This window comes from Quercus suber, unplaced genomic scaffold, assembly GCF_002906115.3.
Source record: "Quercus suber isolate HL8 unplaced genomic scaffold, Cork oak 2.0 scaffold_186, whole genome shotgun sequence".
NCBI classification, from domain to species: Eukaryota; Viridiplantae; Streptophyta; class Magnoliopsida; order Fagales; family Fagaceae; genus Quercus; species Quercus suber.
The window spans coordinates 947,273-999,232 of NW_027069644.1; the positions used below are offsets into that span (position 1 = coordinate 947,273).

Here is a 51,960-nt window from a genome sequence, read left to right on the forward strand (position 1 = left end):
GAGTCCAAAAGTCTTCATTTTAATTACTTCTATCACAAAACCATGTCCCCCGCTGCCTCTTCAACTATAAATACACGTAAAAGATTGCAATATCCCTCCAATTAACTTGCACTTTTTAAGGCGCATAACAAGGAACTAGCCTAGCCACACCAACAACTAAAACTCAGGTCGAACAAAACAACATTACTAATCATGATGAAGCATCATCCTCGTCGCATCATTGTCTTTGCTCTCAACTCCATCTTCATTGTCATCTTCATCATCCTCCTTTTATGTTCCATGGATGTTCAGGGCTTCAGGCCTCTCAAGTATCAGCCTCCTCCTTCTAAATCAATGAACAAGTCGTTCGCAGCTGAAGCATATTCTGGCCCCAGTTATGGAGGAATTGGCCACAAATGATTCAGGGAAAATCCAAGAGGTTCTGTATTTTTTTTTTTTTTTTTTGGTTCAAATTTCTTTAAGCCTTAATGGCAATTTTCATCAATTGTTGTTGTTTTCCCTTTTCCTTTTATTTATTTTTCAACATTTATTATTATTATTATTAATACAGTTTTTATTTTGATTTTTTTTTCTGAGAAAGATGACATAGTTGTTGTGGGGCAGAACTGCATTCTTGGTATTACAAATAGTACAAGTAATGCATCAAGTGTACGTTTCTCTTATGCTTGCTCAAAGTGTGGGCATTATATATGTATAGGAGTAATTTGTTCTGAAAATGAGACTTGAAAGCATGGGTTGTGAGGAACTGAGATATATTGATGGTGTTGTAGAATATTTCAGCTTTTTTAGCATAGAAAGGAACAATCGAAATATCCAATAGAATTGTATTTAGTTTTGTTGTCATTAGGACTACAACATTTTTTTTTTTTTTTGGGGTCTTTAATTTTGAGTGAGGTTTTCAGGTATTGCTCTCAATTTACAAGGCAGATGCCAAATGGAACATGGAGCTAGTTTATCTATTTACTACAAAGCATCACTGCCACTTCAAATTCATGTAATCTGTGGTGGGAGAGTTGCAAATAATAGTTTCCAAATCTAGTAGATGCTTTACCATTCACTATCTACTGCTGGGATAAAATATATATAGTAGCAAATTTACTCGATAAAGATTATTGTCCTTAATATATATATGTTTCGAATATTATTTTCATTCTTTTGGGTAAGTGATAAACTATAATTTATTCAAAAAGTTTAACCTGCCATATTCAACTCTTTTTTTTTTCCTCTTTTTTTTTTTTTTTTTTTGAGAATCATCATTTAACTAATGTCATTTTAACATTGTTTCTTAGCCTATGACTATGAGTCCAAACTCCTCAATAAATGAATCCTAACATCTGTTAAAAATCGTTCCAAATAGCCCAAAACATGGTCCCATGGGTAGTCTAGACGTTCCGTACAGAAAAGGAAAAAAAAAGTTAATCAAGCTGAGAGAAGCCATTGCAAAGGCCCAACAAAAGGCCCACTGCCCCCCCCCCCCCCCCCCCCCCCCCAAAAAAAAAAAAAAAGAGAACAAAATATCATTATTTGGCCCATGCAGGTCTCGAACCTGCGACCTTCGCGTTATTAGCACGACGCTCTAACCAGCTGAGCTAATAGGCCAGTTGACTGTTAAGTTATTTTCTTTTTATCTTATTTTAATCTTCTCCTCGGTAACTGTTTATTTATTCTATCCACAATAAACTTTTACGCCCTCCAAATCGAAACCTCTTTCTTCAAATTCCGAACAAAAAAAATGTCATGGAAGAGGAAGAGGTTAGAGAGTGATTTTTTTTATTAATAATTTTTTGTGCTCCATAAATAAAGTTTGTTAATTTGCCCAATAGACAGGGGCTCTTGAAGAAACCAACCATGTGTAACATTTTTTAAGTTTCATGCCTAGTTTGCGATATTATTAGGAATGAAGTTTTTTTGCAAACGCAATCCACTGTAGTTTTGTAAAAAGAACAGCAAAAAGGTGGGGGGTGCCATGGAAATCTTTTCCTATTAGTTGACTACTAAATGCTAAGTGCAATCACATCGTGCCATTTTTCTTGGTGAGCTTGGTGCTGTTTCTGGGCTTCAATGTAAGATTTGAAGTTTGTCCCAAAAAACTTACCAAGTAGGCAAAGCGTAAGATTAGAGGTTTATAAGAGGTTATTTTCAAGTGAAGAGGAAAAATATTAGTTGACGGATCCTAGTATGTGGGCTGAGTAAATCCTTATCCATGGGCTGATGGAGGATTAGTCCATTATGTGGAAGACCTGTCAAGGACGGATCCATCATGAACTGACACAACTTAGACGAATCTATTTGCCACGTGTCAGACAGAATCCCTAGATAGGAATACTTGCGGTACACACCATAGAATCTTAAGGTAAATAGAATCTTAGCGCAAAGAGGATTCTAGAAGCAGCATGCATTGATGAAAATTTTTTCTATAAGGGAAAGACTTGTCCATCATGGTTTGGGACTTTTCCAAAGGATTTCTACAGAGAAAGGTCTTCGACTCCAAGTAAAAGAGGTCAATCCACAACTACTATAAAAGCCTTAATACCCTCACAAATCGAGGTACACATAATTGATCATCTCTAGCACTCTAGAGTTGTAAACGATTTTAACTTGACCTTCGGAAGGTAGTTGGCCGGAACCACACCGGTGCTCCCTGTTAAGGTCTTTCTTATTTCTTGTGTTGTGCAAATTCCATTCATTGTGTGCGAGTATCATGTGGCTGGTGATTTTTTGGCATTATCATCAAGGATGTGTTTATTGGGTATAATCAGAATGGCTAGTGAAACTGCTATTATATGTTATATGAAATTGTAGCTTGTAAAATTGAGCAAGAATCGGCGAATCACCCACTTTGCTGTCAGTTTCAACTTTCAACACAAGTTTTTCATAATCATTTGCGTTGATTATTGGAGAGAAGACGTTGAGAAAGTCACACGGTTATATTAAAAGCAACTGCCATAGGAGAATTTTTTTTATCAATTTGTTTACCAAGTATGCGAAATCAACAGCATGATTGATGTAGACAAGGTGTTCAAGGGAATGGGAGGAATTCAGACTCCTGAACTGAAATGCAATGATTGATGGTCATTCCAGTAATGTCGGAATTGATGATGTGCTTTCATGATCTTTATTAGCTTGAGGAAATCTAAAGCTCAAGTTGGGCCTAGCAAAGCTCGTTGAGCCCTTAAGTCTTCTAAGCTCGATGTCAGTGCCAGCCCACAAGCCCTCAAGATTAGATCTAGTAGGTTGCGTCACTTGAGGACAACCCTGCCCGGGCATCAATCTGATTTCCAGAGTTGCTTTTATAATACGGTTTTAGTAACGTATTAAGGGCATATATTAGTAAACTATTTTTAAAAAAAATTATGGTAAAAAAAAATATAACTAACTGATTTGATAATTTTTTTTTAATTTTCTAAAAAAAATTATAATAGATGAGACATACATTAATTGGACCTTTTACAATATATGGCCTCCAAGTCTCCAACACTTTTCTTGACCAATTGGCTGCCCCATCATCTCTCAATGAATCACATGACCCAAAGTGATCAAATACGACCAGTTATTCTCTATGGTATAGAATGTTGGGCGATTAATAGGCAACATATCCATAAAATGAGTATAACAAGAATTTGAATGATAAGATGAATTAGTGGGAATATTAGTGGGATATATATATATATATATATATATATATATATGAGTTTTGAAATGAGATAACCAATTTAAAGATAAGGGTAATCCCTCTAATGAAAAAGACGATGGAGAGTTGCCAAAGATGGTTTAGTCATGTTTAGAAGAGAATAAATAATGAACTGATAAAAAATAATCAATTTGTCAATGTTGATGGTATAAAAAAAAGTAAAGAAATGTAAAAAATAACATTAGTATAAGTAATAAAAAATGACATGACAATCCCTAACAAAAAACATGAATTTAGATAAAATAGAATAGAGGAAAATAATTCATATGTCCGACTTAATTTAATATGTCAAAGATTCATAATTAACTCCAAATTTTAGAACTAAAACTTTGTTATTATTATTTTATTAACGTCAACTGACAAATGATTTCACATGAACTCACCTTTATCGTAACTTTTATTTGCACAACTATTGAGAATATTCCTTGTATTAAGAATAGAAGCATAATGGAATTTTGTAAAGAGCTTACCCCCCAGCCCCACCTATCCTCAGTTATGTTGCCTATAACTTGGCAACAAAGTGTTTTTTTTCATCTACTTCTTTTCCAGCTTCAGTCCCTCAAGAATTTTCAAATTCCCAAACCCACTCTACTTGCCCAAATCATTCTCGGGTCAGCTTGAGGTAACCCAATTCTTTTACTTCTCGTTATAATTATAGTTTAATAAATAAATTAAAAATAAATCTCAATCATTTGTACAAACCACTGAACATAAAACACTATAAAATAAGTTTTAACACTATAAAATAAGTTTTTTAACACTAGAAACCACCGCTAAGCATAAATACAACAATCCAAAATTTTTCAAAGCGTATAATATAAGTTTCTAACCTTTCCATAAAAAACAAAAACAAAAAAAAAAGGCGTAAAACATAAAAATATGACATCATAAACCAAGTTTTAAGACCACATACATAATAAAACAAACAAGAACTGTTAAAAATTTCAATAATACAAACCACCAAACATCGAACGCTACAAACGTACTTGTCTTTTTCAAACACTACAACTTCAATAATGCAAACAATCAAACATAATACAATTAAATAATATTTTTATTAAACCCGAGTCTAGGGCTAAAACACCCATCCCTATCCTGAATCCGCTAAATTGTTATCTACGAGCCAAAACTCAAAAGGCTCTAATTTTAGGCTTTTGTTTTTCCTTTTTGGAAAGGAATGGGCAGCCTTTTTTTTATTTTTTATTTTATTTTTTCTGATGCCTGATACATAATGAATAATGAACTTTCTTCTATATAGAAAATACTTTTATATATATATATATATAGAGAGAGAGAGAGAGAGAGAGAGAGATGAGTTCAGTTATAACTTTAAAGAATGTTAATCAAACCGTTTGATTACATATTTTTATATTTTTAACAAGCATGTCAAAAATCACTTTAATCATACACTATTTACTATTTGATCAATAAACTCATCAATCTATAATTTTAAACTACAAAAACTTGCACTTTAAATATTTGGTCGATATCTTAGTTATTGATTTTTTATTGTTTTAAAATTTTGCAAGTAAGGAGAATATGTGAAAATAATGTAATCCAACGGTACATTAAAATTTGCATCCAATAAAGATATATATTGAGTAGTGTAACATTACTTAGAATTTTAAACAATATTCACTACTTAGTAACCTATACTGAATTCATATTTTGAAAATCACACTATTAAATTTTATGCTTTATATATTTTTAACTTGCATGCTAATTTTTATGTTAATCAGATGTTATTTTCCATTCAATCCATAAACTCATATTTTATGCATTATTTTAAAGCAAAAAAAATTTAAATTTAAACAATTGATTAATAACATGACTATTAATCTTTGATCATCTTGAAATTTTGTAAGCACGAAAAATATACAAAAATAATGTAATCTAACAGTGAATTTGTCAAATTTACATTTGTGGAGGGAAAAGCCCAATCTAACGTAGTGGGCCTAGGGCCCCATTTGAGGACTACTGTGTGTCTGAAAAGAAGGAACCGGTAGAGATAAAGTCCATCTGGAAGAAGGATACCCGAAAACGAAGGAGGGGTACAATCCGAAGAGGTCACTAGCGGTCCGAAGAGGTCCTACTCCTCGGATACGAATAGTATTGATTAATCAAACGTGTAGAAGGTCCGAATGATCTTCTTAGCAACCCTAATGATCAAGATAAGCTCTGAGTATATCTGGAGACAATAAGAATGAAGAAATATTTAAAGGAAAAGCTGCTACCACCGTATTAAATACACTGCAACAACTTTTTTGACCGCATTTATGTGGAGAAGACCCCTGAACAAGGTAATCTTAGCTACCGCCACTCACAAAAACTGAGAAAGATACATGACATGACATACACTCAAGTAGGGACCTAAATAAAGAACAAATGGATGATGGGGATGATGGGGGAGGATGCTATATAAAGAAGAAGGGCTCCTGAGAAGAAAGAAAAAAGGAAAAACAAAAAAAGAGGAGAAAAGAGAAAGAGGTTTTACTGTAGCCCAAAGAATTGCAACCAATACTCAATTTATAAAAAATCTCTTCGGACTTCAGCTTATTTGATCTTTACGTGTACTTTCATGCTGGTTTATACCTGTGATTAACCGTTGTAAGTTTCATAGTCGACCTAACTCTATCGTCCACACTTTACAAATTTATTGTTTTGGGCTTGAGCCACAAATCCTAACCCTACAACATTCAATTAAAAAATATTAAATGATGTAATATTGTTTAAAGAGTTTAACTCAACTCATAAAAAAAAAATACCTCCAATTTTGTTGAAACAAAATGGCATTGGCATGGCAATTGTACTTGTGATAGGCCAAGTAGTATATATCTATATATATGTTAGGCCGGGGGCCTAGTCCAAGGACATCTAATAGTCTAAGGACAGATAAACACTGTAATGGAAGTCTGCGTTAGTGAATGAAGATATGGGGTCTAGTCATAAGAGTCCAAGAAGGTGGTCTGAGGAGAAATGCCTCCTCGGCTGAGCAAAGCAGAGGCTTGAAGGTGTGGTCTACCATCCAAGGCAACATTCTAGGAGATTCTATTGATAAGAATACACATATGGTTTTAAAAACCGATACGATGAAAGAACCAGTAGAGGAGCTAATTACTGGTTTTCTGGTCAGACTGGGGTCCGACTAATGGTGGAATCGGTGACGTCATAAATAATTTAATTATTATTTATTTAAATTATATAATTAATTAATAATTTTTCAATTATATATAAATATATATATATATATATTAACAAGTGTGCGTATGTCTGGCCTCTATGGTTTTCTGGTCAGACTGGGGTCCGACTAATGGTGGAATCGGTGACGTCATAAATAATTTAATTATTATTTATTTAAATTATATAATTAATTAATAATTTTTCAATTATATATAAATATATATATATATATATTAACAAGTGTGCGTATGTCTGGCCTCTATAGGGAGAGAAAAATTTCTAGAGTCTTTTTCTGATCCCCTGAAAAGTCAAAACATTTACAAAACAAAGTAACAAATACCCAGTTCAAAACAATAACAACAACAACCAAATTGGCCAATACCCTTTTGCTCTCTCTCTATGAAATTCCAAGGCTTTGATTTTGAATAAAATTCACTCTGAGGGTTGGTGGGTTTGTTTTGTTTTTTTGATTTGAGAGAAACAGAGTAGGGAAAAAAATAGTTCTTTTCATCTATGATGAGTTCCCAGAAGAAATTCCAAGAAACCTAAATGTAATTTCTTCTCAAAAGACTTGATTTCTACGTTTTTTGTGTGTGTGTGTATGTGTGTGTGTGTGTGGAGAGTTTTGGTTCCATCCATGAGTACCCACTTGCTAATTTGTTGAGTTTTCACATGGGTTTTGCTTGAGAGGTGAGAGTGTGAGAGTGAGGCGTGAGCTTGAGAGGTGAGACTGTGAGAGGCGTGCATGAGAAGGGAAAAAGAAACAAAAAACCCAGCACTTCAGAGTTTAGATCAAACCCGTGAAGATGAGAAGGAAAAAAAAAATGTTGGAGAGGCGTGGGCATGGCGTGCGTGATATTCAAAGAGGCAAAGAGAGTAAGCTTGACTGCTTGAGTTGAGTGAGAGTGACGCGGAGAGGGCGAGGTAGAGAGGCGAGATAGGCAAGAGCTTGAGATGTCAGATGAGGTGTGAGAGGTATGAGAACTGAGATGAAAGTGTGAGAGTGTTAAGACTAAGGATTTTAGTCTTTAGGGTTAGTTTTTAGGTCAAAACGACATAGTTTTAGGCTGGGAAATGACAAAAAATGACCAACCGGTCAGTAACCGGTTTAACCATGCCGGTTTTCGATTCTTCGGTTGAACCGACCAGTTTGTACTATTTACCGGTTTTAAACTATTTTTTGTTTTTTACAATAACCGGATCAGATTGAAGATCGGTTCTCGGTTGAACCGATTGGACCGGCCGGTCCGATTTTTAAAACCATGGATACACATTATGAAGGCACAGGACAAATGGGAACTATGAAATATCTAAGAGAAAACTGCTACCACCGCATTGAATACTCTGCAGTTAACTCTTTGGCCGCATTAATGTGGAAGTGATACCTGAACAGTAATTTTCAGCCTTACAGCTACTTCCAAAGATTTCAGGAATGTGCTAATGGGACAAGGATCAACATCAGCGATCTAATCTACACATGAAGGGTGAAGATGAAAGAAAGAAGATAGTATAAAATAGAAAGAAAACCCTGAGAGAAGGGGATCGGAGAATTAAGAGAAAATACTGTAGGAACTAGAACTAGACTTATAACCAAATTTAAAAGAGATATATATAAGAACTGATCTCCTTGGATTATGCTGAGGGCGATTTTCATTGGATAAAAGCAGTATATTTTTACTTTCTTGTGATTTGGGCCTACTATAATTGTTGTCTAATTTATTAGAGTCTAGTTTTATAATCTCTTATCTAAAAATTTACTGTATTGAGCTTTTTGCGTCTAAATTCTTCAACTCCTTAAACTTAGGAACCAAATTGTGCCTATACAGCAATAATGGAATGAAAAGAACGCACTACATAAATTGTAAGGTAATATTCTGAAAATTCAATCATGTGGCACAGTAGACAGTGGTGTGGATTGGTCACTTGTTGGTTTCTCTTTATTTGTGTAAAGTAATTGTTGTCACTATAGAGGGGCATAAAAATTTGGGGAAAAAGTTAGGTACTCAATAATACTACAAAGGAATTAAAAGAGTTAGCTGAGCAACCGAATAAAGATCCGGTTGCAGACACAGTAGTAAGTCAGGTACTTGCCAAAAGTGTCATTTTCCTAAGCGATTCTCAAAATATATTACTTGGAATCTTTGTAGCAAAACAATATTTTTAGATAGCTGTAAGTGGATGAATAAACGTGGACTAATTCCAACTAATCCACTTTTCCTTCTCTACTTTTTCACCTTGAATTTTTTTTTTTCTTGAAAGAATGAAATGAATTATTTCTTTCTGGCCCTGTGAGAAGACTTTTGTTATATTGGTCCCTCCTCCAACCAATGGAGCAAACTTGTAAGCACCTCCTTGGTTATAACCTCCCTTTGATTAATGATATTTTATTGAGTCCTTCCACAAGTTAAGCTTAGCTAATATTTTTTTTTTTAAAAAGAACTATTTAAAAAACAATCATTGTGTCTCCGATCATCAAAACTTGCTAGTAATTTTGATCACAACAACACTCCAATGAAATTGGATATGTAACTCGTTTAAGTGCATTCTGAGTTGACTAATAGGGTACTTTGTGAAGTATTTAAGTGCCAACTTAATAATTATTATTAATTTCATCAAAAAGTTTAATATGTCAATATTAACATCTCGGCATAATTAACTTATGATATTTATTTCATAACATTTTTTTTATACCATGAGGCTAAAATTCCTAATTAATTAATTTTGATGTGGGTTAATGATATGGGTCAAATGATATGTCTTTTTAAAATAAAAAAAAAAAATTAAGTAAGAGAATAAGATTTGAGTATTGTAAAACAAAAACAAAACAAGAATGAAATCTAAATTATATTTAAAAAGTGCAAATTCTTAGTTTTATATATAACATTCCTGAACAATTTTTTAAGAAAGTTTTTATTTTATTTTATTTTATATATATATATATATACTCAACTCATAAAAAAAAATACCTCCAATTTTGTTGAAACAAAATGGCATTGGCATGGCAATTGTACTTGTGATAGGCCAAGTAGTATATATCTATATATATGTTAGGCCGGGGGCCTAGTCCAAGGACATCTAATAGTCTAAGGACAGATAAACACTGTAATGGAAGTCCGCATTAGTGAATGAAGAAATGGGGTCTAGTCATAAGAGTCCAAGAAGGTGGTCTGAGGAGAAATGCCTCCTCGGCTAAGCAAAGCAGAGGCTTGAAGGTGTGGTCTACCATCCAAGGCAACATTCTAGGAGATTCTATTGATAAGAATACACATATGGTTTTAAAAACCGATACGATGAAAGAACCAGTCGAGGAGCTAATTACTGGTTTTCTGGTTAGACCGGGGTCTGACTAATGGTGGAATCGGTGACGTTATAAATAATTTAATTATTATTTATTTAAATTATATAATTAATTAATAATTTTTCAATTATATATAAAAAAAAAATATATATATATATATATATTAACAAGTGTGCGTGTGTCTGGCCTCTATAGGGAGAGAAAAATTTCTAGAGTCTTTTTCTGATCCCTTGAAAAGTCAAAACATTTACAAAACAAAGTAACAAATATCCGGTTCAAAACAATAACAACAACAACCAAATTGGCCAATACCCTTTTGCTCTCTCTCTATGAAATTCCAAGGCTTTGATTTTGAATAAAATTCACTTTGAGGGTTGTTGGGTTTGTTTTGTTTTTTTGATTTGAGAGAAACAGAGTAGGGAAAAAAATAGTTCTTTTCATCTATGATGAGTTCCAATACGGCGTCATCTAGCGCAGGAGTCGCTGGATCGGCTGATTCTGCAGCTCCCAGAAGAAATTCCAAGAAACCCAAATGTAATTTCTTCTCAAAAGACTTGATTTCTACAGTTTTGTGTGTGTGTGTGTGTGTGTGTGTGTGTGTGGAGTTTTGGTTCCATCCATGAGTACCCACTTGCTAATTTGTTGAGTTTTCACATGGGTTTTGCTTGAGAGGTGAGAGTGTGAGAGTGAGGCGTGAGCTTGAGAGGTGAGACTCGTGAGAGGCGTGAGCTTGAGAGGTGAGACCGTGAGAGGCGTGCATGAGAAGGAAAAAAGAAACAAAAAACCCAGCACTTCAGAGTTTAGATCAAACCCGTGAAGATGAGAAGGAAAAAAAAAATGTTGGAGAGGCGTGGGCATGGCGTGCGTGATATTCAAAGAGGCAAAGAGAGTAAGCTTGACTGCTTGAGTTGAGTGAGAGTGACGCGGAGAGGGCGAGGTAGAGAGGCGAGATAGGCAAGAGCTTGAGATGTCAGATGAGGTGTGAGAGGTATGAGAACTGAGATGAAAGTGTGAGAGTGTTAAGACTAAGGATTTTAGTCTTTAGGGTTAGTTTTTAGGTCAAAACGACGTAGTTTTAGGCTGGGAAATGACAAAAAATGACCAACCGGTCAGTAACCGGTTTAACCATGCCGGTTTTCGGTTCTTCGATTGAACCGACCAGTTTGTACTATTTACCGATTTTAAACTATTTTTTGTTTTTTACAATAACCGGATCAGATTGAAGACCTATTCTATGTTGAACCGATTGGACCGACTGGTCCGATTTTTAAAACCATGGATACACATTATGAAGGCACAGGACAAATGGGAACTATGAAATATCTAAGAGAAAACTGCTACCACCGCATTGAATACTCTACAGTTAACTCTTTGACTGCATTAATGTGAAAGTGATACCTGAACAGTAATTTTCAGCCTTACAGCTACTTCCAAAAATTTCAGGAAGGTGCTAATGGGACAAGGATCAATATCAGCGATCTAACCTACACATGAAGGGTGAAGATGAAAGAAAGAAGATAGTATAAAATAGAAAGAAAACCCTAAGAGAAGGGGATCGGAGAATTAAGAGAAAATACTGTAGGAACAAGAACTAGACTTATAACCAAATTTAAAAGAGATATATATAAGAACTGATCTCCTCGGATTATGCTGAGGGCGATTTTCGTTGGATAAAAACAGTATATTTTTACTTTCTTGTGATTTGGGCTTACTATAATTGTTGTTTAATTCATTAGAGTCTAGTTTTGTAATCTCTTCTCTAAAAATTTAGAGTATTGAGCTTTTTGCATCTAAATTCTTCAACTCCTTAGACTTAGGAACCAAATTGTGCCTATACAGCAATAATGGAATGAAAAGAACGCACTACATAAATTGTAAGGTAATATTCTGAAAATTCAATCATGAGCACTGTAGACAGTGGTGTGGATTGGTCACTCGTTGGTTTCTCTTTATTTGTGTAAAGTAATTGTTGTCACTATAGAGGGGCATAAAAATTTGGGGAAAAAGTTAGGTACTCAATAATATTACAAAGGAATTAAAAGAGTTTGCTGAGCAAAAGAGTTTGCTGAGCAACCGAATAAAGATCCGGTTGCAGACACAGTAGTAAGTCAGGTACTTGCCAAAAGTGTCATTTTCCTAAGCGATTCTCAAAATATATTGCTTGGAATCTTTGTAGCAAAACAATATTTTTAGATAGCTGTAAGTGGATGAATAAACGTGGACTAATTCCAACCAATCCACTTTTCCTTCTCTACTTTTTCACCTTGAATTTTTTTTTTTCTTGAAAGAATGAAATGAATTATTTCTTTCTGGCCTTGTGAGAAGACTTTTGTTATATTGGTCCCTCCTCCAACCAATGGAGCAAACTTGTAAGCACTTCCTTGGTTATAACCTCCCTTTGATTAATGATATTTTATTGAGTCCTTCCACAAGTTAAGCTTAGCTAATATATTTTTTTAAAAGAACTATTTAAAAAACAATCATTGTGTCTCCGATCATCAAAACTTGCTAGTAATTTTGATCACAACAACACTCCAATGAAATTGGATATGTAACTCGTTTAAGTGCATTCTGAGTTGACTAATAGGGTACTTTGTGAAGTATTTAAGTGCCAACTTAATAATTATTATTAATTTCATCAAAAAGTTTAATATGTCAATATTAACATCTCGGCATAATTAACTCATGATATTTATTTCATAACATTTTTTTTATACCATGAGGCTAAAATTCCTAATTAATTAATTTTGATGTGGGTTAATGATATGGGTCAAATGATATGTCTTTTTTTTAAAAAAAAAAAATTAAGTAAGAGAATAAGATTTGAGTATTGTAAAACAAAAACAAAACAAGAATGAAATCTAAATTATATTTAAAAGTGCAAATTCTTAGTTTATATATATCATTCCTGAACAATTTTTAAGAAAGTTTTTATTATTTTTATTTTATATATATATATATATATATAAAGCTAGACAGGTAAGCATATGTATATTATATATATTGTTGTAATATATGTGGAGATCCTACTTAAAAACTAGAAGAATGAAGAATGATTAAAAGAAAATAAAATTGATTTTACGAGTTTCTCGAGCAAGTTTGAGCTTGCTTGATCGAGGGACAAGCAAGAGACACTGAGATATGCAAACTTTTATGTCTATGACTTGATTGAGCAAAGGAAGAGCAAAATATAAACGAACTCCCTTTTATTTCAATTTTTGAAGAGTTTGCACAAGCTATACACTTTGGCTTGACCAAGAATGGCGGTTCACTTGAGTGAGGTGCATGTCGCTTTAGTGAGCATTGTAATAAGTGAGTTTTTCTTTTTGGGTAGAATTTTAAAGAAAAATGAGAGCAACAAAATTTTTTGAGCCCTTAACCGCTAGTAACAACGTAGCAACACTTGGAATATTTGTCCCAACTTAAGTGACCTTTTAAGGGTGCATTTTGTCCAAAATATGTTCATAATTATAGGGTTGTTGCTTTTAGAACCTAGGTTTAGTTGTACTGTAGAGAATATTTGACTAAGTTCATTTAAGAAAGGGTAAATATTGTTTAAAAACAAACAATTTATTAATGCAAACCACTTTATTCTCATGTTCTTTCATTGGTTTTTCTCATATTCCCCCAATAGTGTGTAAAGATAGTTATCAATTACTTACTTTCAAAATACCAAGCAAAGATAAAGAAATTATAAGAATTTTAGTACATAATATATATTTTTAGTTAAAATTAAACTTAAAACTTTTAAGAAACTATTGAAGATACTTTTATAAAGGTCGTTTACTAAAATAGAATTAGGTCCATTAATTTAGCTAAAATTTGGCTTATCCATAGGAAGTGCTCTTTGCACAAGATCAAAAAAACAAGAACCTCTCAAGTCTCAAGTCTAAGCGTGATAATGTCAAATCAAATTTCAAACATCAAGATTTTAGAGACTTTGATTGATTGACTAATCCGCAGATGCCAAGTCTAACCCACGTTTATGTCTATCCATACACCAGCAGGAATGGGTTTCCACTCCATACTTCCATGGTCCTCAATACACACAACCGACCTTTCTACTTGCACGCGTACCCAAACAAACCCCTAGAATCCACGAAACAAGAGGTAAAAAACAAAGTAAACCGGCACGAAACACAAAAAGCCAGAGTAGTTGTTTGACCCAATGGTTAAAAACTTAAAATAAAACAAGACACTTTATAGAGAGAGAGAGCGAGAGAGAGAGAGAGAATTTTTTATACTAAAAAGAAAAGAAATAAGAGTTAACTAATTATTATATTATATTTTTAATCCTTAAACTTTAGAATTTTTAGACTGATCAATCTAGAACTTCAATTATTAAATTAAGCCCTTAACAATTTATTTTTTCAATTTAGTCCCTAATTTTGTTAAAATAAGTTAATTTGGTCATTTGGTCCAAATTTCTTAATACATGAAGATGTTCAAACTTTTAATATATATATATATATAGGTTGAGATCAAATTACATCTGGTGTAATTTTTAATTGGATACAAATTTTGTCAAATCTACCGTTAAATTATATTATCTTCACATATTCTCAATACTTGCAAATTTTCAAGATAATCAAAGATTAATAGTCATATCATTAATCAATTTTTTAAATTCAAGTTTTTATAGCTTAAAATAATGCATAAAAGATGAGTTTATGGATCAAATGATAAAAAAATCCAATTGACATAAAAATTGACATGATTGTTAAAAAAATATAGAACATGTAATTGAACGGTAGGATTTTCAAAATATGAATTCTATAATAAGTTTTGGGTAGTATAATATTATTTAGAGTTACACCAAGTATAACTTAAACCCAACTATATATATATTCATTGAATAAAAAAATCCATTAAATGAGACAACTCGATAATGTTTTCATTTCTAAACTTTTACTTTAAAAAAAAATGTTTAAATGGTGTTGTTTTATAACAAATTCGAACTAAATGACTAAATTGACTAGTTTTTACAAAGTGAGTGACCAAATTGATAAAAATTACCCACTAAAGACTAATTTGGCAACTAAAATATAAGTCACAAGCCTAAATGGAATTCTACCCTTACTTTTATTTTGCTCTATTAAGTTTGAGAATATATCAAATTTGATTTTCATTTCAATGATAAATATAAACAATTGAGAGAAAAAGAACAAAAAAAATGATAATAATTAATATTATTTTGTTGGTACTTAAAGAATTTGAATAGTCGTGTTAAGGGTCATCAATGGGCCGGGTCGGGCTGGCCCGGCCCATTTTTACTTGGCCCAAGGGCACAATGGGCTGGGCATAATGGGCTATTAACTAGTTAACGGGCCGGGTCGGGCTGGGCCAAAAGAGAAAACCTCAGCCCATGACCCTGCCCATGGGCAATGCCTATTTTGTCTTTAATGGGCTAGGTTACTAAGTTGGGCCTAATGGGCTACCCATGAGATTGTGTTAGCATATTATTTTATTATTTTTAGAAATAAATAATCAATTTTTAATAAGGGAATAATCAATCTATTTTTTTAAAAGGAAAGAATCAAAGAATTTAATACTTAATTACAATTTTTTTTATCGTCAAATCTATTTAATTTTTTTTAAATAAGGCTTCAAATAATTTTTTATTTTTATCTTTAATAAAAAAAATCAAATGGTTAATTCAAATTTACTAGACTACTAGGAAAATATATATTTAGTAAACTAATTTTAGCACAATTACTTTAAGTATCTTAGTAGTTAGGAGAGTTTTCTTAGGAAATTCTATTACAATATCTCTAGATCAATCCTTCATACACTTCTTATATATTTTTGTTAAAAATTCTAAGTTATTGGACTGGGCAACGGGTTGGGCCAACGGGCTAGGCTACTGGGCTAGCCCACCGGGTGCCCAGGGGCATAAAAACTAGCCCACGGCCTAACCCACTGGGCTAGTGGGCTACCCATGGGCCATAATAACAACGGGCTGGGCCGCCCATTAGCCCGATGGGCTGCCGGGTTTTTGGGTCGGCCCGTGGGCCATGGGCTATTTGATGACCCTTAAGTCGTGTGGATAGGTAAAAATATTATTTTGATGAGAGAATAAAATTAATAAAGATCTAATGTAAACCCCCCTTTATTCACTCTTATATAACACCTAGCCACATCATCACTTCTCACAAATTAAAATGCTCTAACCCACATACTACCACCCCTCTTAAAATTTATATTTACCCTAAAAAAAAACACAAGAAACAAAAAAGAAAAGAAATGTCATGTGAGAGAAAGAGAGAGAGCATTCCTATAAGAGAGAATATCAAATATTCAAAACTAGTAAGGAACATATTAGTGACGTTGGAGAACTCAGCTATAAAATCAAAGTGAGGATTTGAGCAACGATCTACTTTGACAACCATTGAAAGGTGTGTATGAAGACCCACACGTCAAATGGTGGTCTTCCTTAACAGTCCGTGTAACCACCACTCAAATATTCCCTTTAAATTATGGTAAGGTCATTAACACCCCCCTCTCTCTCTCTCTCTAAACTTTTAAGGTAAAAATAAATTTTAAGAGGGTTGATTGTACATGGATGAGGGTAAGTTGATTTGTGAGTGATGATATATCTAGGGTTTTTTTTTTTGAAAGGGAAGTATATATTCATTAAAACCAACAGAGAAGAGTTGTACAGAGAATCTGCATTGCAGGACAAGGATAGCTAGCTACACAAGTCAGATTGCAGAAAAGACTGAACAAAGGGAGGTGCAACTCCCTTCCAGATTTGGCGTTTTCTAGTTCTTCTAGCGTGTTGTGCAAGCTCATGGGCCACTGCATTGTGATTTCTACTTAAATGCTTGAAATGGCAGGATTCAAAAGACTCACAAACTTGAAGAACTTCCTGTATAAGGTGACCAAAAGAGCTCCCAGTAGCTTTATCATTAATTGCTTGAATGACTGCCAAAGCATCTGATTCAACGATAACCCGAGGCAGCTAGAGTTCTTGCGCTAAAAGGACACCTTGCTCCAAAGCAAAAACCTCCTTAAGCTCTGCAGAAAAATGGGACTGAAGCGGCAAGCACAGTGCAGCCACAACAAGACCATTGGAGTCTCTAATAACAACACCCACACTAGAGGAACCATCATGCTCTGAAGAAGCACCATCAACATTTACTTTAAAAATTCCTGGAGGGGGCAGGACCCAATTAGAAGCAGCAGGTCTTACTGAGTCAAAATCCTAACTGGCTGAGCATGCAAAGTCTTCCACAGCATTTCTTGCCATATGCCAAACCTGGAGTGGAGAAAGACCATTATCCTTATGCACAATTCTGTTTCTATTTGACCATAAGGCCCAAGCCGTAGCAAAGAAGATCTCCAAATCATGAAGAGTTGAGTGGGAGAGGATAAATAATGCCGAGTCAAGGAAAGAATTTTTAAAGCCTTGAGTGCGTAGAGGGTTTTCAAGCCAAAGCTCCCAAACCAAGGATGAGAAATCACATTGAAGAAGAGCATGATCAATAGATTCGGCCCCATTACCACAAACATGGCAAGCCATACTTTGAGAAATTCCTCTGCGAGAAATAACATCCATAGTAGGAAGACCATTGATGCAAGCCCTTCAAGCAAACACCTTGATTTTTGCTGGCAAGTTGAGATGCCAAAGCCGTTTCCACAAAGGCTTACATGGATCCCCACTAGAACTTTCTCCACGATCATTTTCCTCAATCAAATTGTAGGTTATATGGTAGGCACTTTTGACAGTGAAATCTCCATGCCTATTCCCAATCCAGATTATTTTGTCTTCTGGAAGGGTGCGGCTTAGTGGAATCTTCAAAATTATTTTTGCTTCAAATGGGAGGAAGGTTGCCTTAATCAAATCCACATTCCACCATTTTGTCATTGGGTTAATGAGAGATGAGACCATTGGGAATTGGGGCAAAACACTAGGAGGGGAAATGACTTTGTAGGTGGACGGGGTTGGTAGCCATTTGTCATCCCAAATGTGGATTAGTTTCCTGTTGCCCACTCTCCACAAAGTCTTTATTAACTTCAATTATTCTTAGACCATACCATTTATTACATCTTTTTTCTACAACTTACTAAAAGAGACTTTTTCTCCATTACTTACGATTAAAAGCGTGACAAAAAAGTTGGTCCCTACTTCTCTATCAAATTTGTTCTCTTTTGAAAAATGAGTCAAATATGGTATATCAAAATAAAAAAATCTGAAACTCAAGGGACTAAAAATAAAAACACCCGAAAATTCCTAGCGTAAAAACTAAAAAGTGTAATTCAGAATAAAATATTTTAACAAACACCCGGACAAAATTGTCAATTCGAGAAAGAAGAGGAAGAGCATTCATTTCTCAATCTTGTCGTGTTCGTAAAACACCAAACACACAAACAGGTTTTCTCTGAGCCTAAAAAGCCAGTAACCCAAACTCCTTTTCATAAACTCTTTCGCTATCTTCTCTTCTCATCAGATATCCCTTTACCACCAAATTTCATCTATTACTCTTAGTTTTTTGTTACCTTTCTCAAATTTTCCCAACAAAGATGAAGAAACGTGGGCTAGCGGAGAATCATGATGATGAAGAACAACAACAGGACAAGAAGATGAAGAGGATTAGAGTCGAAGAAGATGAAAATGAAGAGGAAAATGAAAGTGGGTTTGTGAATTTGGACGAGAATTTGCTGTACGAGGTGTTGAAACACGTGGATGCGAGGACTTTGGGATCAGCTGCGTGCGTGAGCAAGCTCTGGCACAGGACTGTTCAAGATGAGCGGCTATGGGAGCTGATCTGCACAAAGCACTGGGCTAACATCGGCTGCCCAAACCAGCAGCTCCGATCTGTGGTCTTAGCTCTCGGTGGCTTTCGTAGGCTTCACTCGCTTTACCTTTGGCCTCTTTTGAAGCCACAATCATCATCGTCTAGCTCAGCTGCTGCTTCTTCTTCTTCTTCTTTATCTTCATCTTCTACGGCTTCTTCTTCTTCTTCTTCTTCTTCTTCTTCTTCTTCGGCTTGGTCCCCGTTTGCTCCGATGGTGAGCTCGAAGCCGCCGGCGCGTTGGGGAAAAGACGAGATGCAGCTCTCACTGTCTCTTCTCTCTATTCGGTATTACGAGAAGATGAATTTCAATAGCCGGGGAAGATGATTTTTATTTTTTTGTTTTTGTTTTTTCAATTATCATTATCCCATAAATGTTTCTAATTTCCCCTTTTTGTTTTTTCAGCACTTGAATTTTTTTTTTTTTTTTTTGGTTTGTGGGTTTTTTTTTTCCAGATCTGTATCCTTAATTACTATGTTTACTTTTGTTTTTGTTTTTTTTTTTTTTCGTTGTTGACTTCTGAGTTCTGAGCTTGTTGTGTATACATCTTGAAATGAAAAAAAAATTGTTAAATCTATGCATTATATTGTTCATGAATGGTCTAAAATATCAAGAAGTGTCAATTAAGCTTGCGAAATAGGTTACCCGATTGCTTAACTGGGTTTCCGAGAAATCCGTGTTTGGATGCGTAGAAAACAAGGGAAAAACAGTGCTTTGAATAGAAGTTGTAAAAAGTGGATAGAAGTGGGTGAATGTGGATGAGAGGGGTTTGATTAGAAATGAAAGAAAGAAGGGTGTGGTTGGATATGCGTTTTTCGAATAAACACAAGGAGACAAGGCCAAATGGTCCAGTTGTATTTATTGTATTAAACGTCTGTAGCTGCCCACGCTTTCTGGCTTTAAGATCTGAAAAAAAATAAAGCAAAAGATACTTGGGAGGGCCAGACTTGTCTTATTGTTAGTCCCTACTCTTTGAGAGTTGGGATAGGTGTTGTTGGACTCTGCAGGCAATGGCTTTTCCTTTTTGGATCAAAATAAGAAAAAATATATATAATAACTTGCCTGGATCTCAGGAATTTTGTTCTTTCTTTGCCACTTGCCAGTCAGGGTTTTTTAGACTTATTATTACTATTTTTTAATTTCTATATAATATTTTTTAATTTTTATATAGTATTTCTGTTGGGTTGATTTTGATTCATGACTTCTGCTATATCACAGAATGTGGCAGAGATGATGAAATCCCTGTTTATGTGCTCAAAGTTGGGGTTGTAGCCCATCTGTTAGTTCAGCTACAGAGTCTTTTTTTGGGGCCATGAACATAAATTAAGAAAATATAACTTTGGTTACAGTTTCTCCAAGTGTTTTATGTTAGGATTTAAAATTAAATTTAACATTTTTTTTTTTTGGCTTGGTGAGTGCGGGGATTGAACCCCGAGCAACAGGTCAATCCCCTCGAGCAACAGGTCACTATAGAACCCGAGTACCAACTCGCCTAGGTGGGCGGTGGTAATTAAATTTAACCATGTGTAATTTATTGGCCAATGTAATTACATATTTGAAGTTAATAGGATCAATCTAAGGTACAATCAATAACTAAAGCAACTCTACTCTTTTTGTCCTTTTAACCAATCTCAAAAATATTCCAATCAAAGTTACCAATAAGTCATGATCTCAAATCAATGAGAAAATAAGTCAAGTACACACTACCTTAAGGTTTATGTGAAAAATCCCTTTTAACTTAAATGAAAAATATCCACGGTACTAGTTCTAAATATAATCTATTATAATAAAATTCGTTATATTATATTTTTAAGTTTATATCCAAAACTTGAGTTCATAATAAATACAACAATATTAATTGTCTAGGAATTAATAGAAACTCACATGAAGACTTCACTTTGTATGCTATCTCACACACGCATGCAAAACCTTTTCTTTCTCACTTTACTACATTTATCCAATTCAATCTTCATAATTTTTCCACGTTTACATGCTTCACACCCCAAAAAAAAAAAAAAAAAAAAAAAAAGACAAACAAAGAAACAAACTCAAGACATGTCTCTCTCCTTTTACGGTCTCCCAAGCAACATATCCTCCCTTTTTTTTTTTTTTTTTTTTTTTTTTTTTTGATTATAAGCTCAATTCTAAGATTCTTCTCCTCACTATATAGGAGGGGCAAGCTTTATGTTAAGGTCATCAAAGGATTCAAATTTTTTACAGTATTACCTTTATTTAAGGCTCCAAATCCTATTTCTTAGAGAACAAAAATAATTAAAATTTCCTTCCATACCAAGGAAGCCTAAAAGGTAGCCAAGATAATTTTCTTTCTTCATTAAAAAAAAATCCCTAAAATAAATAACCGAGTCACAATAAAAAAGACAAATTTATCTATTAAAAAATGATTTTGAGGCAATATCCCTACAAGTTATCCTATATCAATCATTTCATTGATGGGAGTTGGAGTTAAGCGTGTTAGTTCAAAGTTCTTTATAAAAGCACACAACTTCATTATCTTTTTCACAACTTATTAAGATGTTTTGCCACTAACACTATTTTTACATGATTCACCACAAACACTACTTTCATATTAAGTCATAATAGCAAAAGATTGTGAATATTAACGTGTCATGTTGTGAAAAACATTGTAAGTTATATGGGTCTGTGAGCTTATTATTAGTTAATGGAACTTATTTTAAAAAACTTTATTCTCTTGTTTTTACAAAGGCTGCCCACAAATTTTACAAAGGCTGCCCACAAACCAGCTGCTAGATTCTTGAACTTCAGAAACAAGAAAAGTGCTACTAGGCAATGAAAGACCATCAGAAAATTCTTTTTTATTTTTCAAAATGATAATTTGAAATAATTACACACATTCATTTTCCATACTAAACCGGCAAAGTATATGATTCAAGATAATAATCTTGTCCTAGGTGTATCTACTTTTGTCTATGACCACACACTCCCACAAGCATTAGTAGTCACAATATGAAGCCCACAACCTAGAAAATTAAGGGCCACCGATTGAGAATCAACTAGTTGACCAAATCAGGCTATTTCCATTCTATGCCGTCTCTGTTGGGCCTGAATTTCATCTATGCCTACGTAGCAAAAATTACCAAACAAAACAATGTGGATTCGTTTTTTATTTTGAGAAAGAAACAATGTGGATTCGTGAGTACAAAAAAACAAACAACAATGTGGTCATATATCTTATTCAGCAAAAGAAAATTGTGGTCATATATCTTTTTCTCATGTTCTTTTTTCCACATTAAACTTTTTCCTTCCCTTTGGTCTTTTTTTGGGGGGCTAATTTTCCCTTTTGGTCATTTCTTAGCAGGTCACTCTATAGGATTTCTAGTAAATACAAATTGGAATTACATGTAAGGCCAAAAGGTATAATGTGAATCCGGGAGATTTATCTTGTTTCATTCCATTCAAACCTAAGACCGTTTACAAACTTGAAATCAAGGACTAGTTCATTCAATATACAACAGCTTTGAAAAGAGAAATCTTGAGATTTACGAAAGGGATGCTCATATTTGAAATTATTTCTCCCTATTAGAAAAATGGAGCTGAAAGTTTTATTTTATTTATTTATTTTTTTGGTAGAAAATTAGGATAACACTAGGTAATTAACAAAAATTAGAGCCGTATATATTTTTTGACTTTGACCAATATTTTAGCAGTAGTAACCATATATTTTCGATATGCTTTCAAATATTTTGGTTGATGTTTTAAGACATTAATTGTTCTCAACATGTCTAATCAAAATCCAAAACTTATGAAATCTTAAACCACACCATGATCCACAGACCCTTGATTATCTTCTGAATTCCATATCTGCATCTCTTCAAATTAATTTCTAACTGAAATTAACTCCATGTTTAACATCATCCACTGAAATTATATTACATTAATCCTTTCACATGTCTGGACTCTACAGACCATTCAAAAGCTAATTCTCACGAGGTGGACTCACTCCTTTGCCTCTTGGATGGTATACAAGTACTATACATAGTTTTTTTGACCCTGGCCTGGTCACAGACCTGACTATAATATTCATTACATTCTGAAAAAATTATAGTAACTTGTTTTATGTCAAAATAAATATTATTACAGTAAGAATTGCAGATGTCAGTGCTGATTTAGTTCTTTCTCTTTCTTTTAAATTGAATCATAGTTTAATCATTACCATGCCTTGGTCCTCACCTTCTCCATTCTTTAATTATAAGACCTATAATTTTAATCAAATGATCGATAACTGTAATCCTTGTGCTGAACCGTTCACCAACAATTACCTAAAGAAAAATTTCATATTGTTAAGTAGTACATCAAATTTGGACCAAATTCCTATTTTCCTTTGCTTTCTACCCAAGAGTTGGACCCAAGAAATTGCGTCCTCATTTCCTGCAGAAGAAGAGGAACAGCCTTACCTCACAAGTACTTCAACCTACCCACATGTGTTTGAATGGAGGCAGTGTTTGTAGTCAAAGTGTCGAAGTGTCAAATGTGAGTCCTAAACTAAAACCCACCTTTGAATATTGCATGCACTACTATAAATAGGCCTGCACTGGCTAGCTTATTGCACAGATCATATATATCCCATAATCTGTCTTCAGCACTTTTAATTTTGAGCCTAATCCAAAGCATATACTATCAACCATTTTAAATGGCCAGAATCCTCATGTCTCTAAGCTGCTTCTTCCTTGTTCTTCTCATACTAAGTCCTGCACCTTTTCTGTCACAAGCTCGTCCTCTCAATGGTGACCAGCCTCGCATCTCTACGAGCAAAGGGGTTGAGATTTCCTTTGATGGTATGAATATAAAAGGTGTTAAAACTGAAGGTCCAAGCCCACGGGTAAAGGGTCATAGTTCCACCAATGGTCGACATCTAGGAGTGGTAAAGGACTCAGGACCTAGCCCTGGTGAGGGACACTAATTGGTTACTACCAGCACCACTGGTGATTCTTTCAAATCTTTCTAACAAGTTCGTTCATTTCTCTAAAAAAGTGTGTTATAGAAGAATATATACCAAGATTTAATTAGCATTCGTATATTATACGGGTTACATGATGTACAAAAACAATTATACTTTTGTTTGTAATTCTATAGTTTTTTTTGCTATCTAAATTTGTAATGAATAATCTTTCATTCCATTATTTTATGCTTCGATGTATGATTTTGTTTATCCTTTAAAGAATCAGCCTTTGATTATTACCGAATGTGAATGCAAATTGAGCATGCATGTACAGTTATGTCAGAATATCATTGTCATGGCAATATGATATCAAATTCAGCATAAGATTTTCAAAAGTTTAGAATAGCTCTTGAAAGGTCTAATGATTTCTAATTTGAATGTGGATGCCAAGCCAAGAATTTGGGGACACCAATAATGCTGGATATCTCCCATTTGGCTTAAGAATTTGCCACTTGCATAATCACAATGGGCACGAAGGCTATTTCCTATGCAATATGCATTGCATTAGCCATCATTTTTGGTCCAATGGGAAAAAAAATGTCCAAAGATACAGAGAATGAGAGATTGCCAACAAAGTAAGGCGGTAGTGGGACTATAAATTTCAAAACGATGGGGACACGTATAAAACCCTGGCTGCTTTCTTCGTGTTTTTTATTTTTATTTTTATTTTTTCCTTTCAATGCAGTCAAAGTGAAGACTAGAACAAACTATAAAGAAATGCTGCTGTGAGGTTGCGATTATAGTCAAGACAATCTAAATTGAATACATAAAATAATATATAAGGTGAACACGGACATATACACAATGACCAAAAAGACAATCCCAGCAAAACGAGGAAAAACAAAATCTGTTTTCACATTGCCCTTCACTGTTAATGCATACTTCTCTCATAACGTGACTTCCTCATTACATTTTCTAAGCACAATGCCGGTTTTAAATGACCTATTATTATTGTTTTGGTCCGAGGATGGAGCTTGAACTTTGAAGATTTGGATAGAGGTTCTCTGCTAGGATCTTAAAGATCTTAAAGAAATTAATATGGCTGCCTCATATCAACCCGAAGATATATATGGAAGGAGCCATGGCCCATGGGCACCCAAATTAGTAATGGATCATCATCAGAACCATTAAACTAAAACAGTAAAGCATATAGAATAATACATTAAAAAAAATTTCATTAAAAAAAAAAAAAAATTCTACCCCTAAAATCACATCTGTATTATGTGCCAATCAATTGATAATTTAGGAGTATTTTTATCATATGAACTATTTGATTATTAAATAAACTATATGATTAAAAGTACATATAGAAGAAAAAGTATACATAATGACTCTCATTAGAGGAATTTCCATCCCTTCGAACTAGCATTGGAGAATATTTGGTCATAAATTTAGTGAAGTGGTAGTCCAACAGTCACTAGTGACTTAGTGAGCATGCATAAAAAAAAAAAAATCTTATAAATTTAAAAGTGTACAAATTATCATGTTATGTAAAATTTTAAATGACGTGGTAATATTTACATGATTAGATTTATAAAAAAAACTCTTAATTGAAATTATTTTTTATATATTATATAATAAGAGTATAAAGTATATTATTTTTTTACTTATCCACAAAAAGAAGAAAAAGTGTTGTTTGTGAACTTGAATAAACGACAAGTAGCTGGTTAAGACTTCGATAAACGGCCAGCGGCGTGCTTAACATTGTCGTTTCAATTTGGGCGCTAGAATCAAAGTTTTTTATTTATTTTTTTCTTACTCAGAGAAATAACTGAAGTAGAGTGAGTACAGTACACTGAGGCTTATTTAAAGAGCGAAACTGAATTAAAAAAAAAAAAAAAAAAGGCAAGAAACAAAGAACGCAGCCCAAAGATTCTTGATTCTTTTACTCTCACGCACAAAACCCCCAAATTTTCATCACAGCGATCAAAATGGCGGGCACTGAAGCTTTGATCACTGACTCGTCGGCGACCGAGTCCGATATGGACGTTGACGACGATCCCGATTCCGCTCCTAGCATCGATTCCGCTCCTTTCTCCGAAGGAGAGAAAGTCCTCGCTTTTCATAGCTCTCTCATTTACGAAGCAAAGGTAAAGATACAATAAAAAAAAATATATATTTTTCTTTCTTTTCGGATTTTTTTGTTGACTTTGCGTTGTTAATGCTGTTTTTGATTTTGCAAGGTGAAAAAATTGAGTACCGGAACAGGGAGTGGAAGTTTCTCGTGCATTACCTTGTAAGTTCTTGATTTCTTTGCTATTATTTCATATTTTTAAATATAATTTATCAATGATTATAATTCTGTTATTGGCTCATTGTGTGTGTCTATATATATATTGATAGGAACTTATTGTATGTTGATTGCGTTTGTATGTATGTACCTAGGCGGTGTTTTGTTAGACGGAAATTGATTTCCGGAAAATAATTTCAGCATATACGGGGTTGGGGGCGAAGGAAAATATTGGTCAAAGTTTTTCGGTTGACCATAAAGCAGTGGTGATCATTAAAAAACTTAAATTAAACAAAATTTAATAAAATAAAATTTGAATATATTGATATCACAAAAAAGCGCAAATACATAAATTTTTAAAATTTTATTTTACGAGTTTTCATATTTTGAAATTGATTAATAATAGTTTTGTTATCAATTCTATCAACTGTATCATTTTCAATGTATACAACCAAATAATTATTAAACTACCGATATCCCATCCAATCAGAACATCTTGCCTAATAAGTAACAATATAAACAAAATACATCATCCTTTTTTATGATCTATTACAACCAATTTTTGTATTCTTTAAACTAATTAGTATTAAATCAACACAATGCTCCATTAATTTCTTTTTTAGGGAAATCATGGCAAGAAGTTGACAAAAACCTCTTTGTAAATATGCTCTTCTTTTTTCATGATCATTAGGATGAAAAGATGAGACATTTTCTCATAGCCTATGATTTGAAAGAAAATTCTTAAAGTCAATACATATTTGCTTAGAATATTAATCTAGCAATACAAGTAATTTCCTTATAAGAAATTTGTTCATGGTGCAAAATAATAAAGGGTAAACTATAAGTTCATTCAATATATTTAATTTAGGCATTTAATGTTATATTAATCATATTCAATAAAGTATTCAAGCATTACTTAATTTAGTGCATATGCGTATGTACAAAATATATCACATAAATCCAACAAATTCAGCTAAAGGCTAAAAAAAACACTAATAGACTAGCCATTTGAAAAGGTGGTCTTTTGAGAACACAATCTAAAATATCACATTAAACATTTGATTTGGGCTAAACTGTATTTGTTTGGGCAATTTTTGAGAAGTATTACGTTCACAACATTTTTAGATACTTTTAAACAAATCCTAAATAGCAGTTTTTACTAGTTCTAATTGATGACTCTCACAGATTTCTTTTATGTCCACCAATAACAGCCAGTTATAACTTAATTACTACTTAAGATTTATTTGTGAAATGTCGTGAAAATGTTGTAAAAATTGCATTTTTTGAAATTCTTTGGTTCAATATTCAACTGACCAAAATTTTGGAGAGATCAAATTTTATTTTTAATGGACTCAAATTTTATTTAGGTTGTTCAAGATTTTTTCAGGGTGGTCAAGATTTTTTCTAGGGTGGTCAACAACCCATATTAATAAAATTCAAAAATTTTAAGGTATTATTAAAAAAAAAAAAAAAAAATCAATTCAGTGTGTCATGTAACCACCCTAGTGACATGTAGAGCCACCAGTGCATAAAGTAAAGACACTTATGAGAAAATTGATTTATGCTTTTATTTTTTGTAAATCATTTTTCGCTTCACCTAAAACTTATAAGTGGAACCTCTGCCCCCACTACGTTCCTGGTCTTCGGTGGCCAAACACTCCACCACCACCGGTTCCGATCATAACTTTTTTATCTAAAATTTTTTTTATTTATTTTTATTATATATGTGCTTCGAAGATGAGAAAATGTGAGACAATAATAGAAAATATTTTTTCATAAGCATTTTCAGGAACGAACCAAAGACTTAGAAAATAATTTATTTTTCGAAAAATATTTTTCGTCCAACCAAACACAGCCTTAGTATCTATGTAGTTGTAATGTGGCTTTTATTTCATACTCTGACTTTGTTTTGAAAATGGATATTGATGGAAATTAGATTGGACTACATGGAATATCAAAGGAAATGCTAAGTAAAAATTAAATCTATGAAAAATACTTAACCACGTAACAGCAGGAAATAACACGTTTTATGAATCAATGCAAATTAGTAACAACTACAATATTGAAATGTGTCTTGCATGTGGTCTTGCTTTAAGATAAGAATCGTCATTTATACTTGTGTTCTTGACAATTATACTTGTGTTCTTGACAATTATACTCGTTATTGACTTATTGTTGCCGCATGGAGCTACATCCTCAACTGTCTATGACTCTTATCAATAAATCTCCAGGCTTTATCTTGTTATTTAAATCTTTCTAACAGTAGCAATCTTCATGAATCATGCTCTAGTTCTGTTTTCGAATCCTGATGTTTCCACTGCATCTCCATGTTTTAAATGTGCCATGCTAGGTTTCAGGCCCTTTATCGTGTCATTTCCCTGCAATGTCACTTGTCCTTCTATGGTGAACTTGTTTTAGAATTATTAATTAATTATATTCCTAACAGCATGCTTGCTTTCTCTTGTGCAGGGCTGGAGCAAAAAGTGAGTACAATGCTCCTTAAAGTACCTGACGTCTAATTTATTAAGTAGAAAAAAAATGTACCTGACATCCTAAAATTTCTGAATTCTGATTTAATGTTCTAATGTGCTGGCAGTTGGTAGTTGAAACTGGAGGTGTAGGTATTGTTTTTATTTTTTTATAAATATAGATTTTATGTTTTACTTCATTGATAATGGTTCAGCACTTCTTTCTCATTCCGATCTTTTAGATATCCTTTCTTTTGAACTCCAAATCTCAATACCATAGCTCTTGTCCAACACCAACCCCCCCCCCCCCCCCCCCCCCCCCCCCTTTTTCCCTTTTTAAAATATTTTTTAAAAATATTTTTCTAACATAACATTGGTCATTTTTTACCTCCAAATAATTTTTCTAATAAGTATTTTACCTCACAGATAACGGATTAGCACTTCTGCATTTTTCATTTTGGGTGCAATTATCTTTATCTGCAATCACAATATGCAACTATCCATATGTTTTTGTTGATTCTTTTAGAAATTTTCATTTTTTTTAATCTGTTCAATGTTTAAGTAGCCAGACAGAGAGTTGCAAATGTTCCATCTGCAATTTTTTTATGTTAAATAAGACTATCTTGAAAGCCTTACCAGGAAACCAAGCATTTAAATGGGGATGTGCATATTTGTGCATTCAAATGATGAAAAGTTTTTGTATAATCTGAAAGTTTTGCATTTGTACCCTTTGTTGCAGCACACTGGTCATTAAAGTTACTTCTAAGATTGGTGAGACCTCAAAATGTTTTTGTGACTTTCATTTGAATCACATTAAGGCCCTGTTCTTGAATTTTTATGGTGATCTTGATTTCTTTTATTGTTTGGCATATGTATTAGACCATGGAATTATTATTACTAGAGCTTTTGAATATGTTTTAGAAATATACTATATTTAGAGGGAGAGAGGACAGAGGTTTTATGAGAGATGGAAAATGTACTTAAGCTTCTCCAATTTTTTGTGGCTTACCTTGTGCTTATGATCTCCTGGGAAGTCTTAATTTTTTTAGGCTTTGTTTTTCAACAGCTGGGATGAATGGGTAGGCTTGGATCGCTTGTTGAAGTTCACTGAGGAAATGTGCAGAAGCAGCAGGCCCTTGGCCAGAAGCAGAGCATAGACAAGAATACAAAGCAAGTCGAGCTCCAGATTATACCAAAAAGGCCCAACGGTTAGATTTACTCTCTTGCTCATTGCTTACTATTTTAACTTGAATATCGATATTTTTTGTTCTTCCCTTTAGGTCTCATTATTGATTGTGGCCCCTGGCATGGAGCTCAGGTGGTAATGGAAATGAAAATTTTTATATATTGGATTATGTTGGGATTGGAAACTTATAATTATGGAAGTGCTATAAGAATTTCTGTGACTCATTCATATTAAGACAACTTTAGTGTAGCGGGAAAGGCAAACAGTTGTTAGAATTGCTAAATATTAAATGTTTTTTTTTGGATGTGATGATTTTCCCCCTAGTGAAACATGATGAATTAATATACTGTGGCTTTAAGGGGATTAGCCAATATTAATTAAAAGCAATGAGCTCTACTTCAAATGGCACCTTCTCGCTTCATAAGAAAGGTGGAGGGTAAGGTTGTGGGTTTGAAACCCATTGGGTGCTTGGACTGAGAAGGGGGGTTCCACGGGAAGGGGATTGTAACATGAGAAAAGCAAGGAGATTTCTTAGGTGATCCTTTTGGCAACGGATGCTCTATTACACTCATAGTCTATGTGTAAACTTGTAAAAAAAATTCATACAAATCAATGGATCAGGCAGGGGTTGGCTTCCATCTTCTCTCCTTTAATCTTGGATAATGCGCTCTCCATTTGTCACCTTCCAGTTTTTTGTATATCTGATAGTACACATAAGCAAGTATATTATCTCAGGCATGCATGTAGCCATGAATATACATGTGCCTAGGTACTTTTTTTGTAGGAAGAAACATGATGATTGGGGGAAGAATGAGTATTTCAAAATAACAACCTTGTAATATAATCATTTTCTAAAGAAAAGAACATGAACAGTATCCACTGCCTTTTGACAATAATTTTGCGGCTTGCCAGGCTCAGCCGCTGGTGTTTAACATAGGATACTGTCATTCTGATCATCTGATATATGGCATTGACTATTGATTTTTCTTAAAAGACTTCATTGATATTCGGAATATATATAGAAGCGCGTCTGTACACAAATTATTATTATTTTGCAATCTTTAATTTGTGGATGACACTGAATGCATATCAGTCAACAGGTACATTGATCTGGTCTTATCTTTGAAAAAAAAAAAACCCTTTTTGACTGCAATTTCCAAATATCTGGTATTTATTATTATTTTTTTTTAAAAAGAGATATTTTTCTTTGCTCTTTTTCTGAGCTACTCTGGGAAATTGTATGCAGCAGCTAGAGCCAAGAAGCGAAAGAATGACTCTGCTAGTAAGGTATTGCCTAAAACACTTCCATTTTGCCCATGCATGATTATGTGCTTTTTGCATAAATCCTGATTAATTAAGATGCATCAGTTTGATAGTTCATTATCAGCCAGATGATTTTCTTTACTTCATTCAAGATCTTGTTAGCTTTTCCATTGTTAGTTTGGCTTCTTTTTCCCTTGATAATTAATTGTTAGTTTGCTATCTTTTTATTGAGTCAATTGTTTATGAACTGTTAGGAGAAAGGCATGATACTGGACAAGCTTGCGAATATTAAGAAGCGAAAGAATGACTCTGCTAGTAAGGTATTGCCTAAAACACTTCCATTTTGCCCATGCATGATTATGTGCTTTTTGCATAAATCCTGATTAATTAAGATGCATCAGTTTGATAGTTCATTATCAGCCAGATGATTTTCTTTACTTCATTCAAGATCTTGTTAGCTTTTCCATTGTTAGTTTGGCTTCTTTTTCCCTTGATAATTAATTGTTAGTTTGCTATCTTTTTATTGAGTCAATTGTTTATGAACTGTTAGGAGAAAGGCATGATACTGGACAAGCTTGCGAATATTCAAATTCCACCACCACTAAAGAAGCAATTAGTTGATGATTGTGACTTTATTGCTCATTTAGGCAAGGTACCATATCCTCTATGTTTTACTGTACATTTGAGATTTCTAGTCTTCAGATGATGCCTAATTTGGTGTTGGAACGTGGTTGCTGTAAAATGCTTCAGTAGAGTTGCTAGAGTTAGTGAATTGATTCTTTTTTTCTTTTTTCTTCCCTTTTCAAATGGTGTAATCAACCTCTATATCTTAGCCACTGACCTAATTTTGTAGGATTTTTATTTACAGCTTGGAAAATGCCTCGGCATGCATTCAGTGCATTTGTTAATTCCTACTTTGAATATTAAAGAAACTCATGTACATAGTTGATCCCTTTTTTATAATTGATAACCAACTACCTGGTAACTAATGTAACTACCTGTTAGAATGACACAACTATTGGAATTCTAACTAGGATATAAATGAGTCACAGGACTGATTTTCATTGTCATTGTTCTAGCCATACTCTGCTTTATCAACCAAAGTTTTTTCTTAATAATCTTTCTTGGTTCTGACATGGTTACATCACTGCTATAAGGGATTTATGGAAGAAAACTTTATTACATGGTTTGAGCATATTTTGCATTATCAAGTTCATTTCATTCTTAATTGTGTTAAATGTTTGTTGTGTGGTTTCATGACTAAGGATTTATGGATGAACATTCTATTTTTTTGATAAGTATGGAAGAACATTTTATAATATGAAATACCATATGTATGCAATGAGTTTCTAATATCAATCATTAATTAAGCAACTAAATATATTGCAAATGACTAAGCATTACCAGTTAATCATTATTTTAATTTCTAGTTTATTTTTGTATTTTTTGGTTTTTTATTTTTTTTAATGTATTTATCACTTGTAAAAGATTTTGGTTTATGTTCTCTCTTGCAGCTTGTTAAACTTCCACGTGCCCCAAATGTTGATGAAATATTGAAGAAGTATCTTGGTTACAGGATGAAGAAGGATAACTCGTAAGTTCATTCCCTGTTTTTTTGGCCACTTCTCAGTCTTTTACTTTTTGGCTTGCTAAATTTCAAGTCTTTCTTGTATAGTGGACCATAATTTACAGAATTTATTTTGTTGTAATATTTACCTGGCACCTATTTCTTTACCTGTAATATACTACACTAGTTTTTTTTTTTTTTTGCTGGTTTTTAACAAAATGCATCATCAACTGACTTAATCTTTAAAATAATTGGTTTTTGATTTTTGTATGGCTTCTTTTTATAGAACTAGCTTTTGAAGACTCAACCCAACTAAGCCTTAATTTAAATCAAATTGGGTTGGCTATGAACCTCTTCAACTAATCAGGGTGTTGACCACATGTATTGTTTTCTGCCATACTGTAGATTCTTTGTCACCTCCTGGTTTAATAGTATTTCTTCACTATTTATACCCTTGCTATTTTATCCTCCCTCTACTTAATTTTCACTCCATCAAAATGAATTAAACATTCTTTTTAACATGTGCATTAATCAGCCTTATGCACATGGCCAAACCATTGTTATCTACTATTTTGCATTTTAGTCACCTTTACATTTGAATGGATGGCATCATTCTTTATCTTATATTTCCTAGTATTTCTGCTTAACAATCTTAGCATTCTAATTTCAACTACACTCATGTATGAATATGTTGCTTTTTAACTGTCCAACAATTTGTAGCATAGACCATAGTGAGTTTTATAGCAATCTTATAGCCCTTCAGCTGATACAGTATTCCCGATATACTTCTCTATCCTTCACCCCGTTCTTATTCAATGACCCACATCCTCCTCGGTCATCCCATCCTTACAAATTATTGCACCAAGATATTGAAATGGTCAGTCTTCTAATCAATTTAATCTTATAAGAAAATTTTAAAATAAAATACAATAATGGTTCATTTAGTAATCATTTAGATTAGAGTGTTTAAAGAGAGGTTGTACATTGATATAGTCTGCATTACTGTATCTAGTTCTGAAGGCCAGAGAAATATGAAAAGAGCACCTTGGTGTAAATGCCCTCAAGTGTTAAACTTACTATTGATGCATCTTGCAACTTCTGTATTTAGACATTACTTCCTATGCAATTTTTGTTGTGTGTGAAGTTCTTAGTATCATGTTTTTAGAATTGATGCATTCGTGTCTTGGTAATTACCTATTGTTAGTGTTCTGGTGTTCATGTTTTGTGTGTTGTCATTGTTCTTTCTCTGTAACGTAATTAAATGGATATAGGATAGCTGATTCAGTGGGAGAAATTCTGAAAGGATTACGTTGTTACTTTGACAAAGCATTGCCAGCAATACTTCTATATAAAAGTGAGCGTCGGCAATATAAAAAAGCAATTTCAGTTGATGTCTCTCCTTCAACTGTATATGGTGCTGAACATCTATTGCGCCTCTTTGGTATGTTTATCCTTTTATGCTAGAAGTCAATTATTTTCTTGGGAAAATTTGTTACGTTTTCTGTGTTTTAAATAGTAATAATCTTGATTTATTATAATTTAAATAAATTAATCAACAGATGTTGCGTCTCTTTTGTGAAGTTTGATTTGTAGGATGATTCTAGTTTTTTTACCTTAAATATATTAATGCTTATTGTTTTAATAACCAGCCATATCATAATTATGTAGAATGTGGAAGTTTCGACATTTATCAAACATGTTGAGGGCAATAGGGCTGGCTAAATGAGTAATTCTTCCTGCCATGCCCTTTCAAAATTGACTGGCTGGCAGAGTTCTACTTCTACCAGGATAAGTTTTTAGACAACTGTCGGGTCTGTATATCTTCTACTAAAGCTAAACTTTATATATATCAGGGGTTCTGTATAGATAAAATGATGCAGCACAAAATTCTTAAAGGAACTGAGAATAAACAAATGAATAGAAAAATAAAAATAAGGATAAAGTACACACCCACCCCTGTGGTATACCCTTAAAACATGAAACTATATTATTTTTACCTATCAAAAAAAAAAAAAGAAAAAAAAGAAACTATTCTATTGTTTATTTTGTAACACTTTTTTTTTTTTTTTTTTTTGATAAGTAAAGGAAATTTTATTCAAGAACTTAATAATGAGTCACCCGAGTATATAGGATGTATATAGCCGGGGACCAACATAATCAAATACATAAATTACAAGCATCTATCAAATCAGCTATAGTCCAGTCCGATAGAGTTTTAAATCAGCGATAGTTCTTTTAGAAACTTCAAAACACCAGTTGTTTCTCTCTCGCCAAATGCACTACATCAAACAATGAGGGACAGCCATCCAAATAAGACCATTACGATGATGACCAAAATTTCCTTGCCAACAAGCAAGGAGCTGAACTACAGTCTTTGGCATTGCCCAGTGGATACCAAACAAGGTGAACACCGTAGACCACAACTCATAAACAATAGGACAATGTAGTAAAAGATGGTCTACAGATTCTCCATTACTTTTGCACATATAACACCAATCAATACCTTCTTCTTACGTAAATTATCAATAGTCAAGATTGTTCCTAAAGTTGCAGTCCAAACAAAAAACGCAACTTTGGAAGGAACCTTTTGCTTCCAAATACTTCTCCAAGGAAAGGATTGAGTACATACACCCAACAAAGCCTGATAGTAACTGCTTACCTCAAAACCCTTGTCCTCAGCAGGTGTCCAACACATCTTATCCTCACCAATACCTCTTAATGAGACTCCATATATAACATTCCAAAAAATAGACAAAGAATTTGATTCTCTATCATGAATTTCTCGTAGGAATTCTAAGTCCCAAAAAAGAACGCCGTTAGGAAAGTGCATGAGATCAGCCACATAAGCCCCCTTATCATTACTAATTCTGAATAAATCTGGAAAACACATACTCAAAGGATTATCTCCACACCAAACATCATGCCAAAATTTCACTCTAGTCCCATCTCCAATCTGAAACTGAATGTAGCGAGAAAAGTAGACCAACCACTACTGATAGTTTTTCATAAACTCACCCCATAGGAGCCTGGAACAGAATTAGAGCACCAATCTCCCGCCTCAACTCCATATTTAGCCCTTATAACCCTTCTCCATAGCGCTTCTCTCTCATACCCAAATCTTTACAACCATTTTCCCAATAATGCTTCATTAAAGTATCTCAAGTTTCAAATTGCTAGACCCCTAGACTGGATAGAAGAGCATACCTTGGACCAATTCACCAAGTGACGTTTAGAAACATCTTCCAGACCACCCCAAAGAATATTTGGTTGAAGTTACCTTGTGGTTTGCTTTATGAGGCATTTTTGCTAATTTAATGAAATTTGATGATATTACCAGTGCCAACAACACCCATTGGAAAATGAACTTAGGAATCAGCACTATGCCATTGGAAAATTGCAATAGAAATTTTAAATCAAGCTTGTTTCCATTGGAGTATAATAGCTAATTATATAGGCTACTGGGATTCAACCTTAATTGTTAACTGGCTTGGGCCAAGACCCAATTATTGAATTCATGAATAACCTTTACTCTAGGAAATTAAGTAAAATGCCAATAACTTAATAAACTAATATGACCTAAAATAAAATCCAATGGACCAATAGTAAAAATAAAATTGACTTCTAAAAATGAATAGAACTACATTAAATAAAATTGTTTTTGTGCTCCCTGCATCATAAAATATGCTAGGAGACCATAAGTTATGGAAAATGGAAATTACTGTTTACATATGTTTATCTATGCTAGTACATTTTCTGGTAGTCTATCGTAGCACTTGTCCAATAATCATCAATTGCATTGAGCTGATCTTGGAACAGTCGCAAAAATCCTTCCTGACTTTTATCAAAATTTTAATTCATTTAGTTGAGTGGTTTTTGTGTAGATTTGTTTCTGTTCTCAGTTTAAAACTATTTTTGTATCTAATGCTAAAACAAAGAAGATGCGGGAAATGTTTGGTAGATTTACCCTTATTAGCTTAATTATGAGTTTGTGTAGTGAATTGTATCATTTGTTATCTTACAAGATCTCATATTTCCGAAGTCCTAGCTAATCAATGTTTCTATGCAAGTTTTTAAATATTCTTAAATGTTATAACATTTAAATGTAATTACAATGGAAATTATTTTTAACTACATTATTTTTAATTAATATTTATAACTAGTTTAATTTGGTAATTTGAGGAAGTAGCCTTGTTTAATAAATTTTTTCTTACTTACCAAAAAGAAGAAGATATGGTGCCAGCTAAATCTAGGATATGCAGTTTTGGACTTGTATATTACTACTTACAAAAACTTTTCTACTGCTGATTTTAAATGTGTAGCTTGAGATATAAAAGATGTCAACCCATGATATCAAATTGATTTTTTCTTTCTCAAAAATTAGTTAAAAATGGAAAATGAAATATTGGCTGATGATTGATCTCCAAGATATATGTGTATGTTTTATTTTGATTTTGGACACCTAAGACATTTTGACTATTTATTATATTGCCTAACAAATATTGTGGTGCTTGTTGGATTTGCAGAGTAAGTGATGACCGTAAATGTGGATTGCTACTGTTGCTGGACATGTGCTGTTGTTTTTAATTGTGAATATTCCTAGACTAGAAGTGCTTGATGTGGCATCTTTTGGCTTATGTGTTTCCTTTTGGTGTTATAAAAAGTGCTAGTCATCTTTACTTCATTTTTATAATGTTATTCTTTTGGTATTTGCAGTTAAGTTGCCTGAGTTATTGTACTATGCTAACATCGAAGAGGAGACATTGATGGAGCTGCAGCAAGAATTAGTCGAGTTTCTCAAGTATAACTTCTTACCACCATTCTAACATGTGTCTGTGAGAAAAACACAATTGAGAGTATAAGAATACAATCTTTATAATTACGTATGATGATTTATGCTACTTATAAAAAAACCAAAAAACATAAAAAACTGTGATGAATGGTGACATTTATGAAACAACTTGCACACTTAACGTTGCTTACATTTTTTTCTTGGAAGTTTGTGATGATTTGGCTGTCTGGAGCACTAAAAAAATGTTCATTTAAATGAATTTAAAGTGTCTTTAGAGTGAAGTGCGTTACTTTATTTATACTTCTAGGTTTTTGTTTAGGGGAAAAAAAGTTTAGATAACTTGCCTCAAAACATGTCATTTTATTGAAATTTGCAAGAATGACATTCCATCATCATTATACTCATCCTGAGAGATTATACATCTGGTGATTCAGGTTCTTACAGAAGCATCGGAGTGCATTTTTCCTCTCAACTTACCATGTGCCAGAAGATATTGAAACCAGCACCAACTAGTAAGATGTCTAGGTCAAAGATGTATTTGCAACAAATTGAGTATAGAATACCATAGAACTAGCTAGTGCTTTAGGTTGATGTATAATCACCTTTTAGATTTGATATTTTCCTGGACTCCGAAATTTGAGAAACCAGATGTCTGTGTTTCATGTTATTAGTTTTGAAATGTCTTTGTAAACGAGGGTACATTGCGGGCAATGTATATGGGAGAAACATGCCGGACAGACGTATTGTCCTGTAAAGGTCTGTAGTGTACCCCAGATATATGTCATTATCTAACAGCCCTGGATAGGAACATGATGAACAATTGTACATGGTGGAAATTTGGTGAATGGAAATGAGACTACCTGACAGAAGTGTGTATTAGGAAGTTGCATGTGATTTAAATTTAATTTGCTTACAAAATGCTTTTTATTGTTGGAACTATGTTTAGCACTTTTAATGCTTACAAAAGTCAACCATCTCTATATTAATTTATCAAAAGTTTGTAATAAGCCACTGAAAAAATCAAATCAAATCAAACCAAAATTTTGATTGAGGCATAATATTAAAAAAAAAAAAAGGTATAGAATTACTACAAATTTCTAAACTAAAAAATTATAAATTGATATGACAATAAATTTGATTAATACTACCTCGACAAGATAATAAATGTGTTTATATTTAAATTACTTTTTGTGGTTAGTGACATTAATTTGTAAGATCTATGTAGTGAAATTTATAATATTTTTTGGGAAATAATTCTTACACCCACTTGTGTTTTTAAAATGTTACTAGCAACAAATCACAATTTTTAATTTTTAAGCAAATCAGATTTGCTGGTCACTAGCAACAAATCAAGACTAAGCTTGGGTTCACTTGCTAATTAAATGCAAAATACCTAGAAAGAAAGAACTTTCCAAAAGCCATAAGATGCAAGCATTCATCCTGGCTGTGGAAAGGTATTTAGGTTTTGGTCCTAAAAATGCTTGTTTCCAAATTAATTCAGGTATGGATATCAACATTTAGGACTCATAGGCGGACACTTGGGTCCCTCTTTACCAAATTATACTTTTATTCCTCTCGGGGGCATGCCAAATGAAACTAGCTGAGTTGTTGACCTAAATTCCTAACTGAATTCAAATTGGGATTTAAATTTGCTCCTATTTATTTGATGATCATACTATTAAATGCATATGATATCACAACCATCATTGCCAACCAATCACTCTCCAGATAAACTTCTTTGGTCACCAGATAAACATGAAAATATTAACATTAAATCTGCAGACCTTCTATATCTAAGGGATTTCCAGACTTAGCCAAATGAAATGGAAATATCTTTGGAAGTTCAAAATACACGACAGACTCAAACTTCTCCTCTAGAAAATACCCAACTAGTTCATTGAGGACCGTTTAATTTGCCACGACTTTTTTTAACAATTTGACTTGATTGCACAAAAATTTTCATATGAACTCACTATATTTTTTTTTCCCATATAATTCATAGTTAATTATCTCAAAATTGTGATTAAATTGTAGCACATAAATTGTGTCCTTAGACCCTCACGTGATACTGTGGAAAATGATTACGTAAAAGAGAATAATGGTTAGGTTAGAAAAACGAGTGATTTAATTTTTTTTTTTCCTATTCATTTTCGCTGGCTCAGTCAATGTAAAGGTGATCCATCCTTGACCCAAAAAAGTATCTAGAATCTTTTTTTTTTTTTTTGGGAGAATCAAAGTATCTAGAATCTGCTTGGTCATAATTTGAAAAATAATATAACCAAGAAAATTCCAATACCAATTTCTATAATTCCACTTTCTCAAAAACAAAAAAAAAAAAAAAAAAAAAATTCTATAACTCCAGTGAACCATAGTTCAATTTAACAAAGTTTAACAAAACAAAAGTGCAAAAAATATAATTGAAGCATAATTAAAAAAAATTGATGATTTAGTTTTAAGATAAAAAGTAATTATTAGAAACGTACATCATTGAAATATTTCTATATAAAAAAAAAAAAAATCTAAAACTACTATAAACTTTATTATAAAAATATATAATATAATATGATAATAAATACTGATAATTCTGGAAAATCAGTGGGTTGAAAATCTTCGGACTTCGACAATCTTGAGAGTTGAATCCTGTAAAACCAAATTCAATCAGAGAAAAGACCGGTGGAGGCCGGCCTATGATCCTCCGATGATGAAGTTAGTAGGCTGGAATAGAGAGGAAAAATTTCTAAGTGTTTATTCCCTTCTCAAAATGAAAAATCCGAATCCCTTTACCTCTATCAAGAGTCGTGTTTATATAGTGTATGGAACGGTTATTTGCTCTGATAACCGTTCCTATTGTCGAGGAATTCACCAAAATTGGAGGTAACTTCCATAACTTCCGTGGAAGTTACTTCATCCGAACTGGTGCCTTATTACGAGCAACGGAAGTTTTGATCTATTGGTAAATCATGAATGCTTGGCTCATCCATCCTTAACTAGAGGTGGACGAGCCTTAGCATAGCCATGCTTGCCTCGTCCGTCCTTATCCGGCTTATGACGGACGAGGCAATCTGGCTGTGTCCATACTTCTTTCTTTTTTCCTGTAGACGAGCCATATGGACAATTTTTAAGGTGGTATTTTATAGCATCATCAAATATGATTGGTACTACTTCAATAAGATAATATATAAAATTACTCATTTTAATTGGTAACCCATTAATTTATAAATTTTATATGATAAGATTTGTAATATTCTTATATATATATATATATATATAAAAGGGGTAAGCAACGGTCCTTAGCTCAAGAAATTGCTATGGAACTACTCAAATAATGCTAGCAACTAGTTTCTGTTCTCCTTTTACTGTACGTCAAATGTAGTATATCGTATACGCCATGTCTCTCACACAGAAGCGGGTTCCACGTACGGCATGTGGAGCTTGCCTCTGTGTGAGATACCTGGCATATACGCCATATTTGATCCTTATATAAAGAGAAGCTCGTAAATCTTTGTTTCCCAAGCCCATCCCTTGTTTGAGCTTTCATAAAGTTCATGGCTAATATAATCTTGTTCCTCCTCTCTATTGCATTATTTGCTCCATTCTCATCCTCAACATTTCAAACTTTGAGTAAAGGTTCATCTCTCTCCAGTGAGAAACCAGAAGACGTTTTAACTTCACCAAATGACGTTTTCTCTGCTGGCTTTTACTCGGTGAAAATGCTTTCTGTTTTGCCATATGGTTCAGCAACTCACGCACCATAGTTTGGATGGCAAACCGTGACCAGCCAGTTAATGGAAAGCTGCTCAAAGCTCTTCTCTCCTAAAAAATGGCAATTTAATCTTAACTGATGCTGGGAAGTTCACCATTTGGACCACAAACACTTTCTCACTCTCCTTAGTACAATTATCTCTCTACAACACAGGTAATCTTGTTCTACGTGATATGGAAGGTGTTATTTTGTGGCAAAGCTTTGATTTTCCCACAGATACACTTCTTCCTGAACAACTACTCACTAAAAACACAAAGCTTGTCTCCTCAAGAAGCCAGACCAACTATTCCTCTGGCTTCTATCAGTTTTTCTTTGACAACGATAACATTCTTCGCCTTATTTTCAATGGTCATGATGTGTCCACTGTTTATTGGCCTTACCGTGGCTTTTAAGCTGGGAGGCTGGAAGGTCCGCATTTAACAGTAGTAGAATTGCAGTGCTTAATTCCTTAGGGAACTTCAGTTCATCTGACAATTTTACTTTTATGTCAGCCGACTATGGAATTGAGCTTCATAGAAAATTAACACTTGGTTACGATGGTAATATTCGATTATATAGTTGGGGCTGGTCAGAGGAGGAGCAGACTCAAACTTGGGTTGTTTCATGGCAAGCCATTCAAAACCCTTGCACGATTCATGGTGTTTGTGGGGCCAATAGTCTGTGCAAGTATGTTGCTAGTTCTCACAGGAAATGCACTTGCCTTCCAGGGTACAAGATGAAAAATCGAACCGATTGGTCTTATGGGTGTGAACCTGAATTCGATCTCCTCCCTCGCAACAAAAATGAGTCTGCCTTTCTACTGCTATCCCATGTTGAATTCTATGGATATGATTTTGGGTCATTCCCCGTTATACCCTTGATCAATGTATGGATTTATGCTTGCGATTACACAATTGTGAAGCGTTCCAATATTACGGTTTTGATAATGGTAAAGGTTTTACAAGTTGTTTCCCTAAGACACTATTGCTAAATGGACATCGTTCCCCAGATTTCAAAGGAGTGGCCTATTTGAGACTACCAAAAGGTATAACTTTTCCTACAACAATCCCGTAGAAGAATCCAGTTTAGATTGCTCAAGGGAGGGTACAATACAATTGGACCGAAAATATGTCAAAAACCATGAAAAGGGGACGGTGAAATTCATGCTTTGGTTTGCATGTGGAGTGGGAGGACTTGAACTCACATGTATCTTTGTGGTGTATTGTCTCCTGATCAAAACCAGGAAAAGTTCAGATGCAGATGAGCAAGGGTATGCTCTTGCTGCCACTAGATTCAAAAAATTTACCTATTCTGAGCTAAAAAAGGCCACAAAGGGTTTTACTAAAGAGATCGGAAGAGGTGCATGGGGAGTTGTATACAAAGGGGTATTGTCTGACAATAGAGTTGCAGCAATTAAACGTCTCAATGAAGCCAACCAAGGAGAGGACGCATTCCTAGCAGAAGTTAGCATCATTGGGAGGCTTAACCACATGAACTTGATAGACATGTGGGGTTATTGTGCCGAAGGAAAGCAGAGGCTTTTGGTGTATGAGTATATGGAGCATGGTTCTTTGGCAGAAAACCTCTCTTCTTATGCACTTGACTGGAAGCAAAGGTTTAAAATTGCTCTTGGTATTGCAAAAGGTTTAGCTTATTTGCATGAAGAGTGCTTAGAGTGGGTTTTACATTGTGACGTAAAGCCTCATAATATACTTCTAGACTCGAATTATGAACCAAAAGTGGCAGATTTTGGTCTATGTAAATTGCAAAACAGAGGCACCCTTAACAATCCAAACTTCTCAAGGATGAGAGGAACCCGTGGTTACATGGCTCCAGAGTGGGTCTTCAATCTGCCTATCACCTCCAAAGTGGATGTTTATAGCTATGGAATTGTTGTGTTGGAGATGGTGACTGGAAAGAGTACAATAATGGGTGTCCACACTACAGATGTTGGAGTTGAAGCTAAAAACAAAAAGCTGGCCTCTTGGATTAAAGTGAAAAAGAACGGAGAAGTTGCAACCACTTCTTGGATTGATGATATCATGGACCCCAAAATGGAAGGCATATATGACAAGGGTAAGATGGAGATCTTAGTTGAGATGGCTTTGCAGTGTTTAGAGGAAGACAAAGATGAAAGACCCACCATGAAACAAGTAGTTGAGAAGCTTCTTCACCTTGAAAATGATCTTCTCTAACATGGCATGACGGGTCTCCTCATGTTCAGCCTTTTTCTGATTCTCTTGTAGTTTGTTCTCTTATTTAGTGCCGACATAGTATGTTTCGTGGGGCTGTCTTCTTTATTTCACCATGTAGCTTTTGTAGAACTCTAAGTTTTATGCAACTCTTCTATGTTATAATAGATATTTCCTTAATTTTGTTTGAATGCCATTACCACCAACATGTATAATGCATTTGTTTATTTTATTGGGTAATTAATTATAGGTTTACATTGTATTAGCAATACAAGATTTACATTGTATAATATTGTACATTTTTTGCAAGTGTACAATATCACAATGTTTAGTCTATAATATAAAATTTACATTTTGCTAATATAGTGTAAACTAAAAGTTTTCATTATTTTATTATTAATTTCTCTAGAAAATAACCTGGGATATTATTCGCACAAAAATTATTCTAAACGTGGCTACAAATTTGTAGCCACGTTTAATGTTCACCTTGTAACTAAAATAAGCAAGTGGTTTTTCCCACAAAATCTTTCAATCTTAGTGAAAAATATGGATCTAAATTCACTTCATTTGCAACTGAAATTCATAAAATCTATCAAGATCATGTCTTCTTGGGAAGCTTACTCTCTATAGAATCCCCAAATTGGATGCCACCGCAAGTTGGCTAGTACAAAGTGAATTTTTATGTTGCCATAAGAGCGAATTAAAACTTAGCGCAGTTGCAGTTTGTAGAGATGATACAAGTGAAATAATTTTTCATTCCGTCTTTCACTTGATCCCATACTTGGAGAAGCCCATGCATCTCGTCTAGTAGTGACTATGGCTATGAAGCACAATGTAGCTAAACTTTGTGATTCAGGTTCTTACAGAAGCATCGGAGTGCATTTTTCCTCTCAACTTACCATGTACTAGAAGATTTTGAAACCAGCACCAACGAGTAAGATGTGTTGGCAACAAATTGTGTACAGAATACTACAGAACTAGAGCTTTAGATTGATGTATACTCATCTTTTAGATTTGATATTTTCCTGGATTCCAAAATTTGAGAAACCAGATATCTGTGTTTCATGTTATTAGTTTTGAAAAGTCTTTGTAAATGAGCATACATTGCGTGCAATGTATATGGGAGAATTAGAGAAACCAGGGGCCATTTGGTAACATTGTTCTAGTAACGTTGTTTATATTTTTTAAAAATATGTGTGGGTGAAAAATTGTATGAAAATACATGTAATATTGTTTAAAAACTGAAAAATATTGCTTAAAATCACGTACCAAATGGCCCCAGATGTCTGTGTTTCATGTCATTAATTTTGAAATGTCTTTGTAAACGAGGGTACATTGCGGGGCAATGTATATGGGAGAAACATGCCAGACAGACACATAGCCCTATATGTCATTATCTAACTGTCCTGGATAGCAACAGTATGAACAATTGTACATGGTTCAGAATTAATGGTTAGAGCCTAGATTTCTATTCGTTTTGAGCTGTCAATGAATTTGTGATCCATCCTTGGTCAAAAAAAAAAAAAAAAAAAGTATCTAGAATCTGCTTGGCTTTACTTTGGAAAATATTATTACAAACAAAATTCCAATACCAATTTCGATCATTCTAGTCAAGAAGAAGATTAGAAGAAGAAGAAGAAGAAGAAGAAGAAGTTGTAAAAGATTATAAATTGGCTTGACCATCTCTATATTAATTTATCAAAGAAGAAGAAGAAGATCATTCTAGTCAACTATGACTTGACCATCTCTATATTAATTTATCGAAAATAAGAAGAAGAAGAAGTGGTGTGACAATAAATATAATTGGTATTATTTAATAAGATAATATATACATGTTTAAATTATTTATTGTAATTGAAGACACTTTAATCTTAATTTGTACGATCTATTAGTAAAAGAAAAAGTGATGTTGCTCTAGAGAAATAGATTCATTCCTGACCTTCAGAAATTGTAAAAGAAGTACCTGTGCATTGACTGAAGTCGGTGCCATTCAATCAAGGCTAGCAGTTCTCCCTCGATTATACGTCAAATAAAGCAAGGAAATTGGATATCAATTACATTTTTCTGTGGTTGAAGTAATAATAAATCATAAATATGGTGAGATATATGCATGCTAGGACAAATGAATAAAGGGTTAAAAACCTTAAGGTTATAGTGTTGCTAATTGCTGGACCTGGTAAAATTGTTGTTTTATGTCGCCAATATCCTGCCTCCATAATCAGCAAATAGTGTGTAGACTAGTTTTCTCGCGAAAATGGCCAAATACCACAATTTTTTGAGATTTTTAGCAAAAAATCACAGTTTTGGAAATAAATGGCAATCTACCACTTTTTCTAGTACTCAAGTTTGGTGAACTCGAGTACCCTATTTTATAGTTCCACCGTGGCTGTTGAGCTGGAAATTTGTGATTAAAAAAAATAAAGTGGTACTCGAGCTTGGTAAACTCGAGTACCATGCAACACAGTACTCGAGTATAGCAGGATCAAGTACCATTTATAAAAAAAATTACAGAAATTTTTTTTTCTACAGTACTCGAGTTTACCAAACTCGAGTACTGTGTAATTTTGTTTTTATTTATTTATTTTTTTTTGTTTTTGTTTTTTTTGCTTGAGGATAATTGACAAATAAACAGAAAGATAAAAATAAGTAGCTTTTCTATGTTTTTATTTATTTAAATAGAAGCATTGTAAGATATAGAGATTTTAATTTTGAAATATGAATTTAATTTCTACATTGATTAAAATTGTTCATTGTTTTCTCATAAAAATTGTTCACTATTTTCTGTATAAACTATTTCTACGATTTATGTAGAAATAGTTTATACAGAAAATAGTGAACAATTTTTATGAGAAAACAATGAACAATTTTAATCAATGTAGAAATTAAATTCGTATTTCGAAATTAAAATCCCTATATCTTACAATGCTTCTATTTAAATAAATAAAAATATAGAAAAGCTACTTATTTTTATCTTTATGTTTATTTTTCAATTATCCTCAAGCAAAAAAAAAAAAAAATACACAGCACTTGAGTTTGGTAAAATCGAGTACTGTAGAAAAAAAAAATATGTATTTATTTATTTATTTATTTATAAAAGGTACTCGAGCTTGGTATACTTGAGTATTGTGTTGCATGGTACTCAAGTTTACCAAGCTCTCAGCAGCCACGGTGGAACTATAAAATAGAGTACTCGAGTTCACCAAACTCAAGTACTAGAAAAAGTGGTAGATTACCATTTATTTTCGAAACAGTAGTTTTTTTGCTAAAAATTTCAAAAAATTGTGGTATTTGGCCTGATAGTAACTACTACTTACTGTTAAGTCTTTTACCTGAGCTATACGATTTGGTTCTGCATGTAGTTGTTTCCATAAGCTGGTAAAAGGTTAAAAAATTAGTATATCTTCTAGGCTAGTGGTTTACAACTTGCTCACACTTCACTTAAAAGTTAAAAGTAATAGAAACATTACTGTTTACCTTTTCGTTTGTTTCGTTTGAAGTGGCCAAATAAAACAAAAATGTATTAAAGTGTCATTGACAAGTAATGGAAATTAATCAATTATACAGTTATTTTATATCAATTCTTTGTGCTAAACCTAGAATCAGATGTTTTTATCTCAATTTTGCCAGTGATTTAGTTCGAAACTGTGGGTAATTTTTTTGGTTGCTTCTATCATGCATGTGACCAATTATTTGATATCGTGTGTGTGATTTTTTTTTCCTAATAAATTGGTCTAATAATTAAAAAAAATCACACCATCACTTTGTTTGGTCACAATAAAAATAAGAAGAGATAAGATCACTTTGTTAGTATTTATTAATTAAATATATTTTATCAAATTTTCTAGTATGTTGCACAGGCCGGTTAACACAACAAACTTTATGGACTCTCTTTAGTAAACCATACATTACCATTGGAATGTTGAAAAAATAAATAGGTATTATCATTATCATTCCAAATTACTGCGGCATGCAACTTTGTTCCGCCAAGTGGGCCATCATGAGTTAGTGATTTGCCGTTGTCTAAAATGTCAAACACCATCTCTTTGTAATTTCTCTCAACATTTTTTAAAAGTGATTACGTAAAATAAGAAATATAAGTTTTATATTAAATTAGACAAAAAAATTTGCATTGGGTGATGTGAATGATTTAAGAGATTTAAACAAGATGTCACTCTACCCCATTTTGATATTTTTAAAGAGAGTAAAGATACTTGGATCAGGTGATACTTGATAGTAGTTAGGTCCATGCACTTCTCTTTCTGTGCATATGAGATGTCATGTTCAAATGCTTATCTACGTTAAAATATGTGGGAACAATAACCTTTGCCAGATGCTTGATCAGCTTCAAACAAAGTGGAGGAATCCATTCTTTATTGTGGCTCTGATATGTCTCTCTCTAAAACATATGGTCCTTGGATGAAATGGAAGTTCCAACTTCCTATTTGTCATTTTATACTAACTTAACCTCATTTTGATGTTTTTGAGGGATAAGAGAGACCGAGGGAGAGAAGATGAAGGCAACGTACATGTCACGGCAAAGGGGCTTAAAAATACGAGAAGCCAATTAAACCATGAGACATTCAAAATCTTATGTATCCATATATTTCTGTCTATCCATAAATCTTACACCAAATTTCACATAACATGTTTACGTGTCAATTTGTGATTGGAGTTCAGCACTTACATAAGAGATCATCATAGGTACTTGTTGAAAAAAAGAAAAATAAAAAAGAGCACCAATCACGATATAATACTTAAGCATATTGTGAATTTGAGGGGAGACATTCTAAGCATTTCTTATTTAATATCCAATGTTTCAAGTTGATTCACCAGTGAAAAGTATCTCGTATATTCAATGAAATTTATATCACTTATTCACTTGTGGAATAATGACAAATGCACGTTACAAAGACAATTCTATATACAAAGTCGCAAGTCGCAAGTTGCAATTCAATAATCAATAAGTATAGAGTAGTTATAGGCTAGAAAAAATGTGTTCTTAATGGTGGAATTAAGTCAAAACTAATTCTTTCTCAAAAAAAAAAAAAAAGTAATTATTATTTTTAATAACATTTTATATTTTTCATAAAAGTAGTATAAAAACTTTTCTAAAATGGTTTATTAACGAATGTCTTAAGGGTATCTGTTAACCGGACCTATAATATTTTTATTCATTACAAAAAAGGGGAAACGTTAATTTAGGTCATTGGTTTAGGAACTCTTTTTAGAAACATCTTATTGGGAGAATAATAAAACGATAAATGTTTTTGACAGCTTTTTATATTTCTCATAAAAGCAATGTCAAAACTTTCTTATTATGCTTTATTAACAATTGTTCTAAGAGCATCCGTTAACATGACAAAAAAAAAAAAAAATGCAAACCATACATATATATCCAAAAAACTCAATATTGTGCATGTAAGCCAATGAATCATTAATATGTATATTTTGTTTTTTAAAAAAATGTGCATTACAATTCATAATTAAGCATTTATTAATCTTTAACATGTGCCCTTATGACACTCATTAATAGGAACCTTCATAATAAGGCAAACGCTCTTATGGCATCCACATGACATCATTCATGGTCAATCAATAGATAGCTTGGTTGCCATGAATTCCATAAGGGTAAATAATCACACTTAGTGTTTTCATAAACTGAAATCATGATTTGAAATCACAAAGGTTTTGTAGCTAAATTGACACCTCCCCATGTACAAAGTGCTTGGGGGTTTAGGGGGGAAAGAGTTCGGGCTACGGGGTTAGCAGCATGTTGTAATTATCTCTCAATTTTTTTTTTTACAAAATACCCTATGTGTGTATCACACCTGTTTGAACTAAACATAATCCAATCCCAAAACCTAACATCCACTGCCAAGTGCCAACCTCTAACTCCAACTCCACTACCACCTTAAAACCTACGCATAGGAAACTGGCTTGAAATTTTTTAATTATTCTACTAAATCCAGTATAGTCCGTGGATGAATCATTAGATTTGTTTATGTTGTTTTGATATTCCTCTTATTTCACAACACATTATTGGATGGAACTCCAATCAATTCAAAAATATTTGTGCTAATTTGTCCTGCAACCTTAAGGTTATGACTTATGTGTGTGATACTTAACCCAACATAAATTTCCCTTAAGAATTAGTAATCTTACTATATAATTTAGTTTTGATTTGATGGACTAAAAAATTTATGAATTTTAGGCTAGACATATTATATACATATGTTTTATATATGTTTCAGGTTTTTTTTTTTTTTTTTTTTTTTTTGCCGCACTTGTTGACTTTGGGGGACAAAATTCACTGTGCGTGCACTGTTCACGAAATATTTAATATTAACAGTGGGTCCCACAATACTATTTACACATTTAAAAATTATTTTGCTACAGTGTTTTCAGCAACAATCAGTTTTTTTATCAACTTTCAGCAACAATAAGTGCTATCCAAACGGACCCAGTATGTTTCGTGGGGCTGTCTTCTTTATTTCACCATGTAGCTTTTGTGGAACCCTAAGTTTTATGCAACTCTTCTATGTTATAATAGATATTTCCTTAATTTTGTTTGAATGCCATTACCACCAACATGTATAATGCATTTGTTTATTTTATTGGGTAATTAATTATAGGTTTACAGTGTATTAGCAATACAAGATTTACATTGTATAATATTGTACATTTTTTGCAAGTGTACAATATCACAATGTTTAGTCTATAATATAAAATTTACATTTTGCTAATATAGTGTAAACTAAAAGTTTTCATTATTTTATTATTAATTTCTCTAGAAAATAACCTGGGATATTATTCGCACAAAAATTATTCTAAACGTGGCTACAAATTTGTAGCCACGTTTAATGTTCACTTTGTAACCAAAATAAGCAAGTGGTTTTTCCCACAAAATCTTTCAATCTTAGTGAAAAATATGGATCTAAATTCACTTCATTTGCAACTGAAATTCATAAAATCTATCAAGATCATGTCTTCTTGGGAAGCTTTACTCTCTATAGAATCCCCAAATTGGATGCCACCGCAAGTTGGCTAGTACAAAGTGAATTTTTATGTTGCCATAAGAGCGAATCAAAACTTAGCGCAGTTGCAGTTTGTAGAGATGATACAAGCGAAATAATTTTTCATTCCGTCTTTCACTTGATCCCATACTTGGAGAAGCCCATGCATCTCGTCTAGTAGTGACTATGGCTATGAAGCACAATGTAGCTGAACTTTGTGATTCAGGTTCTTACAGAAGCATCGGAGTGCATTTTTCCTCTCAACTTACCATGTACCAGAAGATTTTGAAACCAGCACCAACGAGTAAGATGTGTTGGCAACAAATTGTGTACAGAATACTACAGAACTAGAGCTTTAGATTGATGAATAATCATCTTTTAGATTTGATATTTTCCTGGATTCCAAAATTTGAGAAACCAGATATCTGTTAGAATTAATTTGTAATTTTAATGAAGAAATTTCTAGATAATGGCTGTTAGTATTTTAGGTCTGTTGGTGTTCTATGTTCCTAAGGGTCAATTACTTGTATCTAGAAGTCTAGAAGGCTCTTTCAAGTATAAATAAGTGCTATTGTACTGGTTTATGCAGATCAGAAAAATCTGCCTAGCATTGTGCAGGAGCAGCAGCTCTGCATCACAAAAAATAAGCCTTGTAATCCATTGCTATTTATCAATAAAAACACCGCCTATGCCAACAAATTTTGGTATCAGAGCCAGCCTATTCAGCCTATACAGCACCTATACAGAACCTGATTTTTCATTGTTCACCCAGTTTTAAAACTCTCTTTAGTTAATCTCCATGGATGCGAAATCTGGAGATGTCTTGTTTTCTTATTCAACAAACCAGGTTCCTATTTTCAATGGAGAACACTATGACTACTGGAGCTCTCAATTGATGACCATTTTCATTTCCCAAGATCTATGGGATTTGATTGAAGATGGTTTCCAAGACCCACCTGCAACCGGGAATTCTTCCTGGACTGATGAAAATCAAAAGGAGTACAAGGAGAAATTGAAGAAAAATGCTACTGCCTTGAGGATCATTCATCATGGGGTAAGCAAGTCTATCTATCCTAGAATCTTTGGTGTTAAGAAGGCAAAAGATGCATGGGAGATTCTGCAAAAGGAGTTTCAAGGATCAAATAAAGCCATCTCCGTTAAGCTTCAAAATTTGTGGAGAGACTTTGATAATTTGACAATGAAAGAAACTGAATCTGTCAGAGATTTCAATTCAAGAGTTGCTGAGATTGTTAATCAAATCTTCACATGCTGCATCAGTTGCTGCAATATATTCAGCTCTGCTGAAGATAGGCAATTGTTTTTGCTTCTTGAACTCCAAGCAATCACATTTGATCCCAAGCAAAAGATGTACCAGACGTACTTTTTCTGTCATCAATGATCTAGCCCAATATGTCAGTGAAACCAACAAGATGTTGCCATTCTCCTTTTTGTACAAATGCCTAGCTTCTGGTGCTTGAAGTAGCGAAGAATTTTGCTGCTGCATAATGCAGCTTGCTAGCTGATTCATGAACCTTGATATAAGCTGACGAATGAACAATATTGGCTG

General features: G+C 33.4%; 3 protein-coding genes, 1 non-coding gene and 1 pseudogene across 4 annotated transcripts; 4 read left to right on the plus strand and 1 right to left on the minus strand.

The window, feature by feature from the left end:
• Positions 1 to 1,525: 1,525 nt before the first annotated feature.
• Positions 1,526 to 1,599, minus strand: TRNAI-AAU (transfer RNA isoleucine (anticodon AAU)). The gene has a single exon. It is a non-coding gene; the product is annotated as a tRNA-Ile (tRNA).
• Positions 1,600 to 18,471: 16,872 nt separating this feature from the next.
• LOC112022497 (F-box protein GID2) lies at positions 18,472 to 19,542 on the plus strand. Its single transcript, XM_024055108.2, has one exon. It carries the CDS (start codon positions 18,693 to 18,695, stop codon positions 19,290 to 19,292), a length of 600 nt encoding a protein of 199 aa, XP_023910876.2. The 5' UTR covers positions 18,472 to 18,692; the 3' UTR covers positions 19,293 to 19,542.
• Positions 19,543 to 23,634: 4,092 nt separating this feature from the next.
• On the plus strand, positions 23,635 to 23,904 carry LOC136069743 (precursor of CEP16-like). Its single transcript, XM_065778583.1, has one exon. The coding sequence runs from the start codon at positions 23,635 to 23,637 to the stop codon at positions 23,902 to 23,904; it is 270 nt and encodes an 89-aa protein (XP_065634655.1).
• A 1,833-nt stretch (positions 23,905 to 25,737) lies between these two features.
• Positions 25,738 to 38,329, plus strand: LOC112022504 (protein MRG1). Its single transcript, XM_065778568.1, is given in 11 exon segments — positions 25,738 to 26,035; positions 26,128 to 26,179; positions 28,643 to 28,656; positions 29,708 to 29,751; positions 29,754 to 29,849; positions 31,074 to 31,114; positions 31,641 to 31,742; positions 32,605 to 32,684; positions 33,929 to 34,098; positions 37,371 to 37,455; positions 37,881 to 38,329. Coding segments are annotated over 11 exon segments (924 nt in total). The 5' UTR covers positions 25,738 to 25,874; the 3' UTR covers positions 37,960 to 38,329.
• A 2,643-nt stretch (positions 38,330 to 40,972) lies between these two features.
• On the plus strand, positions 40,973 to 43,609 carry LOC112022282 (putative receptor protein kinase ZmPK1; annotated as a pseudogene).
• Positions 43,610 to 51,960: the final 8,351 nt, after the last annotated feature.

Coding starts and splice junctions, on each gene's coding strand:
- LOC112022497 (XM_024055108.2), top strand. CDS start 18,693: ATGAAGAAACGTGGGCTAGCGGAGAATCATGATGATGAAGAACAACAA.
- LOC136069743 (XM_065778583.1), top strand. CDS start 23,635: ATGGCCAGAATCCTCATGTCTCTAAGCTGCTTCTTCCTTGTTCTTCTC.